Source organism: Molossus molossus, unplaced genomic scaffold (genome assembly GCF_014108415.1).
Source record: "Molossus molossus isolate mMolMol1 unplaced genomic scaffold, mMolMol1.p scaffold_m16_p_20, whole genome shotgun sequence".
NCBI classification, from domain to species: domain Eukaryota; kingdom Metazoa; phylum Chordata; class Mammalia; order Chiroptera; family Molossidae; genus Molossus; species Molossus molossus.
Window position 1 is genome coordinate 19,744,588 of NW_023425356.1, and position 72,089 is coordinate 19,816,676.

At 43.4% G+C, this 72,089-nt stretch overlaps 5 protein-coding genes across 5 annotated transcripts; 3 read left to right on the forward strand and 2 right to left on the reverse strand.

Annotated features, from left to right (window-relative positions):
* Positions 1-7,916: 7,916 nt before the first annotated feature.
* LOC118637024 (late cornified envelope protein 3D-like) lies at positions 7,917-8,207 on the reverse strand. Its single transcript, XM_036272021.1, has one exon. It carries the CDS (start codon positions 8,205-8,207, stop codon positions 7,917-7,919), a length of 291 nt encoding a protein of 96 aa, XP_036127914.1.
* A 16,046-nt stretch (positions 8,208-24,253) lies between these two features.
* On the forward strand, positions 24,254-24,544 carry LOC118636907 (late cornified envelope protein 3D-like). Its single transcript, XM_036271839.1, has one exon. It carries the CDS (start codon positions 24,254-24,256, stop codon positions 24,542-24,544), a length of 291 nt encoding a protein of 96 aa, XP_036127732.1.
* Positions 24,545-32,671: 8,127 nt separating this feature from the next.
* Positions 32,672-32,962, forward strand: LOC118636906 (late cornified envelope protein 3D-like). Its single transcript, XM_036271838.1, has one exon. It carries the CDS (start codon positions 32,672-32,674, stop codon positions 32,960-32,962), a length of 291 nt encoding a protein of 96 aa, XP_036127731.1.
* Positions 32,963-47,832: 14,870 nt separating this feature from the next.
* Positions 47,833-48,123, forward strand: LOC118636905 (late cornified envelope protein 3D-like). Its single transcript, XM_036271837.1, has one exon. It carries the CDS (start codon positions 47,833-47,835, stop codon positions 48,121-48,123), a length of 291 nt encoding a protein of 96 aa, XP_036127730.1.
* A 19,013-nt stretch (positions 48,124-67,136) lies between these two features.
* Positions 67,137-68,721, reverse strand: CRCT1 (cysteine rich C-terminal 1). Its single transcript, XM_036273539.1, has 2 exons — positions 68,671-68,721; positions 67,137-67,866 (listed from the first exon to the last, which is right to left on the reverse strand). Exon 2 carries the CDS (start codon positions 67,843-67,845, stop codon positions 67,522-67,524), a length of 324 nt encoding a protein of 107 aa, XP_036129432.1. The 5' UTR covers positions 67,846-67,866; positions 68,671-68,721; the 3' UTR covers positions 67,137-67,521.
* Between the last annotated feature and the right edge of the window lie 3,368 nt (positions 68,722-72,089).

The window sequence follows — 72,089 nt, forward strand, 5'->3', positions numbered from 1 at the left end:
ATCTTTCCTCTTAATGTTGGACATTTAGACTAACTAATTTTTCCTAAACCTCAAATGCTGCTGTAACCCTGCTTAATAATTCTTCTTGTATGCATATATAAGTATTTGATGAGTTGCTAAATATTTTAATTGTCGAGACTGAGAATATATCATTTTTTTTGTAATAGTTATAGAAAGTGTTACTCCAGTGACTACTACAATTGACACCCTCACTATAGTCCATACCAATATCTCTTACAAAGCTCAGTTAGCGTTTAATGTTATAAAACTATTGTTTTTTAATTGGGGATTTTTTTTTTCTTTATTGATTTTAGAGAGAGAGAGAGAGAGAGAGAGAGAGAGAAGCATCGATAATGGAGAACATCAACTGGCCGCCTCCTGCATGTCCCCCACTGGGGATCCGGCCCACAACCTGGGCATGTGCCTTGACCAGGAATCGAACCAACGACCTCTTGGTGCATGAGTTGATGCTCAACCACTGAACCACACCGGGCGGACTAAAACTATTGTTTTTAACATTTGCCAAATTAAAGGGTAAAAGTGATATCAAATTGTTACTTTAACTTGTAGTTCTCCAAATACCTGAGTTGGGCATCTCATTTTACACATTTGCTACATGAATTTCTTCTTTGTGAAAGGCCTGCCTGTATGTATACTTGTGCAGTCTTCTTAGTATAATTTTTCTTTTTATATGAATTTATATGAACTATATATATATTCTGAATTTACTTCCTTGGCTAGTATGTGTACTGGAAATGTTTGCTCTCAATCTGTTGGTAATGCTTCAGTCTTTGAAAGAAGCACTGAAATTTTTAATATAACTGTACTTATAAACATTATTTATAATGTTTTATTTTGTACTTTGTTTTTAAAAGCCTACATTACTCCAGGGTTATAAAGATATTTTATGTTTCATTCTCCTTTTTTAGAGTTCTGATTTTTAATTTAGGTATTTAAAATATCTAGAATTTACTTTTGTGACTCTTACGAGTATTTATTTATTTATTTATTTATTTATTGTTAATCCTCACTTGAGGATATTTTTCCACTGATTTTTAGATAGAGTGAAAAGAAGAGGAGAGAGAGAGAAACATCAATGTGAGAGAGACACATTGATTAGTTGCCTCCTGCATAACCCCAACCAGGGCAGGAAATTGAACCTGCAACCCACACACATGCCTTTGACCAGGAATCGAACCTCTGAACCTTGGGTTTGCAGGTTGACACTTTTAACTGCGGAGCCAAACCAGCCAGGGGAAAGGCTTTTATTTTTAAATGCTAACTTCATAATATATTAATTTCCATGTATTCATGGGTCTGTTCGTATGTTGTACTTTGTTTCACTGATGCATTAGTCTGATGTTTGTTTTTATGGCAATATCAAACAGTTGTAATTATTGAAAATTCTTAATAAATTTTTTAAAACTGGCAAATGAAGTTTTCTTTATTATATTTTTCAAAAATATACTGACAATTCAATTTAGGCATTAAAGTTAAAAGAAATAAAAAGCATAAGGATTAGAAGCAACAAAACAACTTTCATTACTTTAAATGATATTTGATTGTATATATAAAAAATAAGCAAAAACATAGATGGACTATTAAAATTGAATTTATTGTCTGTGTATATATAATATAGAAAAAGTTTTTTAATGTTTCATTTATGTTATTGTTCAAAAAATAAAGCATTTTAAAATAAAGCTAACCTCTAACATTAAAGACTTGCAAAAAAATTTTTTAATACAAATGTAAAATTTTGCGAGATATTAAAGATTTAAGTAAATAAGTATATTATGCTCTTAGCCTAGAGGACTCAATATTAAAGAGATGCTATTCCATACAAACTGGTCTGTTGATTCAATTATAACCCCATTCAAATTTGCGACAGATTTTTTTCACAGCTTTATTGAGATATAATTCACCCATTTAAAGTGTACAATGTAGTAGTTTTAAGGTATTCACAAAGTTGTGAAACCATCATCACAATTTAATTTCAGAACATTTTGTCACTCAAAAAAGAAACCCTGCATCCCCTTTCCCCTTTCTCCAGCTCTAGGCAAGCACTAATCTACGACATTTATTTATCTTGCACACTGAAATTTTATACACACTGAACAACAACTCCTCATTCCCACCTCTTCCCAGTCCCTGGTAGCTACCACTCAATTCTCTGCTTCAATTGGTTGACTATTTCATATATATCACATAAGTGAGATCATGCAGTATTTTTCATTCTTTGACTAGCTTATTTCGCTTAGCATAATGTCCTCCAAATTCATCTATGTTGTTTCATATGGTAGAATTTCTTTGTTTTTTTTCCCCTTATGTTTTGAAGGTTAAATAATAGTCCATGGTATGTATATAGCATATTTTCTTTATTTGTTCAAAGGTCAATGGACATTAGGTTGTTTCCATAGCTTGGCTTTTGGGAATAATGCTACAATGAACATGGGGGTGTAGATATCTCTTGATATTCTGATTTCACTTCTTTGAATATACATCCAGAAGTGGGATTGCTGGATCATATGTTAGTTCTTATCCCCATCAAAACCCTAACAGCATTTTTACAAAAATAGAGAAACAATCCTAAAGTTTATATGAAAGCACAAAAGACTGCAAATAGTCAAAGCAATATTGAGAAAGAACATATCCTGATTTAAAAATATATTACAAAGCCACCATCATTACAACAATATGGTACTTGTATAAAGACAGACTTATAGACCAATGGAACAAAATGAAGCCTAAAAATAAAACCAAGTATGAACAGTCAACTGATTTTTGACAAGGGTGCCAAGTATACACAATGGGAAAGGAATACTCTCACCAAAAAATGGTGTTTGGAAAACTGGATGTCCACATGCAACAACAAAAAATAAAATTGAGCTTAACTCAAAATGGATTAAAGACATAAACCTAAGACCTGGAACTACATCTCCAGAAGAACAGGCAGGGAAAAAGCTTCTGGACATCAATCTTTTTTTTTTTTTTTTTTTATCCTCACCCGAGGACATTTTTCCATTCTTTGTTCAGGTAGAGTGGGAGGGAGAGAGAGGAACAGAGAGAGAGAGAGAAACATCGACGTGAAAGGGACACATCGAGTGGCTGCCACCCGCACAACCCACCAGGGCCGGGGACAAACTGCAACCGAGGTACACGCCCCTAGCGGGAACCGAACCCGGGTCTCTCAGGACCGCAGGCCGACGCTCTAACCACTGAGCCAAACCGGCCAGGGCTGGACATCAATCTTTGCTATGATTTCTTAGCTATGACACCAAGAACTCAGGCAACAAAAGCAAAAAATAGACAAGTAGAACTAAATTAAATTTAAAAAGCAACCTACAGAATGAAAGAAAATATTTTCAAACCATATATCTGATAAGAGGTTAATATCCAAAATATGTAAAGAACTCAATATATATATATATATATATTTAAGTATGCGAAGAACTTGAATACACATTTCTTCAAAAAAGACATACAAATAGCTAACAGGTGTAAGAAAAAGTGCTCAACATCACTAATTATCAGGAAAATGGAAATCGAAACCAATATGAGATATTACATCTGTTAGAATTTTTTTTTTTAAAGATAAATTTTGGGGAAAATGTAAAGAAACTGGAACTCTTGTGCAATGTAAAATGGTGTACCCACTTTTGAAAATATTATAGAAGTTATTTTAAGAATTAAAAATAGAACTGCCATGAACATTCTTGTACAAGTTTTTATGTGGATGTGTTTTCATTTCTCTTGGAGACATATCAGGAGTGGAATTGCTCTATATTTAACATTTTGAGGAACTATCAAACTGTTTTCCAAAATGAGTGTAGCATTTTACATTTGTACCAGCAATGTATGAGAGTTCCAATTTCTCCACAGCCTTGCAAACACTTACCTTTTGTCCTTCATATTATGACCATCTCATGGTGGTTTTGATTTGCATTACTCTGATAACTAATTATGTTGAGAGTGTTTTCAGCCATTGTCCATTCATTTACATATCTTCTTGGAGAAATGTCTTTTCAGATTCTTTGTCCATTTTAATTGGGTTATATGTCCTTTTATTATTGAGTTATGAGTTCTTTATATATTCTGTACACAATCTTTTGTCAGACTTATGGTTTACAAATATTTTTTCCATGTTGTGGGTTGTCTTTTTGCTTTCTTGATAGTGTCCTTTGAAGCAAATTAGTATTACATTTTGTTGATCCAATTTGCGGGAACCTCTGCAGTGAGCCAGGTAGCAGAAATGAAAGTAGGACATTGGCTCCAAACGCAGCTTCACACCCTGTGACCCTCAGCTTACTCTGTGGCTCACTTAGCCAAGGCCTTATCTAGGGCACTGAACAAGCTCATACTCAAGTGCCCCTTCAACCCATATTGTTTAAACATTTATTTAACATTTGTTTAAAGAAGGAAGGCAGCTGCGCGACAATGAGTTATTATTTAGGTTTGTTCCTAAGAGGTACCAATCCCCATGCCAACCATTTTTAATCAAATGAAAGGAGTTCTGTTCAGTACACCTTTCTCCATCTCCTTGTATTCCAAGGACTTTTCTAACTCTGTTGCCATGGTGTGCAAAAAAATAATTTACTTTGCAACAGAGTGAGTTGAACTAACCAGGCTGCTCAGGGTCAAAAGTTCTCAGCCCAGGGATCCCAGACCTTTACAGCATCATCATGGGCTGAGAGGATCCATGTCTCACAATTCACAATCGCACAGGGCAGGGTCATTGAGAAACTCTACTGTGCACTTAACTCTCAATCAAAACAAAGAGGGAACTGATCATTTTTCATGACCCAACGCAATTTATTCACGAGATAAACGTATCTTAAGATAGACCAGCACCTCTCAATGATAAGCATGTCAAAGAATTTTGAGATATGTTTTAATAACTATCACAGTGGAGATATTGACCACTACCTTCACCCTCTTTCAGTTCACACTTCCTATTCCTGGAGCCTGAGTGTAAACCCATGTTCTCACAGTATTTTGAAAAGACTCAGATTTTGGCCATGTTTGTAACCTACTCAAGCTTTGAATAGAATGGCTGCTACTACAGCCTTCATGTAACTAGTATGTTCAAAACTATTATTGCAATAACAATATCTTGTCAAAGATATCAGTTATTTACATGTCACATGACACGTTTATCTTGTTCTAGAAACTGAAATAAAATGTAAGGGGAAATAGCATACAGCTTATACATATCTACCGGAAACACTGGTGAAATAAAATCAGTCACCATTATTATTGATCATTATAACTCCAATCAATTATCATTCAGATATCATCTTCCCCTTTCTCTGAAATGTTCTGGCCTATGTGATATGAGCATACCTGTCTGAAGTGCTTGCATACCTCTCTAATCAATAGCACAGTCAAATAGACAATGTCCTTAGATCTGCAAGTCTTTTTTTTTTCACTTTAAAAAAAATCAGAATTTTATTTTCTGCAAAGGTATCAATGATTCCATTACAATGCACTGACCAGGAATTTACATATTAGTTGAGAAATATCTAATTAACTATGGGTTCTGCAAGATTTGCAAGTCTTGTCACTTCAGTGGGTGTAGACTGCTAATCTCCGGCTCTGCTTTCAGGGTCTGGTGAGGGCCTACTTCCTAGATGGTGGTCATTTCATTGTGACCTCACAGGGTACAAGGGATCTTTCTGGGGTATCTTTTACAAGGGCATTAATCCCATTCACAAGAGCTCCAACCCCATGACTTAACTCCCAAAGGCCCCACTTCTTAACACCGTGTCCTCGGAGGTTAGGATTTCAACATATAGATTTGGGGTGGGGGGCATAAATCTTTAGACCATAGCACAATGAATACAGAGCAAGCAACGTAAGTCCCTGCCTGGAAAGCACCCACTTGGGTGTCTGCTCCAAATGAGTAGGAACTTTCTCTGGTCCCCATTGTGTCCCCACTGCCTAGATGTGCTCAGCAAGTATACGTGTTATGAATGAATGAATAAAGAATTGATGGATCCCAGGATGGTTCCTAATCAAACCCAGAGAATCCAGTTTTCCTTCACCCACTGGGACCTCATCTGCTGGGAACCATGTTTAGTGTCAGAGCCATACCTAATTACTTCTGACCTCCTGTGACTGTCCTGGTGTCTCAGGTCTGAACTTGACCAACAGCATGAATTCTGATGATGCTTTGTGGTTAGAGGCTTCAGTTTGACCTAGGAGCATCTGAACTCCAAGACTTTTTCTTCAGTTTTCATATTAAAAGGCAAATAATAAAAGCTAACATAAGAGTAATGCACACTGACATGTTGGTTCCAAAGCCTGCCCGGATGTGAGCTGCGCGTCTGTGGCCTCCTCAGCGAACCCCGTCTCAAAAAGGTGAGCGACTTCACTGGCAGAGAACATTGGCTTCGACCTCCAATCAGGATTTATTTTGACACTTCTTATAAAAGTTTCTTTAAAAATGTTGTGTCCCTGTGGTGAAGGCAGTGGGGGTGGGGGACAGGAATCAGGAGGAGGGTGTCAATGGGGAAAAAAAAGGAGGGACATCTGTAATACTTTCAACAATAAAGATTTTTTAAAATGTATGTATCCCAGAATATTGGAGCAAAACTAATGTCCAGTTTACCACCTTTAAAAAAAATGAAATGACAAAAGAACACTATTTTCTTTCAGGTGAATTCCCAAAGAATCACACAGTTTTATCCCATCTAGAATTTCCACACCCAAACTGATTTCTCTCAAAAATTCCTACTTTTACTGTAGCTGCGGTTATATGATATCTTTTTATCTTTCTAAAGTCATTTCAAGAGCCATCATGGCTTAGGTGTAACAGACCCCTGACCTTTTGCACCATTATTTCAAAAATCTAGTGATCCAAGTGAAACAGCACTCTTGGTTCCTATCTGGGGTGACCATTTCAATTTGGAGTATTGGTAAGCGTTGGGGCAGGAGCTCCCCGATTTGGGACTTCCTGTAACTGTGACATGGCCGTGTCTCTTAATGTTGTTGAATTTAAAAATATCATTCAACAGCCAAAAAATAAAGAAAATGAATTTCATTCTGCCTCAGATCTCTTGAGAGACGTGTACAGGTTTCCAGTCTATAACCCCTGAGAACACTTCCTATGTTCTTTCTTCTCACTGTTCTCAGCACCTCCCTCTGCTCAGTGCCCCATCCATTCCCACAGGGACACCGTCAGTTCCCAGTTTCTTGTTTCCTGGAATGTGCAGCTCACCTCCCTCTCTAAAGTCAATCCTTTGTAGGTTGACTAGATGATCTTCCTCCCTGAGACCTTTTCTTTCTGCCTCTAAGCCCTCCATCCTCTTTGGCCTCCTTCTTCTCAATTTCTGGTGGCCTCTACCACCCTCAATATGGATGTAAATCTTTAGACTATAGCACAACTGAATACGGAGCAAGGGGATCCAAGGTTAGACTGCCCCCCCCAACACATGATTCAAGAAAAGGCAGCCCTTTGCTGAGGGTATTCTCAGCGACCACTATCCACACCGTCCCCCTACCACCCTCAAAGCCACCCAGGGCCTCTCCCTGTGAGAGAAACCCAACCATTCATGTGTCAGCCCCAGTCCAGGAAATAATCCTGGTCCTGGGATGCTGGATCTTCAGGAGCCTCAGGAGGGCGGTCCCCTGAGCATCCTCTGTGGAGTAGACAAAGGACAAGTGAGACGCAGGTGGAGAGAACAGGTTTTATTTTTCTACCTGGTCAGACACAGATGATAACACTCAGAGGCAGGCAGGAGTCGGCATCCCCGGGGTAAATACATGCGTAGCATCTTCTGGGGAGTGCTCATCGCCCCTCCCCCAAGAAGATTTCAGCAAATCAGCCTGAGATGTCTGGGAAGGGCTGTGTCCCGCCGGGGCTTCCCTTTGGCTCCTTGATTTCTCTAAAGTCGCTCGTCTCAGCGTCGGAGTCCAGGTCAGCAGCAGCCCCCAGAGCCGTGGCCACAGCCAGAGCCCCCAGAATGCTGACCACTGCCACTGTCGCAGGAGTCGGCGCTCCGGAGCCGGCATCGGTGGGACCTGCGGTGGTGCCTGTGGTGGCTGAGGCAGCAGCCGCCCTCGGAGCTGGGCCCACAGCCGCCCCCGGAGCTCAGGGCACAGCCAGAGGGCGCTGGGGGTGAGCACTGGGCTGGGCTCTTTGGGGGGCACTTGGGGGAGGGGCATTTGGGAGGGGGCTGGCACTGTTGCTGGTTCTGCTGGCAGGACATCTCGGCAGGAATTGGACCTTGAACAAATAAAAGACACATTTTGAGCACGGAAGCTGCAGGAGTCTCCATGTCTCCTCCCCGCAGGTTTGTCAAACACTTGTCCTCCGTGACCAAGCTGCTTTCTAAGCCAAGCTCTGTGGGAAAGGAGTGGGAACGTGGAGGGGACACACGCATTCGGACAAGGCATCTTCAAGGACGCCAAATGGACCCTTGTGCATCCCTGACAGCACACCCAACAAGAATGGGAAGGGATCCTCAAGACCTGTGGCTTTTGGGATTCACAGCCCCCAGACAGGTGCCTGAGTGTCTCCTTCCTCGCCATCCCCCTCCCCCTCTGCTGCCCACTATGGGCCTCTTCCTGCTGGTTCCATTCAGATCTGAATCCCTCTTCCCAACACTCCCAGCTAAGTCCTGTCCCTACCCAGACACTCACCAGATGCAGAGGAGGGTTGAGAAAGCTGTTCCTCAGGAGGCTGTGGATGGGGAGCCCAGGGCAGGGGCCCTTTTATCCTGTGCTGGGTTAGTGACACAGGGCCCGAGCATGCTGCTGCTTTCACCAGCAGGGGGAGTGACAGCCTGGCACACCCCAGAACTAGTCCTCCAGCTTTTTTCTTGAGCACCTGAATAATGTCCAACTAATGAGGTTCAACCAGGAAGAATGATGACTGTCCACGTAACTCCCCCCCGGGCTTCCTGGGAGCCTGATACTTCCCCTCCCTTCTCTCAGAAGTCATGCCTTGGTTCAGCCTGTCTCAGGCACTTTCCTGGGAGCAAGGGTGGCCATGAAAGAATTGTATTCTTGCGCTCTACCAAGACAGACCCACAGAGACCAATAAATAAGGTCCCCAGAAGAGGGGGTGGGGAGGAGGAGATAAACCACAGAACTTGTATGCATGTACCCATAACCAATGGACATGGACAACAAAGCTGGGGAGGGAGGCGGAGGAGGGTGTCAGTGGGGGAAAAAGGAGAAACATCTGTAACAAAAATAAATAAATAATAAATAAATAATAAAATAAATAAATAAAAAGTCAATGAAAAAAAAAAAACAATTCTAAGTGATAAGTGTAATTTAATGTGCAAAATGTCTCCTGGCTACCCTAGTGACCATGACCTTCAGATGTAATCCACTACTGCCCCCTAAATTCCCGCCAATGAGATGAGGGCAAGGGGCGGGGATGGTGCGGGGCCCTGTCTTGTGGAGTGAGCCCTCAGATGACCTCATGGCACCCAGGGAACAGCATGGAATTTCAGGCATGAAGGGAACAGACCCAGATAGTCAATAAGGACATTGACCAAAGTTTTTAAAAAAAAGTTTAAAGTATGGTTGTTTTAGTGAATTTATCTAAACTCAAAACTATTTGCACAATTGAATTTATTATAATATCTAGCTATAGTCAAAAAATATATAACTATGTCTATAAACTTTAATAATCCATATATAATTTAAGTTTTGCTATTGTAAGATTATTATATACCATGGATTTACGTTTTTTATAAAGAAACATGGCCATGGCCTTTTGTTAACTGTTAAAAAGCAGGCAGTAAAGCAAGACACAGAGTTAACGAAATGATTTTGAATGAAGTCTTTTTCACAGGATACGTGTTTTACTCTTTAATGACCATTGAAACCTATGGAACTGGCTTCCTGGCCGTAGGCAGTTTTGTTTTTCTCATTTCACTCTACAATTCAACCCTACTGAAGCCTAGTGATCCCATGAGTTATTTCAAGACCCGACAGAGGAGGGACTTACACTGGGCCTTGGGAGTGTGAGCTCAGGAAGGAGCTGGTGCAGGCAGCAGGGAAGGAATTACACCCTCAGCGACATTCTCCTGTCTCCATAAGAGGCTCTGAACCCCTCACCCCCACCCCAGCCACCCTTCTGTCTCAGCCTTCTATCAGCTGCAACAGCCATTTTCCTCAAGTCTTGAGAACCATACAATTAAATGCTGGACTGGAAAAATATGAGCAATGAAGAGAGAAACTATTTTTCATGGGGTGAGGATACAGATGGAAAGAATAGTAAGAAACTCATTTCTATTTTCATCAGCTTTGCTGGATGGGGCATAGCTTAGATAACGCCACAAAAATAGGGCTACTCTCTCTCCTGGTATACTTAGGAAGTCCTAGTTTACAACTGGTGTCCCAATGCAATTACTCAGTAGTGTCCTGGTTTGAATGACAACACGGAGTGAAGAGACCAGCACAATGAAGTGGTGCTAACATCACACGTGGGGCCCCTCGGGAAGTTGCGCCTTCCTTGGATTGTGACTGGGAGAAGGATGTCACCTACTGTCCTCCTCTCCCACAGACCTGGTCTTCCTATTTCCAGCTCTTCCTGGATTTCTTCTTACTCATACAGACATTTTAACAAACTTTAAATGAGCATTAGCTGTGGGTCAAGCACCCTCACCACTATCCTGCCAGGAAAATCATCCTCTGTTCTGACATTTTCCATAAAATTCCTAGCGTCCTGCTTCAAATGATGGGATTAAGAGGGGGTTTCTTCTACAGTTCCCTAATATGTGTAGAGGAGATTTGGGGCTCCTCTAGGGTTCTCTGTAGGAGTTGAGGGTTTTTTAGGTGCTAAGGTTTCAGGGTTGGACTTGAACTGAAATTCCAGTTCCAAGAAAAATTACAAACCAATGCCATGCTGGAGCCTGAATCTATATGGAACGTTTTCAGTGGTTATAAGGAGGTAGTTTACGTTCCATAAATGCTAGACACCATCAAAGACACCATCAAAGAGGGAAATCGATGTGCGGATGAGAAGCCAGGAATGAATATCCTTAAATTCGGAGACTGGGTGGCATTTCCACACGCCTTCGCTCCACTTTCCCTGAGAGAAGCTGAGCCTCCTGTCCTGTATTCTCACAGTCCCACCTCTGACACCAGGGAGATCCGTTTTGTGTTTGCTTCATTTCTTACTAGTGATGAACTGAGATTTCGCTTCTCTGGGTGCATTTTAAGGAAGAGGTATCAGAAATGAACCGTGTTCCCTCTGTATCTCCACACTACCGGTGCCAGGCTCCTGAGGATGGGCTGCTCACAGCACTGACCCCCAGGGCTCCCCTCCTGGTCGGGAGGAGTGACGGCCTCGGCCCCACAGCTGTGCTGCTGTCAGGAGAACATCTGCTCACTCTCAGGCCCACGGAGCAGCAGCTCTGTGAGAAATACGAGGGGCTGTGAAGCGGGCGCCCCTCACCGAGGTGGACAGAACATCAGTGAGCAACAGCTCCAGGACCAAAGGACAGGCTGCCACAACAAGGACAAAGCCTGGAGGAAGCCAGACAAAAGTCCCTGCATTTCAGGGAAGGCAGGGAGTCTCCACTGAGAGCCACTCAGAACTGTGGAACTTACCCAGCCACCAGATGGTGTTACTCTGCAGCTGTTGCTGCCTAATGACTCAGGATTGTACCAATTTGCACAAAAAGTACAAAGTGCTTGCTCCTATTGAACCACGAGTCACAGAGGAAAACTACCCATTTCTACAGAAATCTGAACCCCTGGACTCATTCTTTCCATGCTCCACAGCTCCCGAAATTTCTCTTTAGCATACACCATGGTTGTAAGTCACCATTTGCATTTCTTCTTTGTTAGATTGTCAGCCCCGTAAGGACAGGCCGTTGTCTCCTTTGCAACTGTGTCCCCAGTGCTGAGTGCGGTGCCTGGCCCACAGCTGATGCTCATTTAGAGTTTGTTAAATGTAGGAACTTGGAATTAATGAGTGAGGAGGAAGACCTACCAGTAGGAGAACCAGGACTGTGGAAGAGAATACAGTGGGGAATGTCCTCCTTCCATCACACCCCAAAGTCAGTCTGGACCTTCTGAGGGGCCTCACATGTGATGTTATCACCACTTCCATCATTTCTCTCTGTATTACCATCCAAACCAGGACACTGCTAAGGAACTACACTGGGACACCAGTTGTGAACTGGGACATTGAGGATGTAAGCTGGATCAGGACAGGAAGAAATGGGTGGACAGTGTGGTGACAAGCACTGTCAGACTGGCCTCTGTGACCATATGACACTTCCCTTTGGAGGTTCCAACAAACTACGTGGAGAGAGGTTGTGACTATGTAGATAATTGTCATAGTTATTTAGATAAGTCATTATTTCCAGCTACTGTCATTTGAGCAAACGTATTTATTGTGATCTCATCCTGTATGCACAGGCTGAAAAAAAATCAGCTTATATTTAGTTTACACATTACATGAGATACCCTTGATGTGTAAAATTTTGCCCTTTTTGTAAATGCAAAAAAAAAAAAAATCAGCAATTCTAAGAAGAGTCTAGGGATAGCTGAGACAATATTACATTCACTAAAGGAATTCAACTAAAGGAAAAAACAAAACCAGACAAGACATGATTATCTCAATAGATGCAGAAAAAAAAATATTTGAAAAAAATCCAGTATAAAGTCACCAAAAAAACCCTCTGAAAACAATGAGTAGAGGGAACATCCTCCACCTGATAAAGGACATTTCCAAAACACTCTACAGCTAACATCACACTAGATGGACAGAATGACTGGCTTCCTCCTAAGACCAGGAGCAAGGCATGGATAGGTCTATAAAAAAGAACATAGAGCCCTGGCCGGTTTGGCTCAGCGGTTGGAGCGTCGGCCTGCGGTACAGAGAGACCCGGGTTCGGTTCCCGCTAAGGGCACGTACCTCAGTTGCAGTTTGTCCCTGGCCCTGGTTGGTCATGCGGGTGGCGGCCACTCGATGTGTCCCTTCACATCGATGTTTCTCTCTCTCTCTCTTCCTCTCTCTCCCTCCCACTCTATCTGAACAAAAAATGGAAAAATGTCCTCAGGTGAGGATAAATAAATAAATAATAAAAAAAGAACATAGAGTTCAAAATACACCCAGAATGCATGACTAATTTATTTTAAACAAAAATTCAAAGACAACTGAATGAAGGAAGGACAGTCATTTCAAGAAATGGTGCTGATACAATTTGACATTCTTACATATAAAAATGATATGCACCTGATACTGCATATAAAAATTAACTCTATACATATATATATATACAATGTTTACAAATCTAAAACATATAACTTCTAGAGTAAAACATGAGAAAAAAAATCTTTGTGACTTTGGGGTATGCAAAATTTTTTAGATATGACAAAAAAAGGGGAACATTTCAAAAAGACCTTGATAAATTGGATTTCATCAAAATTAAATATTTTCACTTTTCAAAATACACTGTTAAGAAAATGCAAAGAGATTCGGAAAAATGGCGGCGGAGTGAACGGAGCTACACAGACCGTCTCCCAGAACCAAACTGGAATTACAACTATAACACAGACAAATCGACAGGAAAAAGCAACAGAAAAGCAGCTTGGAGGACCATACAACGCAGGACACTGATTCCATCCCGGTAGGCTTGCGAAGGCGCGAGACGGGGCTGGGAGCGCACGGTCGGCAGCTCGGCAGCGGCCTCAGCTGTAAGCGGCGCCCGCGGGTTACACTCCCAGGCGGCCCCACAGCGCAGCCGGGACAGAGGCTGAAACAGCCACAGCCACTCACCTTGGGCTCCGGCGGAGGGAGGGCAGACTGGACTGGAACTGTGTCGGGACACTCGGGGTTTGGAGGGCGCTCAGAGCTTTGGCTGAGTGCAGCCACTCAGGACGGTGGCCACATTGCTCCTTCCCAGGGCTCTGAGAGAGGCAGCAGCCCCTCCCTCGGAGATCCAACCCCACCCTGTGGGCCATTGAAGTGCTAATTGAGGCTCACTAACAACCAGCATCTGCCCCACCCTCCTGAAAGCCCCTTGGCTGAGCACCAGAGGGAGTTTTTCAATCAACTGACAACCCAAAACTCATCAATTAACCTAGACTGCTAGCCTCCAGGCAAAAAGCTAGAGGATAACAGTACGTTTCCTGGGCTGGCAACTTTAACCAGGAAAGTAAGACTTGACAGTGGTGTTCAACGCGGGTCCTCCCTCGCTCATCTAAACACAGGAGAGGGAGCCACAAACAGCAGAACACCAACACCCATAGGGAGACCTTGACAGGCTCCAAAGCCCACAGTGATAGCTAAAATGGTGAAACACAGAAACAGAAGCCAAATGAAAGAGCAAGACACCTCCACCGAAGATGAGATCAATGTGGAGCAATTAGGCATGTTAACAGAGCTAGAATTCAGAGCCATGATCTTGAGGAAGCTGAACAGCATGAGTAAAGACATAGAGACACTGAAAATAAGCCAAATGGAAATTAAAAACCAACAAGAAGAGATAAAAAATGACATATCCGAAATGAAAAACACATTGGAAGGTTTAAAAAGCAGAGTAGGGGAAGCTGAGGACCGGATCAGTGAATTAGAAGACAGGGTAGAAAAAATCAACCAATCAGAAAAACAAAAGGAAAAAACTATTAAAAAACAGGAAGACAGCTTAAGAGAATTATGGGACAACTGGAAACGTAATAATATTCGTATCATAGGAGTCCCCGAAGAAGAAGAAAAGGAGCAAGGGATAGAGAATATATTCAAAAAAATAGTGAGAGAAAACTTCCCTAATTTGGTGAAGGAAGAAGGCATTCAAGTTCAAGAAGCACAGAGAGTCCCAAGTAAGAAGAACCCAAACAGGCCCACACCAAGACACATAGTAATTAAAATGCCACAAATTAAAGACAAAGAGAGAATCCTAAAAGCAGCAAGAGATAAGCAACAGGTTACCTACAAAGGGAACCCCATAAGGCTTTCAGCTGACTTCTCACAAGAAACACTACAGGCCAGAAGAGAATGGCATGAAGTAATCAAAGTCATGAAAAACAAGAATCTGAATCCAAGACTACTCTACCCAGCAAGGCTATCATTCAAAATAGAAGATCAAATAAAGAGCTTCCCAGACAAAAAAAAGCTAAGGGAATACATTAGCACCAAACCAGCACTGCAAGAAATGTTAAAAGGACTGCTGTAATTAGCAGTAGAAATGGGAAGAAAAATGGAACCACACTAAACAAAAATGGCAATAAATAAGTACATATCAATAATCACCTTAAACGTAAATGGATTGAATGCTCCCATAAAGAGACACAGAGTAGCTGATTGGATAAGAAAGCATGACTCATCTATATGTTGTTTACAAGAGACCCACCTCTCAACAAAAGACTCACATAGGTTGAAAGTGAAGGGATGGAAAAAAATTTTCCAAGCAAATGGAAAGCAAAAAAAAGCTGGGGTAGCAATTCTCATATCTGATAAAATAGATTTCAAAATGAAGACCATAACTAGAGACAAAGACGGCCACTACATAATATTGAAATGATCTATCCAACAGGAAGATATAACCTTGATAAACATATATGCACCCAATATAGGAGCACCAAAATATATTAAAAATCTTCTGGAGGACTTCCAAGGAGAAATCGACAACAATACAATTATAGCAGGGGACTTCAACACCCCATTGACAGCACTGGATAGATCCTCTAGGCAAAAAATTAGCAAGGAAACAGAGACTCTAAATGAAGCACTAGACCAAATGGATTTAATAGATATCTACAGAGAATTACACCCCAAAACTACAGAATACACATTCTTCTCAAGTGCACATGGGACATTCTCAAAGATAGACCACATGATAGGACACAAACTAAATCTCTACAAGTTCAAGAAGATTGAAATCATATCAAGCATCTTCTCAGATCACAATGGCATGAAACTAGAAATCAATTGCACAAAGAACATGCAAAGACATTTCAACACTTGGAGGCTAAATAGCATGTTATTAAACAATGAATGGGTCACCGAGGAGATCAAGGAAGAAATTAAAAACTTCCTGGAAACCAATGAAAATGAACACACAACAACACAAAATCTATGGGATGCAGCGAAAGCAGTTCTGAGAGGGAAGTTCATAGCACTACAGGCCTACCTCAAAAAACAAGAAAAATTTCTAATTGACTGTCTAACCTCACAACTTAAAGAATTAGAAAGCAAACAAAAAGAAAACCCCAGAGCAAGTAGAAGAAAGGAAATAGTAAAGATCAGAGCAGAAATAAATGACATAGAGACCAAAAAAACAATTCAAAGGATCAATGAAACAAAGAGCTGGTTTTTCGAAAAGATAAACAAGATAGATGGACCCTTAGCTAGACTCACCAAGAAACAAAGAGAGAGAACCCAAATACACAAAATCAGAAATGAAAGAGGAGAAGTAACAACCAACACCACGGAAATACAAAAGATCGTTAACAACTACTATGAACAACTATATGGCAACAAATTCGACAATCTCAGCGAAATGGACAAATTTCTAGAAACACACAGTCTCCCAAAACTATTCCCGGAAGAGATAGAAAACTTGAACAGACCAATAACAACTAAGGAAATTGAAGAGGTAATCAAGACTCTCCCAGCAAACAAAAGCCCAGGCCCAGATGGTTTCACAGGGGAGTTTTACCGAACATTCAAAAAAGAACTAACACCCATTCTCCTCAAACTATTTCAAAAAATTCAAGAAGAAGGAAGACTTCCAAACACGTTCTATGAGGCCAGCATAATTCTAATTCCAAAACCAGAAAAAGACACTACGAAGAAAGAAAACTACAGGCCAATATCCCTGATGAACATAGACGCCAAAATCCTGAACAAAATACTAGCAAATCGGATCCAGAAATACATCAAAAAATTATTCACCATGACCAAGTGGGATTCATTCCAGGGATGCAAGGCTGGTACAATATTCGCAAATCAATAAACGTGATACACCACATAAACAAAATGAAGAATAAAAACCACATGATCATATCAATAGATGCTGAAAAAGCATTCGACAAAATCCAGCATCCATTTCTGATAAAAACGCTCAGCAATGTAGGAATAGAGGGATCATATCTCAACATAATAAAGGCCATATATGAAAGACCTACAGCCAACATCATACTCAATGGACAGAAACTAAAAACATTTCCATTAAGAACAGGAACAAGACAGGGATGTCCACTTTCGCCACTCTTATTTAACATTGTACTGGAAGTCTTAGCCACAGCAATCAGACATGAAGAAAAAATAAAAGGGATCCAAATTGGAAAGGAGGAAGTGAAACTGTCATTATTTGCAGATGACATGATATTGTACATAGAAAACCCTAAAGACTCCATCAAAAATCTATTAGACTTAATAAATGACTTTGGCAAAGTAGCAGGATACAAAATTAACGTCAAGAAATCGACGGCATTCTTGTACATCAATGATGAACTCACAGAAAGAGAAACTGAAAAAACAATCCCATTTACCATCGCTCCAAAAAAATTACGATACCTAGGAATAAACTTAACCAAAGAAGTAAAAGACCTATTTGCAGAAAACTACAGGTCATTGAAAAAAGAAATAGAGGAAGATATAAAAAAGTGGAAGCACATACCCTGTTCATGGATTGGAAGAATTAACATAATTAAAATGTCCATACTACCCAAAGCAATCTATAGATTCAACGCAATCCCCATCAAAATACCAACGACATATTTCATAGAACTAGAACAAATACTTCAAAAGTTCATATGGAACCAAAAAAGACCCCGAATAGCCACAGCAATCTTGAAAAAGAAGAACAAAGTTGGAGGGATCACAATACCAGATATCAGGTTATACTACAAAGCGACTGTAACCAAAACAGCCTGGTACTGGCACAAGAACAGGCATATAGACCAGTGGAACAGAACTGAAAACCCAGAAATGGACCCAAGGCAATACGCTCAATTAATATTTGACAAAGGTGGCAAGAGCATACAGTGGAGTAAAGACAGCCTCTTTAATAAATGGTGTTGGGAAAATTGGACAGCTACATGCAAAAAAATGAAACTAGACCATCAACTTACACCATACACAAAAATAAATTCGAAATGGATAAAAGACTTAAATGTGACCCGTGAATCCATAAAAATTCTAGAAGAAAATGTAGGCAACAAAATTTTGGACATCATACGGAGCAGAATTTTCACTGATACATCACCTAAGGAAACAGAAATAAAGGAGAAAATGAACACATGGGACTACATCAAACTAAAAAGCTTCTGCACAGCAAAAGAAACAATCATCAAAATGGAAAGGCAACCCACTGTATGGGAGAACATCATTGCCAACGATGTATCAGATAAGGGGTTAATTTCCAGTATATACAGAGTGCTCATACAACTCCACAAAAGGAAGACAAAGAACCCCATTAAAAAATGGGCAGAGGAGCTGAATAGACACCTCTCCAAACAGGACATACAAATGGCCAAGAGACATATGAAGAAATGCTCAACATCACTAATCATCAGAGAGATGCAAATTAAAACAACTATGAGGTATCACCTCACACCTGTCAGAATGGCCGCCATCAACAAATCATCAAACAACAAGTGTTGGCGAGGGTGTGGAGAAAAGGGGACTCTAATACACTGCTGGTGGGAATGCAGACTGGTGCAGCCGCTATGGAAAACAATATGGTGCTACCTCAAAAAATTAAAAATTGAACTTCCATTCGACCCAGTGATCCCACTGCTGGGAATATACCCTAAGAAGCCTGAAACACCAATCAGGAAGAATATATGTACCCCCATGTTCATAGCAGCACTATTTACAATAGCTAAGATCTGGAAACAGCCCAAGTGTCCACCAGTAGACGAATGGATCAAAAAGCTGTGGTACATATACACAATGGAGTACTATGCAGCGGTAAGAAAGAAAGATCTCTTATCCTTTGAGACGACATGGAGGGACCTGGAAAGTATTATCCTAAGTGAAAGAAGCCAAGCAGAAAAAGACAAATACCACATGATCTCACTTATATACGGAATATAATGAACATAACAGTCTGAGGAATACAGTAGACCCAGACACATGGAAGTAGGGCACAGACTGACATCCCTCAGAAGGGGGGATGGGGGGTGGGGGGGTGGGAAGAGATAAACCACAGAACTTATATGCATGTATGCATGACCAATGGACATGGACAACTAAGCCGGGGACAGGGTGGAGGGGGGGTGGGGTGGGGGGTGCCAATGGGGTAAAAAGGTAAAATATCTGTAACAAAAAAATAAATAAATAAATAAAATTTAAAAAAAAAAAAAAAAAGAAAATGCAAAGAAAATTTACAAACTTGGGCCCTGGCCGGTTTGGCTCAGCGGTTGGAGCATCGGCCTGCGGTACAGAGAGTCCCAGGTTCGGTTCCCGCTAAGGGCACGTACCTCGGTTGCAGTTTGTCCCCGGCCCTGGTTGGTCGTGCGGGTGGCAGCCACTCGATGTGTCCCTTTCACATCGATGTTTCTCCCTCTCTCTCTTCCTCTCTCTCCCTCCCGCTCTGTCTGAACAAAAAAAATGGAGAAATGTTCTCGGGTGAGGATAAAAAAAAAAAAAAATTACAAACTTGGTGAAAATATTTGCAAAATACTTTTATGATTAATTACTTGTGTCCATATAATATATAAAAATACTAAAAATCAATAAGAAAATAGACAAGCATTAAAAATGGACAAAATATTTGAACAGACATTTCAACAAAGATATATGGATGGTAAATAAGCACCTAAAAAGACACTCACTATCATTAGTCACTAGGAAAATGCAAATTCTAAACAAAATGAGATGCCACTTTATACACATTAGAATGGCTAAAATAACTAATGACAATAGTAATAACTGACAATACCAAGTACAATTAAAGTTGTGAAGCAACTAGATCTTCAGTTGTAGCTGGTAGGAATGCAAAATTGTACAACCACTTTGGAAAACATTTTCCCAGTTTCTTTAAAAATGAAACATACTATTTGCCCCAGAAACCCTATTCTTAGGTATTTATTAAGAGAGATAAAATTTATTTTCACAGATACACCTGTTAGTCAGTGTTTATAATGGCTTTATTCATAATTTCCCTGAACTGGAAACAACCCTTGTCTTTCAACAGGTGAATTGATTTAAAAAGAAAAAAAAAATGGGATACATCAATATGATGGACTACTACTTAGCAATAAAGAAGAAATGAACTACTAATATATGAAACAACAGAATAAATGTCAAGTGTATCATTCTATGTGAACAAAAGCCAGACTTTAAATGCTATGTAGTATATGATTCCAATTACATGACATTCTAGAAAAGACAAAATTAAAAGGACTAAAAATAGATCAGTAGTTGCCAAGATCCGGTATCGGAACGGGTTTGCTACACAGGTCATGAGGAAATATATTGGAATGATGGAATTTTTCTTTATCTTAATTGTAGTGGTGTTCACACAACAGTGTATGTTAGTCAAAGCTCATAGAATTGTATACTTTAAATGGGTGCTTTTTTTCTGTTTGTAAAGTGTACTGCAAGAAATCCAAATTAAAAATAGAATAAAATAGCCCTGGCCAGTTTGGCTCAGCGGTTAGAGCATCAGCTCGTGGACCAGAGAGTCTAGGGTTCAGTTCCCGCTAAGAATACGTACCTCATTTTCAGTCTGTCCCTGGCCCCAGTTGGGGTCCTGTGGGTTGCAGCCACTCTATGTGTCTCTCTCACATCGATGTTTCTCTCTCTCTCTCCCTTCCACTTTATCTGAAGACATGCAAAAAAAAAAAAAATGTCCTTGGATGAGGATAAAAAAAATTGGAATAAAATAATACTTTTTAGGGATACATATATTAAATATGATAAAAATATATAAAAAGAAGCAAAGAATGATACAAGATTCAGGATGGTGGCTATATCAGCAGGAGCAGGGAAGGGAGGAGGGAACACTAAATAGGTACATATAACTCACTATCAAAGTTCTCATTTTCACTTGTGTGGTGGATTTTTGTGTTTGTTGTTTAGATAGGTGATATAGATGATAGATAGATAGATAGATAGATAGATAGATAGATAGATAGATAGATAGATAGATAGATAGGGCCTTACATGGACCAGTGATGAGCATATATTACAAACCATAGATTTGTTAATCCAAATTTACATACTTGATATCCAATAACAGGACAACTAAATGACAAACTCCAGGAATAAATACCTTCCTAGCACACTGCTTTCAGGCTTGCTCATCTCATCTTCCCCTTTTCACAGTATCACTCATAAGTCACAAAGGAGAAGGGCAGGTCCTTGTTTATTTGTTTGCTCATTTGTTGCTAACATGCCTCGCTCAGAGGGCTCACCCTGAAGCAGCACCTCGGATAATGCAATTCCTGCTCCCGGGCTAACATACATGTTATTAGGTCATACAATCCTCATTTTAGGCCAGCCGGGTTCTTCTCCATGTGCTATTCCAGATTCCTCAGATGTCAGGGCTACTAAAACACCCTCCAAGTACCCACATTTGAAGTCGTCTTATGCCTTGAGCCATGGGTTCAAATATCTCCTGACATCTCAGGCTCAGCATGGACTGTTCTGAGAAGGACAGGAAGGGTGTGAAGTGGGGGAGGTTCTGTGAGGGAGGTGTAAGATCAAGGTGCTCCACAACAAGGAGGAGAAGAATGGGAACATCAGGAGATGGAGACAGGGACTTGGGGGGGGGGGGGGCAGGAGACATTTCTACCAGCAGGTTCTGAAATTGTTTGAGCCACACGGACTAGGGGCATGTGTTACACCCAAGGTGTAGCCTGTCAACAACTCAGAATCGCACATCCCTGGGATTAAAAATGGCCCCTGTGCTTTTGTCTGGAAAACCACATGACTTGAAAAAATAACTACTTTCTTCCGCTGCTAGGCTTGAACCCTGAGACAACAGTACTTACTGGCCCAGCTGGTACTCAACATGTTCTCACATGAAGAATCTTGGGGAAGAATGACTTAGTGAGAGTGTTCTAGGAGATAGGACTGGTGACGGCAGTTAGGAAGGAGAGGGGCTCAGGTCAACTTGGGGCTGAGGAGGAAAGCCATGGAGTGATGTCGCCAGCAAGGGTCCCGGAGGAGGGTCTGGGTAGAGCCACAGGGCTTCCAGATGTCCCCGACAGCAGCTCTCACTGGGCTGCCCAGCCCTGTCTGCCTGCTTTAGGCACTGCCAGGAAAGAGGTGCCTTTTCCCACTTCTGGTTCCTCTCCAGCCTCACTCACCACGGCATATTCTGGGGTGGTCACCAGAGCGAGTGAATGGCTGCTTTTAGCAGCCTTTAGACTGACACTGAAAATACACCGAGAGGGGAATCGGGGTCTTACTTTTGAGCAGAGAAGACATGAGTACCTGCCTGGCTTTCCCTCGCCCACCATCAGACACTCCATTCTCTATATCCAGGACCACTCGTGTTCCCATGCATATCTTGAAAGAACCTGTGGAATCACTGATTCAAAATAAGTAAATTGTAGATTGGAAAACAAAAGGAAATGGTGGCCTTTACTATTAATTTACTATTTAAAAACAAATAAGCAGTCCTTCAGCATTGTAGCCTATCAGAAACGTTAACTGTAATGAAGTATTGTTTAATTTCATTTAATTAAATTCAAATATGTGATTGTTAAAGTCCAGATGACCGTTTTTTATAAATAAATGTGAAACATTTTATTACCATTATTTGAGATAAAATTTGATGAGGAATACATCTGTAATATCACAATGAAATGGGAAAATAGTATTCAATTTACATAAAGCTTAACTATTATGAGGTTTTAACCATCATGAGGTCAAATGATACTCACAAACTAAATCCACCATCATCAGCTTCACAATGACCAACCATGTTTGATAAGTAGTTCATTATTATTATTTGCACAATTTTTCCTTAATTCTTCCAAGTCCGTGAACCATTTCCTTCAATGAGATTCTACAGCGTTAGAATCAATAGAACATATGCCACAGTCAGGGAGAAAGAGACCCGTGGAGCCACAATGAAAAAGGATTATTTTCTCCCCATCTTCCTCCTCCTCCTTCTACAGTCTTCTCCCTCCTTCTTCTTAATAATATCAATTGTGAATTTCGTTATGGCTAGAGTTGTAGGTCCCTTCTTCACCCTAACAACTCTGTTATCCCCATGCTACCATATGGGAACCATGAGGTCTTCTTAGGAATGTTTCTGTCTTAGACAAGAACTGGCTTCAAACCTCCATCCTTTAGGCCACATCACACTACAGGACAACGACCTTGCCCAGTTCTCACCCCGAGAGATCATCCGAAGGCTCCATCTCCCTTATTGCACCTGCATTGCACCATGAGGCAGTGACCTCCAAAAGCTGGACCCTCAGTTAAGGTCTTTGAAATCACTTGACAGCACTTAGTTCATCAGATACAATATACTTCTTTGTCGAGGTGATGGTCCATATTGGTGGTAAGGTACTCAAGGGAAGAGACACATCATATGTATATTACATGATCACTGCTAAATTAAGTAAAAGAGCCTGTGGCAAAGCATGGAAATGAATGAATGAATAAAGGTGCAGCAGGTCCAAAGCAGGCTTGAATGGGAAGTATTTGAAAGTCACAAGGCCATCCTGGTTTCATCTTATTAAAACTTTAGGCTCCCGCCCAGGAAGACACCAGAGGCAGGCAACTAAGAAGTGTGTGACGATGTCCCCTCCCCCTGCTTGTGAAAGCAGCAGCATGCTCGGGCCCTGTGTCACTAACCCAGCACAGGATAAAAGAGGCCCTGCCCTGGGCTCCCCATCCACAGCCTCCTGAGGAACAGCCTTCTCAACCCTCCTCTGCATCTGGTGAGTGTCTGGGAGGGGACAGGACTCAGCTGGGAGTGTTGGGAAGAGGGACTCAGATCCGAATGGAACCAGCAGGAAGAGGCCCATAGTGGGCAGCAGAGGGGGAGGGGGATGGTGAGGAAGGAGGCACTCAGGCACCTGTCAGGGGGCTGTGAATCCCAAAAGCCACAGGTCTTGAGGATCCCTTCCCATTCTTGTTGGGTGTGCTGTCAGGGATGCACAGGGGTCCATCTGGCGTCCTTGAAGATGCCTTGTCCGAATGCGTGTGTCCCCTCCACGTTCCCACTCCTTTCCCACAGAGCTTGGCTTAGAAAGCAGCTTGGTCACGGAGGACAAGTGTTTGACAAACCTGCGGGGAGGAGACATGGAGACTCCTGCAGCTTCCGTGCTCAAAATGTGTCTTTTATTTGTTCAAGGTCCAATTCCTGCCGAGATGTCCTGCCAGCAGAACCAGCAGCAGTGCCAGCCCCCTCCCAAATGCCCCTCCCCCAAGTGCCCCCCAAAGAGCCCAGCCCAGTGCTCCCCCCCAGCGCCCTCTGGCTGTGCCCTGAGCTCCGGGGGCGGCTGTGGCCCCAGCTCCGAGGGCGGCTGCTGCCTCAGCCACCACAGGCACCACCGCAGGTCCCACCGATGCCGGCTCCGGAGCTCCGACTCCTGCGACAGTGGCAGTGGTCAGCATTCTGGGGGCTCTGGCTGTGGCCACAGCTCTGGGGGCTGCTGCTGACCTGGACTCCGACGCTGAGACGAGCGACTTTAGAGAAATCAAGGAGCCAAAGGGAGGCCCCAGCGGGACACAGCCTTGCCTGGATATTCCGTCCTCCACTGCCAGCCAGATCGGACGTCCGAGATCTCACATCCATTCACCCCCCGACCTGACGGGGACGGCAGTCCTGGGCCTGCCCCTGTGAAAAATAAAGCTTCTCTTCCTCATGGCCACGGGCGGCTCACGTGTCATTTCACTCTGTCCCTCCCCAAATGGTTAAATGTGTGTCTATCTGTCTGCTTCTCAGGCTCAGCACTCCCTATAAGGGGTACAGAATTCTAGTTCTAGTCTAGAAAAAAATAGTCTGTTGATCTTTCTTTTGCTGGATTGCATGGCAAAGTGGGGGAGAGAAGGGCATTAGACTGAGGCCTGTTACGATCAGTAAAAGAAATTACTTTTTCTGTGCAAGATGGGGTGGGGGTCCTCTCCCAAGGGGCTCTCCAGGCCTCTAGGAGGAGCTACTATTTGCTTTAGTTGAGCTGTTTCGTCCTGGTTAAGAGAGAATGTGTAGTCAGCAATTATCTGAAAACAGGCAGAATAAGCATCTCACCCAAAGGGAATCTGCCCTTCCAAGCAACATTTGTCAATATCTAGAGACATTTAGGTGGTTTGTAAATATTGAGGCGGGAGCATAAATACTCCTGGCATCTAGTGAGCAGAGGGCAGGGATGTAGCTAAACATGCTAGAGCACAGCACAGCCCCCTGACCCCCGTAACAGAGAATTCTCTGGCCCAAAATGCCAAGGTTCAAATCCTCAGGTGGAAAAGAGGTAGGGATGGCATCAGGAAGAACAGATAACTTCATCCACTCAATAAATATCCCAGAGAGCTGGGGGATGGGGTGAGTCAGAGGAGGGAGAGAGAATTCGTTAAAGCAAAGAGGTTATTTTAGAGGGAGAGATGGGGGTGAAAGTGTAGAAAATGTGGTATGTGAGGAGTATAGATGAGGAGACAACTAGAAAAATAGTTAAATGAAAACAAAAGAAGTTTTTCTAGGACTATAGATTAGTATAATTATAAGATTAGTATAATCATTAGTATAATTATATCATTATAATTTTAATTAGTGTAATTATTATTATAGATTAGCTTATTACATGCTAGGAACCCCTAAGTGACTGATATGAACTCATTTAATTTTCTAAATAACCTATAAGGTAGATGCTCTTAGCAACCTCATTTTACAAACAGGGAAACAGAAGCCAAACAGTTTTGAGGCCACAGAGCTGTGAGCGGTGCAGTGTGGGCTGCGGAGGCCGTGCTCTGAGCCACCTCACCACCTGACGCTCCCTTGAAACTTCTCAAGAGAGCTTTGAAACAATGAGTCTTTTTCATTTAATATTTATTTTGCTCTATTTAACTTTATTGTGTTTACTTTTTATTTTGGTTTTATTTTTTTTTATCTGCAAAGCTAAGAGCCCAACCATGTGAGTTATAATGTCAGCAAAACTATTTTTAATTTAATCTCCCATATTTGGGACCTAAAATGTGGACCTCAACTCTCCTCTAGGTTAAAAGCATCTGCTGAGAGATTAATCTTACTCTGTCTGCCTGATTGTTGAAATGCTGTTATATAAAAGCAGTCAATCCATGCTGTCCAGATGGCTCTTAGACTGAGCCAAAGGAACATCATAGAGCCTGAACTAAATTCAAATTGAAAACTTGGGAGAAATCGGTATGGGGATGGATGTATCAAGCAAATCATCATCATCATCATCATCATCATCATCATCATTCTAGGTAACACTTTGGGAGTTCATTGAATTTAAAAATGATTTTTGTTCTTGGAAAACATCAAACTGGCTATTTATATTCACCTTAACATCCAAGGCCTCAGAGTTTCTAAAATCTTTGGAACTTACTAAAGAAAAGGGCTCCCAAGGAATCTGATATGAGAAATATTCTGACCAGGTATGATCCACTCTCCAGCTCAAAACAATTCTTAAAAGTAGGAACCAAGTTGCCATGTTTGGATCCATCCCCATGTCACTCAAGCCCTAAGAAATTCCTGGGTAGCACTCCTCCATGGGACCAAAACAGTGTAGAATCATGGTGAAAATATACCTCAAAAATGTTTAGGATGAATAGACTTGCTGAGAGGTGAGAGTCACTGCCATGTTGGACATTACTCAGCCTCACACAAAGGGAACTTGGCGAACTCAGAGCCACACAACTCACAGATCTGGGCAGAACCACACTTGCCCAAGAGATGAGGACCGCTGGGTGGAGAGTAGCTAGAAGGCATGGGCCACATTCCAAACTGCACGCCCGCTACCAGAGAAACAGGACTCTGTCCTCTGCCAAAGACTGTAGAATGAGGTTTGGAGGCTCAGAAGCACCTGTTAATGTCAAGCTCTCAAGGCATCTCATGAAAAGACTGTGTGTGCAAAGCGCCCCCTAAAGCAATGGAGCTGATAAGCTGAAGAACAATGCAGACAAGTCTACCTTGTTGATGTATAGGGTTTTAATAGGGAGGCAGCAGAATGAAATGGATCCCCTCCCCATTTACCCTCCAGGCCACCTCCTTTATACCCCTCTAAGAAATGGACCTATGTACTCCAAAGATATCAGGGCTCTGGCACCAAGGTGAGTTACACATTGAGGGCACATTGCCCCAGAATAAGGAAAGGATTAATGGTAGTTTGTGATTAAGCCAAAGCCTCTGTGCACTTTCCAAAGTCCATGGGAGCTTGAGGGGTGGGGGTAGGGGGTTTGAAGTGGGAAAAGGGTTCAGGAAATTAGTTTTAAAATGGAGTCAGTTTTTAAAGATGAAGTCAGCTCTGTCTGTACACAATTCCTATAGTTGGTGAGTCTATTAAGGAGGGAGAAGAAATAAGAGTTGGCCCAACCAATAAAGTATGGACCTGCAACACCAGAACAGTCAAAGAAAGCCATAGCTATGTGGCCCCTAAAAGAGGACCCAAATAGTTGAGAGTTTAGTGGGCTCTAGATGAGCTCAAAATGCCCCAGTTCTCATCAGGAGACCACTCTATTTCAATTCAGGATTCAACAGTCAATAACTCATTGATTCCAGAAATATTTACTGAACATTGATTATATGAGGGTACTACTGTAGGACCTAGAGATACAAAGGAGCCCCCTAATTTGCTTGCAATACAGCAGAGTAAGGCACAAGCAGACCTCTAAATAGTTTAAATCTCATGCCCTTGAAGGGGGAGCAGCAGTGTAGGTTTCACTCACACAGTGAAGGATCTTAACCTGAAAAAATATTGAAATGTAAAGATATTGGCTTTGCTGGTGGCAAAAAAGTCCATGTGGCAACTCCTTGCTTTCATACCAAAGGTAATTGTCAATTAAGCACAAAGGGTGAATTACTTATGGTAATGAGGAGACCGTTAGTGGGCATGTAGGCCCCTGTGCTCAGGCGCATCCCAATTTCTCCCCCTCGCTTCCTCCAAAGTCCCAGGGAAAACGTGCTTGCACCAGGACTGTGAAGGTGCTCTCATTTTCTCCAGGATGCCACATGTAAGCATCTCAAAGTGGGCAGCCACAATTGCAGGCCTTCCTGTAGCAAAATAAACACACATTCACTGTTAATAATGTTTCATGCAAAACTATTATTTTTAATTATATGTAGAATATAAAAAGTTGTCCTAGTCTTAAGCATGATTATATTTCAGAAGGAAATACATCTCTAGTTTTATAATGAAATAATAAGACAATTCTAAATAATCTATTTAAATGCAATTTCTACAGATATTAGTCAATCATGTCAGTTGCATCATATCAGGTGTATATAATAATACCATCTGTACTGATTATTATTCACCTGTTATCAATTAAAATCCATCTTTCAGCTAAATTCCCCCTGGCTATCTCAGCCTAATAAATCACCTCCTTCTCTGAACTACTCTTGAAACTCAGAAACATGGGTTAGTTTCTTATTTCTGTTTCTTATTTCAACTCTATAATCTATGGTCTATTGTGCTTTCATAACATTATATCCTTTTTTCTCCCCATACATCTTTACCTTCAGAGAGCTACCACCTGAAGAAACAAGGAAACAAAGCCTTAAATATGTAACTCTATACCAGTCTCTCTCTCTCTCTCTTTTTTTTTAATTCTTTTTCCTTTATTGATTTCAGAGAGAGAGGAAGTGAGAGGGAGAGAGAGAGAAACATCGATGAGAGAGAACATCATCTGACCACCTCCCACATGCCCCTCACTGGGGAATGGGCCCACAACCTGGGCATGTGTCCCGACTGGGAATCAAACCGGTGACCTCCTGGCGCATGGGTTGATGCTCAACCAGTGAGCCACACTGGCCAGACATATAACCTGTCTCTTAATGCATCTCTTTGATCAGTCATATTCTGCCCTCAAATACTTTTGTCACCTCCCTCTTTGCAAGGACCCATCTGCCTTCTGGGTGCTTGAGTTCCTGAAAGTCATAGTCCCACCTGAACCAGCTGCCCCTGTGCAGGTCAAGTTCCTCAACTCACTGTTCCTTATGAATGCCCATCGTCACTCCCTACAGGCCCCTGACCTCATGTCACCACTCCCAAGTGATACCAAATGCCAATGTCTGAACACACCAAGGCAACAAGAAACTGATACTCAAGAGCTCTTGCCTAAACCTAGGGACTCCCAACACTTATTTATTATAGCACTCATCACCTTGGGTCATAGTTATTTTATTACCTGTCTGTCTGCTCCGCTACACTGTGAGCTACTCAACCAGTATTGTGTCTTATTTATTTATGGTTCTTTGTATTTATCACAAGTCTAGTGTGCAGTATCAAGTTGTTTGTGTATTTATTTGTTTTAAATAATAAAAATGAATAAAAGAAGGAATGAAAACAAGAAAGGGTGAGAGAAAAGGATGGAGGGACAGAGAGAAGGAGGAAAGAAAACAAGCTCACAAGAAGCTTAGTGAACAGGTTTGGACAGTCTTAGCATCCTAGATCCCTTCTTTTAGAAAAGCTTACTCTCTCTCCCCTTTCCTTCCTTACCACCACAACCCTACAGCCTATAAATGAGTGACACAGGACCTAGTATAAGGTCCTGTACAGAATCCCTGTGAGCCAGACCTCTCAATGACACCAGCATTTTTTCTCAAGGTGTTTAGACAGGTACTCTCTGAACAATGAGCATCAGTCACTAAGGTGCTGTCCTGTCCAGGCACACACAAAAGTACTTCAGTTCCTGATATGTCACAGACAGGTGAGAATGGCAAGAGTTAAAACTGCTGATTAGTCAGAAAATGGTCAAACTGCTCACCAAAGAATTTTGTTTGTTCTGTGGGCAACAGGCATGTAAACCCACAGGTAATCCCATTCTCTAACTTCTAATTCTGTTCTATCTCATATGCTCTCTTAACCTGATTTCATCATTATGCCTGGATATATATGGAAGCTTCTCCATGATCATGACAATAGCTACCTATCTCAAAATAATAAACCTTGTTGGACTGGAAATTTATGACCCAGATGAGAAACTGGGGACAAATGTATATAAGTAAAAAGACAAGGCTATAAATAGTAGAGCAAGGATCTCTAAAAATCCGCTTGTTCATAAAAGCACATAGAAAGCTTACAAAAATTGTCAGTCAACTTTTGCAAAACTCTAGAAATTAACCAGAGATTTTTAAAACATGTAGAACTTATTTATTCAAGAAAAGTAGCTGAATCTTAATAAGAATAGTGAGCTTTGTGATGTCTTAATTTGCCACATTCTTACCACTGTTCCTAGCTCCATAAAGACCTTGAAATTCAGAAACCTAATAGCCAATGGAGAGAACAGAACAGGTCTGGAACTCCCTAAAAGCCCCATTCCCAGATAATTGTCAGTATCTGACTATATGGCAATTACCTGGAAATCCCAACTAGCAGGGTTTGTCTTTACTACACATGATTCAGAGTTTACTCACTACAAACAGTTTTTACCCCAGGGTGTTTGTCGGAAACAATTAGTGATAATTGTTTAACATCACAGCTAAAATGGTGATAACAATTGAGTAAGACAGAAGCTGACAAAAAGACTTGTGGATAAGCTGAGAAACAAGATGTTCTTAGAGAGTGTTTTAAAACTCTGAAATGTTCCTTGTAGAAGACCTGTAGGGCTGTGTGGGATGGCCCTAATATCTCACGTTTGGCTGATCTTGAAGTTCTGCACAAGCAGCAAGTAAAACCCAAGGCAGAGTTGTAAACTGCCTTCAGAAATCTTAAAAACATATCCCAGTACGCATACAGAGGTCCTCAGCAAAAGTTTAGAGACTTACTACTTCAAGGCTTTGAGGAAATCTTTGTCAAATAATAAACTGATCACTAGCTAAGCTAGTAGAGATTTCAGTGGCTACATACTATAAAGATAGAATTTACAACATTTGTTCAGGAAAGTCATCAAACAAGTAAACAGCAAAAACAACTACAAACAAAAATAACAAACCTCAGGAGAGGGTAGGAAAGCTGATATCCAGAACTGCCACATTATATTATTTAAAATGTTCAATTTTTTGCATGGCTGGTGTGGCTCAGTGGATTGAGTGTCGTCCCATGGACTGAGAGATCCCTGTTGGATTCCCAGTCAGGGCACATGCCTGGGTTTCAGGCTAAATCCCCGGTGGGAGGCGTTCAGGAGCCAGCCAATCAATGTTTCTCTCTCACATTGATGTTTCTCTCTTCTGCCTTCCTCCTTCTCTAAACATCAATAAAACTCTTCTTTTAAAAAATATATAGCAAATATAATATAACAAATAGTAAATTCAAATGAGAAAAGTCTTCAGTTTACATAAACAGATCATATTCAAACCTCACATATTATATGGGCTATTAAAGTTTTCTACTCATCATAAAACTATTCAGCTCTGTCACCATCTTTCCAGGAAATGCTGTGATTAGGTTACTAGGTGCCATGAGATCTTCTTTGGGCCCCACTTAGTCCAGACAGGGTCTCAACTTTGTTCCTCTGTTTTTATACTCATTCATTTCATTCTAGGTGTTCAAGAGGAGAACATGTGCCAGGGTGCTTTGGGTTACGTGCACAGTGGAGAAAGGCTAACACCAAAGACCATGACCATAAGCCTGGAGACATTACACACAGTTATATTGTGGCATTTAGCACTTGATATTTACAAAAGTGCATATGAATAGTTTCGTCTCTCTTTCCTGACAGACTAGGAGCTACCCTAGACCAGAAAAGTACCCCGTTCCTCCATATGTGCCTACTTCCCAGCGAAGCCCTTGGGCAGAGCCTGTGTTACGGAATGTGTGCTGAATGAATGATGCAAGGAAGGTGGACTGGCAACGTCACAGGCCTGAGGGAGATGGAGACAGTCATCTGAGCTTCCTGGTTCCCTCTGGTCACGTGTCTTGGTAAGTCACAGGAAGATGATGAAGGTGAGGTCTGTTCTAGAGTGTGTGTGCCGGGCTGTCACCTCCCCCTGCTTGTGAAAGCAGCAGCATGCTCAGGCCCTGTGTCACAAACCCAGCACAGGATAAAAGGGCCCCTGCCCTGGGCTCCCCATCCACAGCCTCCTCAGAAACAGCCTTCTCCTGCCTCCTCTGCATCCGGTGAGTGCGCAACAGGGCATGGGATTCTAGCTGAGATGCTAGAAAGGAACGCTAAGGTCATAGCAGAGGAGAGGGAAACAGAGGGGTCTGGAATGACATCCCAGAGACTGGGCCGAGAGAAGGCAGCAGTGGGGGAAGTGAGGGTCAGGAGGGCGTCCCTATGGGACATGGGAGGTAACAGCAATTCTGGGACCCACAAGATCACAGGAACTCTGCTCTGTCTTTATGTCCACACACGTTTCCTGTGACAGCCATCCTTCAGAATGCTTTCCCCAAACAGCTGCATCCCCTGTGTGCTTCCTTTGAGATATGAAACCTGGATACCCAGTTAGATGGGCAGCACCGGGTGCTGGGTGGAGAGCACAGTGGGAGGCATCTTGTAAGATCAAACTAACCCCATATCAGTGTCCCTGTCCTGCCTGCAGCCATGGTTCAGGAAGCAGCTGCTCTTAGAAATGAGGGGTCCAGGAAATCAAGAGTGAGAAGACATCAAACTGGGGATTCTGAACTAACAAGGTGCTTCTGTTTTGTCCAGGGCAACTCACGTCTCCCTAAGATGTCCTGCCAGCAGAACCAGCAGCAGTGCCAGCCCCCTCCCAAGTGCCCCTCCCCCAAGTGCCCCCCAAAGAGCCCAGCCCAGTGCTCACCCCCAGCGCCCTCTGGCTGTGCCCTGAGCTCTGGGGGCGGCTGTGGCCCCAGCTCCGAGGGCGGCTGCTGCCTCAGCCACCACAGGCACCACCGCAGGTCCCACCGATGCCGGCTCCGGAGCTCCGACTCCTGCGACAGTGGCAGTGGTCAGCATTCTGGGGGCTCTGGCTGTGGCCACAGCTCTGGGGGCTGCTGCTGACCTGGACTCCGACGCTGAGATGAGCGACTTTGGAGAAATCAAGGAGCCAAAGGGAGGCCCCAGCGGGACACAGCCTCGCCTGGATATTCCGTCCTCCACTGCCAGCCAGATCGGACGTCCGAGATCTCACATCCATTCACCCCCCGACCTGACGGGGACGGCAGTCCTGGGCCTGCCCCTGGGAAAAATAAAGCTTCTCTTCCTCATGGCCACGGGCGGCTCACGTGTCATTTCACTCTGTCCCTCCTCTCCGTTCTCCGGCCAACACAACACAGCCCTGGGAGCAGAACCTTAGTTTTGGACCAGGAAACAATAGATCGGTTCCGCCTCCACACATAAGGCTGCGGAGAGCGCTTGGGTTGGAATGGGGACTGAAAGAAGGGTCGCCACGCGCAGCCAAATTGATGTTTCCTGTGAAGCCTGGGTGCGTATGGATACAATCTGGGAATTACCGGTGTATGATATGAGGCTTTTCTATATTTTGATAAGCTATTTCTGGGTCCTAATTAAGAATCGGGGAATCAGGAGGTAAGGAAACCGAAGATCGGCAGAGGAAGGAGAGTTAACTCAATGAATTCTAGAAAATGCAGGAGAGAGATGGAAGGTGAGAGTATTTACATTAATGAGTCTAGAGGGAGCCATGTGGCTGGGAGCTTAAATGAGATCAGTGATGTATGCAAAATGACAACTTGAGAAGAAAGAAAACGAGAAGTGTTGCTGGAATTGTAAGTCGATGTAATCTAAGGAGGAAACATTTATTAAAAATTGAACTCTACACAACCATGCACCTCAACGCAGTCCCATGTTTTGGCTTAAATTATAAAACTCAGATGCTGCTGAGGTTGAAATAATGTTCCTACATGTGAACCAAGACTAACATCTCACTGGGACCACCAGAAAGCCAGACAGATGCCCTAGAGCTCCAGCTACCATCAAATGCCAACCATCAAGAGAAACTGATGCTAGAAACTGAATAGAGCAAGCAGGAGAGAAAAAAAAAAACAAAACTGTGGATAACCTCGTAAGTTCAATAAATTAAAGAAAGATTTTATCAAGCCTGGAAATTGTTAAAACTTGTGATTAAAAAGACCCTGAGAGGAGTTAACACCAGACACACCAGCCAGGTCGAACAAACCGAGATAGGATTCCATGAGTTTAAGTTCAGAGAAATCACCAGAGAGCATTCAGCCAAGGGCCAGAACCACGTGAGTCTCCGTGAAGGCGAGGACAGGCCTGGCACCCAGGAAGAGCGATGCCTCACCCCATAGGGCCTGCAACACCTCGAACAAAGGGTGTGAGCTCAGTCAGCACACTCTGTGCAGACCTGGCACAGGACACCATGGGCTGGAGAACTGCAGAATTAGAACAAACCATCTGCCAGGGGCTTTAAATAAAAGACTCAGAAGCTCAGAAGTAACCCCTAAGCGCCGCTCTAAAGAACTGAGTAATGGCTCATGGTGGAGTCAAATCTGAGTGATGAGAAAAGGGAGCACGGTCAACTTATAAAGCTCCTGGCTGGGACACCAAAGGTATATTGGGAAGCTAAAAGGAATAAAGGACAGCTTTAAAATGGAGCCCAAAACTGGGAGGTCCCAGTGGTAAATTAAAAAAAGAAAAAGAAACAAACATTCCCCAGACCTCATCAGGGTAACACCAAGTCCTAGCCTTGGACCTGTGTATTCATGCAATACCTTTTTATTGAGCACCTATTGTGGGGTAAGTTCTAGGCACTGGGGATACAACAGAGAATCAGAGAGACAACAATTCTCTCTAGGAAACTGACATTCCAATGCACCCATGCGCAACGGTTCCCAATGTACACGCGATGCAGAGTGAAGCAGGGTGGCTCTCTATGCAGCTGGCCTCTTATTCTCTGGGACTGAGTGGACCTTGGTGGTAGCTGAATACACCCAGAGAAAACCCACAGCTGGGGCGAAATACTGACGCTGAGATAGTGGCTTTGGTGGTGACATAAAAGGTCAGGAGTATTTGCTAGCTTCCACATCCAAAGACAGCAGCCAAGGACGGAGAGGGATACGTTGTTCATACTAACGGGACGACGTTAGTGCATAAGCAGGCCTCTGGCTGCATGCCCTTCCCAGTCTTCCCCCTCCCTCCTGCCACAGCCACAGTGAAAAGACATCTCCCCAGGGCTGCTCTTTTCTTCCCACGAATATTACTTATTGGATCACCTAAAAAGGGATAGTTCCCCTTATAGGTCTTCCTATAACAGGATCACCAGATACATAATTTTCATCATTGTTTATAAAAACCAATAATGCTTTGTCATTATTGTACTGAATACTTGTGATTTAAAACATCTGTCTCATTCTTAAATGTGATGTTTCAGAGGGCAATGTATCTCTAATATTAAAATAAAATGTGATGGCCCTGGCCAGTCTGGCTCAGCGGTTAGAGCGTCAGCCCACGGACCGGAGAGACCTGGGTTCAATTCCCGCTAAGGGCATGTACCTCAGTTGCAGTTTGTCCCCGGGCCCAGCTGGTGTCGTGTGGGTGGCAACCAGTCGATGTGTCTTTCTCACATCGATGTTACTCTCTCTCTCTTTCCCCCCTCTCCCTCCTGCTCTATCTGAATATAAATGCAAAAATGTCTTTGCGTGAGGATAATAAAAATAAATAAAACGTGATGGAAAAATACCACAAAGCTCCAAAATTCTTGGTCCATCACTCTTACTTCAGTGTGCACAGGCTTCACCCATTTCACCTCATCATCACCACACCCATTAGATATGATTCATTGCTCAGTCAATCTCCCTAAGCCACCCTCGCCAGCTAGAATCTCTTCCTCCCCACACTACTGGAGCTCTTAGAATAAATGTGACAGTCACTATGGTGCTGACACAATGGTCTTCGGATCTGTCTTAATTAGCAAACCGTGTCACCATAGCGTCTACAGATTCCTTGTCTCTATCTGTGATTTCACTCCTCACGTCTTTGGTCTATGATGCCTCTATTCCTGTATAGCCTTTTCTTTCTCCAGATACCAGCTGTTGACTGGAGAAGCAGGAATTGAAACTCAGGAATATCTGACTCTAAATTCATGCTTAACAAGCCCGTTATTCAGTGCTCCAGTGTCCCCTCAGCAACCTCCCCCTTAGCCCCAGCATTACCCCTCCTTCCAGGTTCTGTGAGTCCCACTTGGCATTGCCGTCTGGGCTGGTAGCCACAGGCAGGTCAAGGTCCTATGCTCCTACCACTTTTCCAAGCACTGTTCTTACAGGTCTATGGCTTCACCCCACCTAAAACCCCTAAATGACAGCTGGTAACGATATCTGGATGCATCCTCCCAGTCAGAGTCACTGCAGGTAAAAACGGACTGATACCCAAAGGCTCTGACCCGGGGCCTGTGGACACCACACACACGATACGGCACTGACCACATCAGATTATGCTTATTGTATTACTTGTGTGTCTGCCCCACTACACTGTGAGCTACTCAAGAACAAGGACCAAATCTTCCTCATTTACCCATCTCTTGTGTACAGCAGAATGCATGGTGTGCTGCCAGAGCAGTGTAGCACACCCTGTTTGAATAACTGAGTGGACAGACGGATGGACGGATGGATAAAAACAGTTAAAATGGCAGACCTACAGGGGTGTTTGAAGAGTCCTGTGACTTCTCTCACAAGAAAACTCTTGGCTCCTTCCTAGAAAGATATAGAGGACAGAATGGAGATGACAAGAAGCTGAATCAGCTCAACATATATTAAAGAAAGCAGGGAAGGATACAGGGAGGAAAGAAGGAAGGAAGGAGGAAGGGAGGGAGGGAGAAAGGAAGGAAGGAAAGAAGGAGGGAAGGAGGGAGGGAGAAAGGAGGGAAGGAAGAAGGGAGGGAGGAAGGAAGGAAGGAAGGAAGGAAGAAGGGAGGGAGAAAGGAGGGAGAAAGGAGGGAAGGAAGAAAGGAGGAAGAAAGGGAGGAAGGAAGGAAGGAAGGAAGGAAGGAAGGAAGGAAGGAAGGAAGGAAGGAAGGAGAGAAGGAGGAAGGAAAGGAAGGCAGGAAGGCAGGAAGGCAGGAAGGCAGGAAGGCAGGAAGGCAGGAAGGCAGGAAGGCAGGAAGGAAGGAAGGAAGGAAGGAAGGAAGGAAGGAAGGAGAAACGGAAGGAAGGAAGGGGAAAAAGAAGGAAAGGAGTCGAGGCAGAAAGATTTCAGGTTATTCTTTGGATGACAAGTGAGTACCACACAAGAGGCTCACAACTGTCTCTCCTTCACCTCATGGCACTTGGTCTTCTAAGAAGTTCCTATAGAAGATTCTAGGCTGTTCCAAGGATCTCATTCTCTCTGATATTCAAAACCCATCCCCCTTTCTATCTCTGTAACTGCTTAGCTCCCCCTTCCTAGATGCTGTAAGGTATGACTTTGTGAATTAATGACTCTTCCGGTCAACACCACCCACCTGCCTGCTGCCTGCCGTCTGCACTTGAACCCCCACCCTTGAAGCTCCATGATATCACCCATTCCTCAGCACGTCCAAGCCCCGAGCTCACCTGCAGGGAATGTGGAGCCTGGAACACACCAAGAAGAGAGGAGATGGACGCCTGATCATCCACTGGTGACTCACAGGAACTGAGAGCGTGGGGGGGAGGCGAGGTTTAAGGACAAAAGGTGTTCAGGGTTGAAATCTTATGAAGCATTTCACAGTCTGTTTGAACATGAAACACTGATGTCTTGGTGTGATGGTTAATAACAACAAAAAAGAAGATTCTAAAGGCAGTTAGGGGAACTGGCTGGAGCCTTGGAATTGTGTTACTGATTGGCTGATAGTGGAAAGGGCGAAAGACCCCAAAGAAATCCTTGAAACAGAGATCCACAGAGGGCGTTCTAACTGCTTAATCAAACCATTTGAACTCCGTGAATTACAAGAAGAAACAGTTTTATTTTCATTCAGGCACTGTCTCCTGGGCTTTGTTGAATCTCTCTTAATGCTATCTCCATCCAGGACAAAAATGTCAGGGCAGCTCAGTATAATTCAGCACAAAATTTTAATCTCAATATCCCAGGGATCTTTGTAATATGCTAATTGTGATTCTTATCGCTCCAATTGTAGTTCCCTCCTCTACTTGCCCTCCAATCAAGCACTGACTTGGCTCCACACCATCCTGCCCAGGGACCCCGTGTTGCTTCCTGAGGGCTGGAATGTTTCTCTCTTGGACCACCTGCCCTGGCCTCACCCTCCATCCATTTTCCACACACAGCTCACACTGAATGCCCAGCATTCTCAGCTCAGTCACTGCCCCCAAAACAAGAGCTGATTATACTAGATACCCAGTTTTACCAGAGAACATGCAGGAGGAAAAAGGGGGGCACCCAAAGGACTGTGGACTTTGCAGTTAGTCACTTGTCCATTTATCTAGCTAGACAGTTCATTTACTCTAGGTCCAGTAACGTGTCGTATAACACTCTATATTCCACTGCAAAGTATGAACATGGGACATGTGTAGGCCTGAGTGGAAGGGTGCTGAGCCAGTACCAGGTTTCCTGGCTCCGTTTGGTCAAACAGACTGTCTTATGCCCAGAGCTGAGCTGGGAGTATTAGGTGCTGCTCCAGCAACCCACTCATGCCGTGTGTCACAAACCCAGGAGTCCCCGTCCTGGGCTTCTCAGTCCACAGCCTACTCAGAATCAGCTTTCCCTGGCTTCTGAAGTCAACTGAATGCCCATTGAGTGCAGGACCTGAGCTAGAAGGGCTGGGAAGATAAGCCCAGGCCTCCATCAGAGGAGAGGAAAACAGGGCCCAGAATGGAGGCAGCAGGAAGAGTATGGGTTTCGTAAGCATCTTTATGGGATGTTTTAGGGGCTTTGTGACTTGTAAGGGCCATGGGTCCTCAATATAACCTCATCCTCTTCCTAAACATGTCCTATGAGATGTATTGATCCCACTAGACATCCTTAAAGAAGCTTTTGTCAAAGCAGTTTATTTTCTTCCGTGATTCCATGGCGACAAGACGCCATAAAAATCCAATTAGAAAAGAGTCAGTGTTTTCTGCTAGCCAAAGGGCAGATAGGAAAGAGCATCCTTCCAAGTTAAGTCCAATTTTCATTTCCTTTCACATTTCTGAGTTCAGAATTAGAGTCCAGCAACATGAACCCCATGAAAGAAGAGACACACTGGCTAGAGGCTTGTTCTAGTGTCTCTCGAGTCACTGACTCCTGCCGAGATGCTCTGCTAGCAAAATCAGCAGCAGAGCTAGGCTCCAAATGGCCCCAAAGTGCCCACCCCAGTTTTCAGCCCCTTGCCAGTCTCCTCCTGCTGGGGACCCAGTCCTGGCAGCTGCTTCCTGAACCTCTACGGCCCTGTCTCTCCACTGACATGGGCACCAGAGACCCAAGGGCTGTGTATATCTCTGGAACTGGGCTGAGAGGCTCAGCAGTGCCTAAGAAATGCCTTCAGAATTTCTGCTGCCGGTAATCCTACTCAGAGGTGTAAAGAAATGGGACCAGAACCAGCCAATAAAATTTAGATTTGAGACCCCAAGACAGTTAGGGGAAGCCAGAGATTATGTCAGTTAAGATTCCACTGCTCAGAGTTGCCCCTGACAAGGGAGTTCTCACTAATTGTAGAGAGACAAATTCTTCTGTCCTCATCTGGGAACTTCCAAACCCATTTGTTCAATCATTCATTCGTTCAACAATTATTCACATGGCACTCATCTAGGCATTTGAATAAGTGGGGAACAAGACAGACAAAGCCTTGTTCTCAGGAAGCTTACAACCCAGTGGGTCTATTGGAGGTGTCTTCTGATTTCCTTGCAAAGCAGCAGATTTAGACAAAGGTGGTCCTATATTCAGTTGGTTTCTCATCTTTGGGCATTGGACAGATACTGGTAAAAGCCTGCTAACCCCAGTGAAGACACCCATAATGAGAAAAATGTTGAGAATGGATATTGTTGGTTTGGTGGTGACAAAAATGACATCTAGTGTCTGCTTGCTTCCAAACCTAAGGTAAGAACTAAATAAGGCAAATGGGTAGATGACTGGCACCATTGGTGATGTTTGTGCGAAAGTTGCCCTGTCCTACCCCTTCCCTGTCTCCCCTAGTCAATCCCCAAATCTCAGTTAAAAACCAAGTATCTTGAAAGTGCTTCTGGTCTCTACCTGGCTACAATATATGGGAATAACAACGAAAAAGGATGGCCACACCCACAGCCTTTTCTGTATCAGGATAATCAGAAACACTTAAGTAATAATAGTGTTTTCTCAAAATCTGTCATTTTAAGATGCATTTAATATGTGACTTGTCCCATTCTTAGGGATCCCCCCCTTTTTATAGAGAGAGGAAGGGAGAAATAGAGAGAGTAAAACATCATCTGAGAGTGAAACATCGATCAGCTGCAGAGCTAGGCTATATTTCTAATCCTACCAGGGATTGAGCCTACAACCCTGGCATGTGCCCTCACCAAGAATTGAACTGGCAAACCTTTGGGTGCACGGGTAGATGCCCAACCCCTGAGCCACACCAGCCAGGGCCTTAGGGATTTTTAACAGATCATGATTCAGAGGGAAATATAAGTCTGTTGTTATCTAAACACAATAAAAAGAAAAATCAACACAGTTTATGTAACAGCACTTTCTACAACCTTTGTCCACAATAGGCCAGGTGTTATCAGTCTCATTATTATCACCCTATCAATTATCATTCATCTTTTCAGACCTTTATGTATAAAATGCATGGTACATTATATTTTTTCAAGATTTAATATATCCGATCCCAATAAAGCTGAAAAAAAATATATATGAGAAGAAAACATTTACGAGTTGCTTACTGTGATGCTAGGTGCCTAAAAGGCCCTGTGGTCGCATCTGATCCTCAGGGCATTATAGTCATTTCACTAATGAGGAAACTGAATGAAGTGATTTGTCTGCAAGCAAGTGATAAAGTCTGCCAGACTCAAAAATAAAATATATTTTAAATAACTACTTTAGATAGTAGGTTAATGTAAGAAACAAGACAAATTGACCATTGGCAATTTTTTTTTTTTTTAAGCCACTCTAGGGTTTCAACTTAAAGTATTTATACTCGCCTTATAATTTGGTTTTAGGTGATTTAAACCTTTTTCATGTGCTTACTGCTTCTATTACACTGTAATTTCCTTGCAGGCAGACAAGGGACTCAATTTTCTATCCTTTGGAACATAAATGGACTGCCAACCACTGATCTGTAAGGTAGGCACTCAATAGACTTGTTCTACTGTAAGTCTGAAACCAAATGAGTCTTAAATAAAAAGAGTTCTCATTTAAAATAACATACACCAAAAGAATATGAAAATATGGATTTATTACCAACAAAGAAGTATTTCTCACAAAGACTTTTTGCAATTACACACACTAGGATAAAATTATATTTTCCACATACTAATGATCATACTCCAAAGAAAATAAGCACATGTTCAAAAGACAAGGAGAAAGCAGCAGGGTTTCTTTCCTCTCTTACTTTGAATACTAAAAACTTTTCAATAGAGATTCTCTCTTCAGGCAAATCAATGAAGATTTTGTCATTAAAAGTACTTGCTTGTCACCTTAAGATTTTAAATATTTTATTCATCAAATAAGACTTTTATCTAAAGTTTTTACAATTTGAATGAAACTAAAAATAAACTGTCACAGAAATTATATGAAAAAAAAAAAAAAAAATGCCCTGGCCGGTTTGGCTCAGCGGTTAGAGCGTCGGCCTGTGGTCCTGAGAGACCCGGGTTCGGTTCCCGCTAGGGGCGCGTACCTCGGTTGCAGTTTGTCCCCGACCCTGGTCAGTCGTGCGGGTGGCAGCCACTCGATGTGTCCCTTCACATCGATGTTTCTCTCTCTCTCTCTGTTCCTCTCTCTCCCTCCCCCTCTACCTGAACAAAAAATGGAAAACTGTCCTCGGGTGAGGATAAAAAAAAAAAAAAAAAAAAAATTATCATTCATCTCTAGGCTAACCTCTCGCAGCCATCCCATCCACTTTCAACTGCTCTCTACTCTGAGTTACTAGTTTTGCCTTTCTTAGAATCAATACTACAGTCACTAAGATACTAATACCATGGTCCTTAAATGTTTGCTAGTTTGCAAGGCATGTCACCACAGCCTTTGTAGATTTCTTATTCCAGTTCTAGTTTTACCTGTGACAGCTATGACTCATGCTGCCTCTCTATGAGTAGCTTTTTCTTTCCTCAAACATCTCTGCCTTAACACAGCTATGAAAAGAAGAAGGAAGGCGTTCAAACCTAGTAGTTTCTGTCTCCAAAGTAAATGCTCTTTATGGGCATGTGATTTTGCCCCCAAGGACTTAGAAGCCTCCAATGCTTCTCCTCCCCCTCTCCTTCCCTCCACACCAGCATTATATTTTTCTCCTGGTGGATGCCCAGATGCCTCTTGGTTTCCACAAGGTCCTTTTGCTTGACCTGCCTAGGTTTTCTGTGCTTGGACAGATTACAGGCTCCACATCTCTGTTCAGCTCAACGACCATCCCAAAGTAATAGCAGGTGACATTTGGTGCACATTCACTCAGAGTCACTGCAGAGCAACAGGGAACCAACACCCCAAAACTCTGACTTTAGGCATGAGGACTCCCACACACACGTGTATTACAATATCCTCAATTGGCTCATGCTTATTTCATTACTTGCCTGTCAGCCCCACTACACCATCAGCCTCAGAATGGAGTAGCATCTTCTTCATTCTTGAATCTCCTTCGCCCGGCACAATGTGTACTATCGCAATATAAATGATTTGAAAGAATAAATAATTTTTATGAATAAATGAATAAAAATCAATAAGGGTTCCTAGAGGAGGACTGAGGTGCAGATATTTGGAAAATCTTGCGGGTTCTTAGACTCCATCTTTCTCAAAACTCTTGACACCTTCCAATGGGATGAAAAGGGACTGGGGCTGGAGAGGGTAACAAGCTAACCTCTAAATAAAACCCACCTTTACCCTCTTCCAATCCCAGCACCCATTTCCTGCCTGCAAAGCAAAATAAGAGCTACAAAATGTTGTCAGTTCTAACTGGAATCAGAATCCTTCAACTCGTTGCTTTCTAGTTCCCTGCTCCTCTTTGCTCAAGAATTTCCCTATGCCACAAACTACAAGCCACAAGCCTCAAGCTCTGAAATAAATAGGGAGCCATTTTCTTCAAGTTGATCCAATCCTATGCAATTATTTGCCTTTTTGCTTATTCTAGAGTTACTAAACTTCCCCCAAGATGTCCTGGAAACAAAACTAAGAGTAGTAACAAAGCTCTCCCAAGTGTTCCCCCCAAGTACCACTCAAATATCTTGCTCAGGGCCCACCTGCAGTCTCTTTCTGCTGAGCCTCAGCTCTGGGGGCTACTTAGCTTCAACCATGAGAAGTTAATTGAGATCTACATAAGATCTTTAGGTATGTGGCAATTTATGACTACCTCTTCCCATTTTCCTCAAGAATGACTCAGCTGCTTGCCATGGAATGCAATTGTTATGGGGGGAGGAGAATACAGAATTGACAAGGAACTGTGGGTTATAAGCAAAGGGAGAAGGATTTTGTGTTTGTTAATTCACCCTTGACTTCTGATATGGAATGTCCATAACGTACTCCGAGGTGCTAAACCTGAGATCTTGCACTGCTCATTCCTATAATACCAATTATAATAACTGAGTCATGAAAGTCTCCCAAGATTCACCCAGCCAGACCAGTCTCTGTATTTCCTTGATGTCTCAGGACCACAGGAAGTCAGTGTTCCTTGGGATGGGACTCCTGAGATTGGTGGCTCTTGGGGAGTTGCCCTCATGCTCTGGGGGAAATGACAAGGTCATGATCTTATTGTGATCCCTGTCATCAGAGGATGGCTGCTCTGTGTGGGGGGCCTACAGAGCACCTGATCTCATGAGGAAAAGGAGGAGTGAGAGATAGGAACACCTGATCAAGCTGGAGGTGAGATTAAAGCGCTCCCTCTCCAGGTCTTGTTTGGAAACTTCCAAGACAGGTAGTCAGGGATAGGCCTGAGAGACATCCACTGATGTTTCATGAAGGACAGAGAAAACTGGCCATTTGGCGGTCATTGACAAGGACATTTGGAGCCTTTGAAAGGACCCCAAAGTATGTATGTGTTACTTTTTCAATTACTGCTTCCTCTTCTCTCCTCTACTATCCCACCGCACACCACTACCTTTCTCTCCCACTCCCACCACTGCCAATGAGTCAGGGTTGTAACCCATGTGGAAAAACAGCTTCCATCCTTGCTGCTATTGTAAGGATAAGTCTAGGTTGTGATAATCACAAGATATGAAATAATATTCATTTTGTAGAAAAATCTAAACTCTAACATTTTTTTACATGCCCCATGGCACTTGAATTCTACATGAGGCTATGTATCACAGGTGCAACAAATTCTTCTATATTTATTTGGTCTGTTAGACTGTACCCTCCCTGAAGAAAGATACCATACGTCTCCTTCTAACTGCTCTATTGCCATTGCTGACCATGGTGCCTGGCCCATAATCATTGCTGAGAAAAGGGAAACAGTCCCAGATTTCTGGCAACAAGCTGGGCTGGCTCCAGTAGCTAGGCTGTATCTTCTCTGATTGAAAAGAAACCAATTCACAAAACTACAACAGACAAGCTAACTTTGTGACCATGAGAGAGTAAGACAAAATTAAGACCACTGTGAGCACCAACAAAACAAGAGCATTACCCAACCACAAAAATGACCAAACATCCTCTTTTCTCGTTGAACTTGAGGCATTGCTTCTTCTTTATCAATTGTACCTTTAGTCTTGCCCCATTAATCCTGCCTCCTAGCTAAAAATCATTGATACCTAATTATAGAAATGCCCCCTGCTTTCTGAAAGCACCAAATCCAGAGCAAAACTTCACTTCCTTGAACCTTCCCCCAAATTTCCTAACACAAGCCCAAATCCTATGACAAGCACCTCTTAATGTTTCCCCATGGTATGCTGTTCCCACATTTCAGCAAGCCAATCAACACAACTTTGTTCTATTATAGATGTGTTGCTAGTGATCTTTGGATGGGGATGGGGAGTATTGTTGATGCTCAATAGAAATCTATTAAATGAAGGAATATAGCAATGAATGACTTAAAATAAGAAATTTCATCGTGAGAGGGTAGGAGTGGCGGGTGGTGGCAGTTAGGAAGCAGAGGAGGCTCAAGGCAAACATTGAACCTATGAGGGAAAAGACAGAAGGCAGTGCTTTAATCCAGAGTCACAGACAGGGACCCAGGTGAACACTTTAGAAGGTGCAGAGTTCCCCAAGAGCACACTTTTATTAGAAAGGCCTCCTTGCAATCTGGCATCCTGTTACCCTCCATTGCCGGTAAAACTGGAAGAAAAAGCCATGTGCTTTTCAACACTCCATGTTCTTCTTCAGCTCCATCCCCAGTCTGATATGAGAAAGCACCTATTTCACCTTTCATGAATAATTCCTTCCAGTACAATATAAACTGGTGGGATCCTCCACATGGTGAAGGAAATGGACACTCTCGCAGAATTCAGGGGTAAACCTATGGGCTATCTCCTCAGCCAGCGACTTCTTCTGGACACAGAATATCAGAGAGGAGGGCCAATGCCAACTCCAACCCTTTCCATCTTTCCCACCCCAAGCCACCACTTCTGGTGACCCAGTGCAATTCATTCTTCCACAGGTATTTCCAAATAAATCATGGCATCCCTATGTTTTAAAGTGTGCACTATAAAGGCAAACCTGTATGAGGAATTTTGTGTCTACCGCCGGTAAACTATAAAATACAGAAAAGAATAACATATATTTTTCATTAAAATATTTCATTAAAAATTACCATTTAATTTAAAATATATATGGTTCATGTTTGTCGCAGTTCTGAATGTAATCTCTTGGGGGAAAAAATAGCAAAGTGTAGTCATTGTGACAGTCAAGATGAGGTCAATGAGAAATTCACCTCTAGTGCTATAATACAATCCAGTGGGAAAATAGGGTCCCTATTTTATTTAAAAATCATTATACACAAACCGTAGAAATGATCAGATCTGTTCTATTACATGGGATGCACATACCATCACCACTGTCATCAACCTTACCATTAGCTACACATTGAAATCATCGTCAGGACCCCCAGTAGTTATCTTAAATATTTCACACTCATAGATCAGTTAAAAAAAAATTTTTTTTCTTTATTGATTTGAGAGAGAGGGGAAGGGACAGGGAGAGAGAGAGAGAAACATCGATAAGAGAGAACATCTATTGGCCTACTCCTGCATGCCCCCCACTGGGGATTAGACCCACAACCTGGGCATGTGCCCTGACCAGGAATCAAACTGACGACCTCTTGGTGCATGGGTCGACGCTCGACCACTGAGCCACAACAGCCTAACTCATAGATCATTTTTATAATCAGTACCGTATATCCCACAGGAAAATAAATATGACAAAACTAAATTTTTTATACTAAATATGAATCTTGTGATCTCAACTATGTAGGTGATTCTGGTATTTTGTCTGCTCATTTATATAATTCTACTTTAGCTTCAGTTCTTTCAGGGGCCCCACCTGCCTCAGACAGGGCCTGGATCCCATCCTCTGTCTATTTCCCAGCACAAATCATCCCCATGGTCCAGTGGTCTCAGATCACCAGCATCCCCAGAGATCAAAGCTGATCATCCCTGAACAAAGCATGACCCTTGGCACTATGCAGAGCAATAGGGAATTAATGCCCAAAAGACTGAGGTAGCAAAGGACAAACCACATAAATGTTTACTTCTCTGATGCCTGTCCAGTTAAACTTGAAATGCTCAATGCTATGCATCTATCTCTACATCCGCACCGCCCAGCAAAGGACAGAGCTGAAGTTAAAGCATCTGAGCTGAACAAGTAAAAGAAGAAATCGCAGGCCCCAACACACCTGTGGAGCAGTCATCAAGATTTCCTGGTGCCCTCTTGCCAGACATCTTGGCATGTATGCAGGAAGAAGCTGGAGACCTGGGATGAGAGTGTGTGACTCTGTCCCCTCCCCCTGCTTGTGAAAGCAGCAGCATGCTCGGGCCCTGTGTCACTAACCCAGCACAGGATAAAAGGGCTCCTGCCCTGGGCTCCCCATCCACAGCCTCCTGAGGAACAGCCTTCTCCTGCTTCCTCTGCATCTGGTGAGTGTCTGGGAGGGGACAGGACCTCAGCTGGGAGTGTTGGGGAGATGGGCCCAGACTTCAGTGGGGAAGAGGGAAACAGAGGTGTCTGATATGTAGGCAACAAGAAGACCTTGAAGGAGATAGAACAGGAACAGTGAGCAAGGAACCTCTGTGGGGTGCATCTGGGTCTGTGACCTGCCAGAGCCCTGGCTGTCAGCACCCCCTCGCTCTTTATCCTGAAAGGTGCATACCTGCCAGAGACATTCTCCAGGAGTTATTACTGGTGCACTTGATTCCACGCTTCTGTGAAGACAGACAGGCCCAGTCAGTGTGGCTCAGTGGCTGAGCGTCGACCCATGCACTAAGAGGTCGCTGGTTCCACTCCCGGTCAGGGCATGTGCCCAGGTTGTGAGCCTGATCCTCAGTGGAGGGTGCAGGAGGTGGCCAATAGATGTCTTCTCTCGTCCATGTTTCTATCTCCCTCCCTCTCCCTTCTTCTCTCTCTAAAATCAATAAAGGAAAAAAAAAAAAAAAAAGACAGATGTGGAGCGAAGTAAGAAGATATCAGCATTATTTTTGGAAGGAGGGTCAAGTGAGGGAAATGTCTTTTCAGGTCATTTTAACTTGATAGCGATTTCCAGTGTCTCCCTGGACATCATAGCTCAGGAAGCAGCTGGTGGGAGGAGCAGGGGCTTTATGACTGTTCACGGAGGAGACACTGGCCAGGAGCTTTGACACTGACCTTTTCCTTCTCCAGTCCAGGCTCACTCACCTCCTGCCGCCATGTCCTGCCAGCAGAACCAGCAGCAGTGCCAGCCCCCTCCCAAGTGCCCCTCCCCCAAGTGCCCCCCAAAGAGCCCAGCCCAGTGCTCACCCCCAGCGCCCTCTGGCTGTGCCCTGAGCTCCGGGGGCGGCTGTGGCCCCACCTCCGAGGGCGGCTGCTGCCTCAGCCACCACAGGCACCACCGCAGGTCCCACCGATGCCGGCTCCGGAGCTCCGACTCCTGCGACAGTGGCAGTGGTCAGCATTCTGGGGGCTCTGGCTGTGGCCACGGCTCTGGGGGCTGCTGCTGACCTGGACTCCGACGCTGAGACGAGCGACTTTAGAGAAAGCAAAGTTCCAGGGACCGTCCTCGGCCAAGCGTGTTTCCGCTCAGCATCTGCGTCTCTGTGCCCCTGGCCGGCGCTGGGTGCTTCTGCCCAGCGCTGGGTCATCCTCGGCGGCCCTTCTGTCCACCCTCCAGGGCCCCACTGAGTGCCCGCCGCAGGCTCGGCCGGAACTTGCAATCTACCCCATCAATCATCACCCTGTCTGACCCTGAGAACAAATAAAGTTGTCGTCCCTCCGCCCCGCTGGCTCTCCTTGACTCTGGTCCCACGCAGGTGGCTCTGTGAGTCTCCGCCCCTCTGTTTCTCAGGCCACCACTACCGGGCGGGAGACAGATCGGGACTCTAGACCAGAAAAACAAAAACAAAACCAGCAGGTCCTTTTCCTCCAAAAGGTACTGTGGGAACATTTCATGTTGGGACAGGAGGAGGAAGGGTACTGGATTCAACCCCACACCGATGAAAGGAAAGGTCCCCATAACATGGTATGAGAAACGGACTGGCTTAGGGCTCCACCCTGCAGGGAGGTGACCTCCACATTCAGAACACAGAAGGGATTCCAGGGCCCAAGTAAGAGAAGGTATCGGGAGGCAAAGAACCCAAAACCTACTAGAAGAGTCGCTGAGAGACCAGGAGAGGAGAGAAAGACCTCGGGATGGTTTTTAACTCGATTTCTTCGATAAGGATCTAGGGGCACAATGATTAGAGATAAAACTCCAGAGGTTGTAGATGCAGGGGAGAGACTGGGCTATAAATAAACATCTGATGTGAGAAAATTGGAAAGAAAAGTGGAACTGAGAAATGGTGTCGGTTTTAAAAATAATGAAAATCTTAAGATCCAACATTTCCTTAGCACTTACTATATAAGCCGGCATGATTCCAACTGTTTGGTATACAGTTCTTCAGTTAATCGTCCCAACAGCCCTGAGATGTGGGTGCCCTTGTTATCTCGAGTTTCAGGTACCAATACGTAATTATCGAACATCTTCTCAACTTGCCACAGAGCAGTCTGGTGGCAGGACCAGCATACTATCCTGATTTCCTTCAAAGTAATAAAATTCTCCCTAAATAACTTTCTTTGAGCCCAGCTCAATGTATTTAATGTTGCTTTTTAAACTCTGTATCACTAAAATTCCAAAGCACATAGGTCAGAGCTGCGATAGTACTCCATCTGGGGAAGAAAGGCTGTCCCTGATTTTAGACAAAGTGACACCATCAACTGACCACATCCTGCTGGATCAAATGTCAGTGCGTCCATGCAATCTCTTCTTCCCTGGCCCGCCACACATTCCCAGATCCCACGGCTATGCAGAAGTGTGGTCCCACTAGGGCACCTGTGACTGTTTGCTTATCCACCTGTCTCCACCACTGGAAAGTGAGCTTGAGGTCTCCAGTTCCCCTCCCCCCCACTCACGGTCTTGTAATGCCCTCCCCACCCCGTATACTAACTTACACTTCGGACACTGCCGCCTGCTCTAACCGGACCAGAACAACCTCTCCACAGGCTTGGTGGCAGCAGCAGGCTGGCTGGGGTCCTGTGTGTTGATGGCTAGGCATCTGTGCTTTGAGACCTCAGAAACCTCTGTGCCAGAAATGCCCCACAGCCTCCTGAAGGGACCCACATTGGTCCCAACGCACAAGGACTGTTCAGAGGCACAGAGGCCAGGGAAAGGCAACCCTGGGTCAAAGATAGTAATCAGATGGTGGATGAGCTCTGCCCACATCAGCTGTCAGCGAGAGTGCTCAGGGACACCTAGTGGCCACCTGTGGCCTGTGTTCCTGTCTCACCCCAGAGACAGTTGCTAATCAGTGGGGAGCTGCCCCAGCTGATGAGGCAATTTGCAGCTCCAGGGGACAAAACTGACCCTAAAGAAGTTTTAAATAGTTTGAAAAAAAAATTTTTTTTTTTTTTTTTTATCAACAAACTATAGCCCTAACCAAGCATGGTCCTGTACACCAAAAGATCGCGGGTTCCATTCCCAGTCAGGGCACAAACCTGGGTCGTGGGTTCCATCTGGTCAGGATGTGAGCAGGAGGCAACATATTGATGTTTCTCTCTCACATTGATGTTTCTCTCTCTCACTTTCTCTACCTTTCTCTCTCTAAAATAAATAAAAAAATATATCCTTGGGTGAGGATTAAAAAAAATCAACAAACTATAACTGCTCATGGCATTTACTCAATGTTATTATTACTACATATTATTAGTCCTCCAGAACTTCTATATAGTGAAAATACAGGGAGTCCTGATGTGTTAAGGAATAAAAACTTATTTCCCAATTTTTAAAAATTGAGAAAGAACAACGGAGATTCACAAAAGTATTGTAAGTGACCGATAAATACAGGTTCAGCTTCTTTAATAACCACAAAAGCATTTTCCCACCTGTCTGTTGGTAATGATCAGGCCTGGGCACCTGAGGTGGTACGTGGTCAGCATATGCATGGCAGTGGCAGTGGCCAGCTCAGCGGTGCATCCAAAAAACTTAAAAAGTCATTGCATTTGACAGAATAGTAACTATTTCTAGAAGGATGTGATTACTTAGAAGAGTAATGAGATGGAACCTGCCTCAGTGTCCAACAGTAAAGGAATCATTAACTCCATAAAATGGGTGAAATACTGCTCAGTCTCTAGAAGCACTTTTAAAATTGGGCAAATCACATGACAATGTGTAAAGGAAGCATATACAGTGTGCAGCTGGGGTCCGTTTTGTATTCACCTGTTTAATTTTGTTCATATTTCCAAAGTTTTCAGAAGTTTAGTGAATACTCACTGTCAGAAAATAACTTTATTTTAAAAATAATAATAATAATTAGGATGAGATGCCTGAGAATCAGGAGTCCTGAGCCTCCTTGGCCAGAGGATGTAAGGACTTAAAACATCAGTGCTAGTGTAGTCATCCCTTTAGGTTTATCGATGAAGAAACAATCATCTCTTCTCTGCCATGGTCACTTTGAGTCAGTGACCAGCTCCAGCCCCTTAACCGGAAGGAAAGAGAAGAATGACTGCAGCTCAGGGCCCAGCCTCCCTGAGGACCCTCCGTGAGCCCGGGAAGGGGGGGGGGGGACCCTAGTCTGGGTCGGTTCACTGCCCCTACCCCATTGGCCCACTCCGCTATTGTGCTGGCCCTGACTAATCTCAAAATTAATTGCCTTTTCTGGTCCTCTTTGCAGCAGGGCTCCTCACTGTTCCCCAGTGTTGTTGTTAAAATGTCACTGGTGTTGTTTTATAAATAATTATAATTTTTAGTGCATACATGTGAACTAGCTAGGACATTGAAATGCTCTGCTTTTGAAAACTTATTTCAAACAAAAACTCAGCAGTTATGGGGACGCTTCCTAGGATTTTGTCCAAGCAGAGAAGGGATGCAGGAAAGCCATCTCACTTGTCGGCTCTATTGTGAGCCCGTGTCAGGTCACTTTCTTCGAACCAAACAGGGGAGAGGCTTCTGTGGGTTTTGGACGTTCACCTTATTAGAAGGTTGCAGGTGTCTCTGGCCCAGCACTGGGAGCTCCACACCTCGGGCTCCCCCAGGTCTCTAGAGAGTGAGGTGGGTAGGGCACGGGGGTTCAGAAGAAACCCTTGGGTGAGAGACGATACCTTAGGGTTTTTACTCTCTCACACTTGTGCACTCACCCAGTTAGGAAATTCATAGTTTATTTTCTTCCTAGCTGTCAATACAATTGAAAATTAAATTAAATTTGAAAGAAAAAAATAAACTTACAGTCATTTTAAAGGCACGGAACATTTTATGAGATATTATTGTTAAATGTACCCAAACTACAATGGGAACTTCACAGTTTCTTCTGTGTTGTTTTCCAAACTGTCACCAATAATTTCAAAACTGCTTTCCTCTTGTAAATGGTCCCACATTTGCTTGAAGGGTGATGCCATGAGTGGCATGTGTACCTCAGTTCCACGTCACTACAGCAGCTGTTAGCAGGAAACGATAGCTCTAGGGGATTATTTGTTTCCCTAACAACACACACACACACACACACACACACACACACGCTTACTCACACACGCTTACTCACACATATTTACCCACGTGCTTATCTAGCTCCAGACACTAAGCATCCCTTGGAGTCCAAAAATAGCTGACATACTTATTTCACATAATTTAGAGTAGGAGGAGTAGTCACTGAAGCAGGCAGTCTGTTTATTTTTTTTAAATCCTTACCAAGGACATTTTTGCATTTTATCTTGAGATATAGAGTGGGAGGGAGATAAGGAGAAACAGAGAAAGAAACATCAATGTGACTGCAACCGAGGTACGTGCCCTTAGAGGGAACTGAACCCGGGTCTCGAACCCGGGTCTCGCAGGTTCCCGGGCCAACGCTCTAACCCCTGAGGCAAACAGGTCAGGGCGAGCAGTCTGTTTAATTTGGTCATCTAGCAATAGGTGACCAGGTGGTTGCATCTCCTTGATGAAATTCTCTGGGATGTCTGTAGAGGGCGGTGTGGGACAGGGGAAGGAGCCCAGGACTGGGATCCAGCGCTCTAGGTTTAAGCAGGGCAATGCTGCTTTCTCTATTATGGAGACCGTAACAATAATAATCCCTTCCTGCCTACACAGAGGTGCCAAAAATAAGATTAAGAGTTAAAGAAACTGGGCTGAACTACAAATTGATAAAAATGATGATGTATGAGAGAGAGAGATGGGACAAGGAAAAAAGCTGGAGTTGGTTGAAGGTACCTTGTTTTATAATTTTGACTTCAAAATAATGTGTTTAATACATGAATAAAAACAAAGGTATTAAATTTAAAAATCTCTAAACAGTGAAAGCAAACTATAACAAATGTATCTAATTGTATATGAGGTTGATAATGTAACTCCAGTGAGAAAAGAATCATTTCAAGTAGCTTTAAAACACAGTATTCTGACTACATCTCTGTTCCAAGGACAAAAAAGAATCTCAAAGAAACCTTACATAGCCTTGAGTGGTCTTATCAGTAGTAGTAATATTGGCATTGGCATTTGGAAAATATTGTAGCTATATTGCAAAATAAAACAAAAAAAGACCAAAATTTTCAATATAAAAGGGGAAAGTTCAGAAATAATGTAAAGGAAATATATATCCCAAAATGTTAATTTAAATTGAAATATCATTATTCATTCATGATTATTTTTTAATGTATTTCCTCATACTGTCCACTACAATACCTAGCAGCAATACAAACTTAGAAGTATTTTTCATCTTATGAGACATCTTATTTTACTGGACAGCAAGGAAACTATAAAAAAAAAAAAAAAAGGAAATTTTGAGAATCAAAAAGAACAATTATTGCAATTTATCAAGGCACATCAAAAAATAGAGAAATCCATTAGTTCATAATGGTAATTCCTTTTAAAAAATAAATGGTTATCTCCCTGGCTGGGTGGCTCAGTTGGTTGGCGCATCATCCCATACACCAAAAGGTTGTGGGTTCAATTCCAGGTCAGGACACACACCTAGGTTTCAGGTTGGATCCCCATTCGGGGCATATATAGGAGGCAATGAATTGATGTTTCTCTCTCACATCGATATTTCTCTCTCTCTCACTCCCTTCCTCTCTTTCTAAAATCAATAATAAGTTTTTTTTAATTATATCCTCAGGTAAGGATTAAAAAATAAATAAATAAAATATTTTTTTAATTTAATTGTTTTCTTTGGTAAGTGCTAGGCCACCAGCTCATTATTCTGAAAATCGGCAAGAGATAATATTTAGCACTTTTCCATTCTTTCCTGTCTAAACTGTAGGTCAGGTTACCACATAGTGATGAGAAAAGTTCTTTTGACAAAAATAATTTCACTTAATAAAGGAAGAATGAATAATAGAAATAGAAAATCACCATTTATTAACCCTTAAAGAAATAATGGCTCTAGCAGCAACCATCAGTACGTGTTTATAGCACTAGGTGAAAGGTTTACAGGGAACTTCAAAACAAATGCATGGATGGTGCCAACACCACTCAAACCTACAGATCAAAGTTAATATCACTAACATGAAACATCCAGATAACATGTGCCTCCTGTATGATACAATAAGTACATCACATCACATTTGATGTATGTTTGCACCCCCCCACACACACACACAATTTTTTAAATTTAATTCAAGCTTCTATATCTAATGACCAGTTATAAGAAATACTGGGAGATATAAGGATATAACAAGAAAGTTAAATGGCACCAGAAAGAAGCAATCAGGTGAAATCAAAATATGAGAAATTCTTTAAGCTGAATAATCTGTTTCTTTAAAAAGTAAACGATGTTTCCAGATCCTGTCTATTGTAAATAATGCTGCTATGAACATAAGAGTGCATATATTCTTCCAAATTGGTGTTTTGGGATTCTTAGGCTATATTCCCAGAAGTGGGATCTCTAAATCCATTTTTAATTTTTTTTAGGAAACACCATACTGTTTTCCACAGTGGCTGCACCAGTCTGCATTCCCACCAGCAGTGAGTGAACCAGGGTTCCCTTTTCTCCACACCCTCCCCAGCACTTGCTTGTTGAATTATTGATTGGTGTGAGGTGATACCTCATGATTAGTGACATTGAGCATTTTTTCATATGTCTATTGGTCATCTGTATGTCCTCTTTGGGGAAGTGTCTATTCAGGTCCTTTGACCATTTTTCAATCGGATTGTTTGTCTTCCTGGTGTTGAGTTGTATAAGTTCTTTCTATATTTTGGAAAGTAACCCCTTATCAGATGTCTCATTGGCAAATATGTTCTCCCATACAGTGGGTTCCCTTTTCATTTTTTTGATGTTTTTGTTTGCTGTGCAGAAGCTTTATAGAAACAGAGGCATGGACACATGGAACAGACTGACAGCTGTCAGAGGTGAGGGAGAGAGGGCACTGGATGAAAGAAGGTGAAAAGATTAACCAAAGAATATGTGCATAACCCATAGACACATACAAGAGTGTGGTGAGGACCAGAGGAAAATGGATGGTGAGAGATGGATGGAGGTGAGCAAAGGTGGGGGTGGGCACATCTGTAATAATATAAACAATAAAAACAAAGTTTAAAAAAAATGATGTGAAGGAGGGGGGGGACTGCTACAGATGAGAAGAAATTTAAGAGACATATCAATCTACTGTGTGATGCTTGTTTGCATCCAGATTCAGCACACGACTTCAAAGCCACAGTGTTTAGATAATTGTAGGAATGGGAGCATGAGTAAGGTGTTGTATGATATTAAAGAAATATTGCTGCCCAGCCAATGTGGCCCAGTGGTTGAGCCATGCACTAAGATGTCACCATGCACTAAGATGTCACCGGTTCGATTCCTGGTCAGGGCACCTGCCCAGGTTGTTGCCCGATTCCCAGTGGGGAGCATATGGAGGTGGCCAGTCGATGCTCTCTCTCATCGATGTTTCTTTTTTTCTCCTCACCCGAGGACATTTTTCCATTTTTTGTTCAGATAGAGCAGGAGGGAGAGAGAGGAAGAGAGAGAGAGAGAGAAACATCGACTTGAAGGGACACATCGAGTGGCTGCCCAGGGCCGGGGACAAACTGCAACCGAGGTACGTGCCCTTAGCGGGAACCGAACCCGGGTCTCTCTGTACCGCAGGCCGACGCTCCAACCGCTGAGCCAAACCGGCCAGGGAGCCGGGCTCTCATCGATGTTTCTATCTCTCTTTCCTTCTCCCTTTCTCTCTCACTAAAAATCAATTTCAAAAAAAAAATTTTAAAGAAATATTGTTAATTGTTAGAAATAGTAATGGCATTGCAGTTATATACGGAAGAGTAGTGCTCTTGTGTGTTCAGGATACCTCCTCCAGCATGTATGAGTGGGGCAAAGAATGTGAAGTGTGGGCTTTGTTTTAAAAATAGTCCAGAAAACATGTGTGTGCATGTGTGTGTGTGTGAAAAGTGTGTGTGTGTGTGTGTGTGTGTGTGTGGGCAGGGATGGGGGGGGGCAGGAGATGAAACCATCTCGACAAAATATGTGTTTGTTTGTTTGTTTGTTTTATCTGAGTGTTGAGTAATTGGGGCTGACTACCCAATTCTGTCTCTGTGCAGATTGAAATTAGGGCCAAAGAGTAGGAGTGAGGCCCATGACAGGGAGCCGGCATGGGTAAGGATGCCAAGAAGCAGCCCGCTACACCATGGCCGTCAGAGAGCTTAACACAAAATGTATGGGTTTGTCTATGGTTTATCCTGTGGCCATGTGGCTGGTATATCTCCCCTGCCTTAATTATAGACTCAACCCTATTACTTTCTAGTTCATTACCTTGTTTTATTGTCTTCATAATGATTATGTGATTCTCTTGTTTGTGATCTGTTTATTTTCTATCTTCCTCTCCCCCTTCAGCGGTTAACGTTGAGGGCAGGAACTTTATCCCCCATTCTGAATCCTCAGCATCTAGTATAGTGCTAGGCAGAATTAAGGTGCCTAGTAAATATTTGTTGAATGAATAAATGAAGTGTATTACATTATATTTAATTATAGTAACAAATCCAGGAAGACAATGCTCAGCAATAAGGAGATGGTTAAATAAACAGTGAACTAGCATAAATGGAAAACTATTCTGGCATTAAAAATGTGCTGTGAATGAATGTTTATTGTCATGAAAAAATGCTATAATATGTTATTGGGTAAAAAGCTTAGATAAAAAAAATAGCATTCACAACCTGAATATATTTTTTTAAAGAAAAAAAAGTTTGCATAGAGAATGATATGGAGAAATACACAACCAGATGTAAAAATGAGTATCTGTAGATGGTAGAATTATGAGTTGCTTCATCTTTGTTTATTTGTATATTTCTACAATGTACACAGTTATTCAATGACTGTTTAAAAGTTCATTAATATTAAAAACTTAATACAAAAATTTTCTAACAAATTAAAAATTTCTAAATGAAATAAACTATTTTGTGAGGCAGTGAGCTAAAGTCCTAACTCTAGATGTGTTCAAACATTCAGCAAGTTACAATAGAAGGGACTTTTCCTGCATTGAATGAGCAATCCTACTACATAGCTCCTAATAATCCTTTCAAATATTAAAGATATTGTGAATTTTTGCCTGGCTAGTGTGGCTCAGTGGATTGGGCATCACTTCATGAACTGAGAGGTCATCAGTTCAATTTCTGGTCAGGGCACATGCCTGGGTTGTGGGCTCAGTCCCCAGCAGGGGGCTTGCAGAAGGCAGTTGATGGATCTTTCTCTCTCCCTTCCTCTCTCTAAAAAATCAATAAAACATATTTTTAAAAAGATATTTTGAATTTTGGAGTATTTACTCTCTTCACATTTTTATTAAAAACATATTTTTAACTGAACAAGTAGTATATGAATTGTTTCTACTTTATTATTAATTATGAATCCATTACGGAATGGATATAATGTCAGAAATGAGCCCAGGCATTTTTCATATGTTTCTGAACTGGGTGGAGTGTAGGAGTAATACTCTGCTTTGTACTGAGAATGCGCCACACCTTGATGTAATTTCTGATGTGTACAAAGTACAAAGCGAGGATTAAATTATAGAGTTTATGCTGTCAACAATCAATCAACACTTGTTTTTGAACAATTTCTATATACAAATCGGGTGCTGAGTGGACAGGGAAGCACCAAGACATATAGGGCACAACCACCGTCCTGGAGAATCTGAGAGTCTGGTAGTTGCATGAGGAATCTGCTTTGCTTAAGAATGGAATGAGAATCAACAATTGGCCCCTGGGCTTGGCTTCCCTTTGAGGTTCTCTTGAATCTAGTACCACTGATCCTTCCACAATAGTTGCCCAGGGCAGACTTGGCCCCAAGAGGAGCAGAAATTATTTCTCTGGATTTCCCTCAACACAGCTGAGACAGTCTGGAAATTTCAAAGAACCAACTACTGGTTCCGGCAATACTGCTTATTAGATAACTTTAAAAACTTTAACTATAACCATCTCAAATGTTAGATAAAATATAATAAATATCCTTTTGATTCATATCTATGCTTGCAAGAATGTAAGAAAAATTCCCAAGTTTTGTAACTGAAGGAAGAATAAAAAAACAAAACCAGAATAGGAAGCCCGTGAGTGGCCAGGCAGCGCCTGATGGCAGGGACAGTCGTTTTCTGGGGTTTGGGATCTAAGGTCACGAAGAGAAAGAATAACATTGGAAGCAATAAAGGAGACATTCTTAGTGGAAAAGGTGGGCTAGAAAAAAGATACCATAAGACACAAGGAAGCTTGCCTGCCTTAGTCAGGGCTGATGGGGAAGAGGGAGAGAATAAACCTTTAAAATTAATAACCAGAGGTCTGTGCTTCTGTTTGCTGTACTTCCAAAGTATTCTACACATGTGGTCTGCAAATCCCAAAGCTAAGTAATTAACATAAAAATTGGTCCCGGGCAGGTGACCTGGGGTAATTGACAAAAACAAACCCAAAATTAATCTAGAGGAACTTGTCTTCAGCATAAGCTATGAAAGATGCCCACAATTAACTTCCACTGAAGATGAATTCATGTTGGATTGTTTTCTTGTGTGTTTTGTAATTTTGAAGTATAAGTTCATCTTCACTGAAAGTCAATATATTTTATAAAAAGCAGGATTAGACTACCAAGAATTTTCAGATTAAAGAGCTATCTGATAAATATTATAAAAATAAGTATGTTTCAAATTAATAGCAATAAATAATACATTTAAATGCAATAAAACATATAAACACAATAAAAATAACCAAAGAACGATAAAAACTAAAAATATAGTCACTGACATTTAAAAAGCAATGGATGGTGTAAGTTAAGATTAGATTTGGCTAAGGATAAAAGACAAAACAATATGATGACATAATGAATTATAAGTTTTTTACATAAAATTAATTTTGTTTCTCATGTAAAATTTCAGCTTGTGCCCACCCAGCACTGCAACTCCACAGTCATCTGGGACTGGTTTGTCTTCTAAGTCTCCATTGCAACTCCTAGAGGGGTCACTTGTTATTTTGGTTCAATATGCAGTTTCAGCCATCAGTACAAACTCCAGCCATCAGTACCAGCCAGGAGAGGAAGAAAGGGATGAAAAGGGGCAAAGGGTATTGGTCTATCCTTTACAAAAGTATCCTGAAGATGCTTCCACCGGCACCATATTGACCAGAACCGAGTCACAGGCCCAGGCTCACCTGCAAGGCAGCCTGGGATGTTATTCTGGACAGCCATGGACCCAACTGAAAATGAGGAGTTTTATTAATCTGGAATGATGGAAGAATAGATATTGGAGTAAACAAGTGGCAAACACTACACTTAAAAGAGCTAAAAAGAGAAATCATGAACTGGAAGACATTTGTGCTGAATGATTTACAGAGGCAATTTTTCTGTATATAAAATGTAAAAGCCTTGCATGCATCTAATAAGAATTCCAGAAAAAGAGGAAAATAATAATGAGTGATAAAAATATTTGAACAGATGTTGGATCTAAATGTTCAAGAATTAATGAAAGTCACGAATCCCCCAAAATACAAATCTTAAGGAAAAATTGTTAAAAGCACCAGAACCAAGCACACCTCATTTTATTGGGCTTTGCTTTATTGCACTTTGCAGATAGTGCTAAAAGAACTACCAAAGGTCCAGCTGGTGTGGCTCAGTGGTTGAGCATTAACCCATGCACCAAGAGGTCACCGGTTTGATTCCTGGTTAGGGCACATGCCCAGGTTGTGGGCCAAATCCTCAGTGGAGGCATGCAGGAGGCGGCCAATCGATGTTGTCTCTCATCAATGTTTTTATCTTTCTCCCTCTCTGTTCCTCTCTCTGTAAAATCAATAAAGAAAAAAAATTTTTTAATAAATAAACAAGCATTGACAGTATAAAATAATGATGGCTAACTTGAGGGTGTTAAGATGAAGCTATAACATTGATCAGCAATAAAATGTAAAGCAAAAAGAGAACAAGTACAGTTAAAGTGCCGTAAGATGCATTATGTGTAAAGATCTGTCTAGTAGACATGGAACAGAGCTCCGAAGCCATGAGAGCTAGCATGTTAGAACTGCATGCAGGCATGGATAAGGATTTCCAACTCTAGCTCCTTCTGCCATCACACGGTAGGCGCCTTGGTTGGATCCTTTACTTCCAAACTTCTTGACCATTTTCTTGTTGAGGAATAAAAGGTGATGGTAAGAGAGATTAAAAGAAAAAGGGAACAGGAAGAGCTAGTGGGAAGGAAAAGGAAATACCGCTTGGCAACTGGTTAGATACAAAATCAAGGAAAAAGAAAGAGTCAAAGATCTCAAGGCAGTTTTCAATGAAGATGGTGACAGTGGCCCCACCATCTGAAGGACAGAAATCAGGAAGAGAAAGAAACTGGTTTGCGAGGTAGCTGTGTTTCGTATGAGATGCATCTGAGATGCCCCAATGAAAACTATTGCATGAGAATGCGATTTTTTTCTTACCTGTAATTTTCAGGAACTGTCATGGCTGGAGTTAAAGATTCTGGAGGTTCCTATATAATGAAATCAGCCAGACTGCATCTTTCTGTCTGAAATCCTAACCAAGAGGAATGGGTAAATGAAGGTCATTTCTCTGGGAAAAAGAGCAAGTCAGATACAGGTTTAAAGTATGCACAGATTTAGCAGTGTTGCTGGGAAATAGAACAGCAGAGAAGAAATTATAAGAGAAAAAGCCCAGAAGACTGGAGCGCACTGAGGGAAGCGCAGTGTCACAAAGGGAGGAGCAGAGCTGATCAACAGTGGGCAACACTGCATCGAGCTAGGATCCTGGGGACTGAAGAAAAACCATTCAGCACAGCACTTGACAGATGACTCGGTGACTACCATGAGGTCATCAGGCATAATGGTTGGTGGAACAAGCATTATTCTGAGGAATTAAGGAAGATTTAAATAAAAGATAAAACAATGAATGGCACTCTGAAATATAGGGAAGATACTAGGAAAAGAAGACAGGTGAGCATAGTAGCTAGAGATAAAGTTAACGCCCCCATTTTTACACTAAGGTAACTTTAATACCACTGAAAACATAGGAGAGAGACCTAATGAGCCCCAAAATGCCATGGCTCACCATGCCTCCAGGGTGAAGTTCCGGAAGCTGTGGGTAGTTGTGAAAAGTCCTGCCTTATCTATTCCCTGACCAGCTGTATAATCTCACTGCCAGCCAGACAAAATCGTTTGCTACAAAACACATACTCATCTCTCTGACCTTTGCACGTGAGGCTGTTTGCTCTAACGTAAATATATTTTCCTGTCTTCTCAGCCTGACCAATTCCTAAGCACCCTTAAAGACTAAGTTTAAGCAACACCTTTTGCCTCAGTTGGAACTGACTTCATGGGTTGACCTTAAGCATTTATTATATTATGAAATTTGATTCTTTCTCCCTCTAAACTACTAAAGAAGAGTTACTTGCTTGTATCCTACAGTACCTATCATATAGTAAGTGATCAATAAATTTTTAATTAATGAAAGATTGCAGTTATGAATGAACAGAAAATCACCAAGGGAAGATGGTTGGAGAAAGGAGGTTAATTTCTGACTTCCAAGTACATGTAATCACACTTCACACACATAAAAAATGGCCTTGGAACTCTGAAGTTTCCAAACATACCAAGCTGATGCAGCTACCTTACTGGCAATTGAACGAGTATCTCCTTAAGAATGAGACAGAGGATTAAATGACTTATGTTAGAAGCTATATCCCTTGTCCTGATGCAATGTCTGCAAGAGAAGAGGGGGTACTTGCTTTTCTGGACTGCACACATTCTGAGGCAAGCTAACATATTTCAGATTTAGCAGGGCCAGCTCATGCTGAACTGCTGCGGTGTCAGTCACAGAAGGGAGGACGTTGTCCTTACTCACCACCAATGCCAGTTTTCCTGTTCAACCTGTTCCACTCGGTTCAAATGAAACTGCTACCCGGCCAGATGCAGTCTCCTGCTATAACTGTTCAATGGATTAAAGAACCCAAGATGGATCGTGCAAGGGGAAGGAAGAGCCTGTGTGACTAATCTGACTTGCATGACATCCTTTAGCTTCTGCAGTTCTGCACGATTCTGGTTTTCTTCTACCTGAATTTCTAGAAACTGAGACCCCAAAATAGCCTTATCTAGTCTAAATCCCTGGGTAACTTCTCTGACTTCATCATCGTTGCCTTCACTTGGAACTCAGCTTCCTCCTAACTGCTCAATTTCCTCCTCAACTTAATTCTTGACTTTCTGTTGCTCCCATTCATTCACTCGTTCATTCCCCAAACACGTATTTACTGAATGCTGCCAATGTCCCCAACTCTGCTCTGCACACTGAGGTTACTGCAAGGAGCAAACACAGACCAGATCTCTCAGCAACTTTTCTCAGATTAGATGGGACCATATCCATTCCCAAGGATTTGATTCTCCCCTCTGTATATCTAAATTTTATTATGTGTTTATCTACATTTTCAAGGATCTGTGTCTGGAGTTGCAGCCCCACGTCCATCCTGCCTCATGGCCATGTCTTGCCAGCACCTCAAACTCCACGTGTCCTGAGCTGAACCTGCCCTCTGCCTCTCCACACCAGCTCTTCCTCCTGACGTCTCTGTTTTGTCAGTGGTATCATTTCCCAGGCACAAACCTCAGAAATACCCAGCTGTTTCCTCTTCCTCGGCCCAATAGATCACCCAGTTCTGTCTGTTCTTCTTCATTCTGAACAGATGCTTTTCATGTCTGTCATTTCCTTTTCTTACTCGCTGTCATGTACTGAGTTCAGATTCTCATTTCAAACCTGGACCATTGTGACGTCTCACAATGAGGCACTCTGTTCTCTCTATGTGCTTTTCCCTCCAGAGCACCCTAATCCTTGCTGCTTAATGAAACTTAGGGTCATCTAAGAGGGTGCTCTAGGTATTATGCAAACCAACTTCTATCTTTTTTTTTTTTTAATTTTGTTTTCTTTATTGATTTTAGAGAGAGAGGAAGGGAGAAGGAAAGAGATAGAAACATTGATGAAAGAGAACATGGATTGGCTGCCTCCTACATGCTCCCCACTGGGGATCAGGCCTACAACCTGGGCATGTGCCCTGACCGGGAATTGAACCGGCGACCTCTTGGTGCATGAGTTGATGCTCAACCACCGAGTCACACCAGCCAGGCCAATTTCTATCTTTCTAAAGTACTTCTTTCGAAACCATTTTTCTACCATCACACTCCATAAATATGATATAATTTCAGCTCCTTGGTTTGGCTTTCAAAACCATCCATAATCTGGTCTCATCTCTCCCTCCCTGAGGATGGCTTTTCTACACCACCACCTCCCCCTTGGGTCTCCTTTCTCATCCCTCAGTGTAAGCTTGAAATGTCCCCCCTCCTTCCCAAAAATGCATATTCTAGCTCAGTGTTCAGAACAGTAGTTTTAGAATCAGAAACATCCAGTTCAAAACCCTGTTCTGCTCATTACAAGTTGTGAAAACTTGGGACCTGGCAGCTCTAAATCCCAGGTTTCTTATTTTTCAAAATATGGGGGAAAGGCTACCTCGTTGTGAGGACTGAGTGTAATTATGCCCAGTTCATAACACATGATCAATCTCACTACCAACTCTGTGCATCAAGCAGCTGGAATTCCAAGTGACTTCCCTAGGACACAAAGTCTCTAATGGGCCCAAAGTAACTGTGAGCACCTCTTAAACATCTGTAGAGTCAGGCTGCCAGCCAGGCAGGAGCTCCATAACCATGTGCTTTTCTGCTCTGCATGATGGTTCCCACCTTTTCTGCTCAAATGTTTCCTCAGAGGGGCCTTCCCTGGTCTTCATTTGAAATCCCCATACACCTTCACTTACTCTCCATAGCCGTCTCCTTTGTTGTCATCACAGCACTTTTCACTATGTGAAATAATCTTTCCTGCTCACTCTCCTGTCTGCCTGAACCCCAAAAGGTGAGGTTTACACGGGCAGGGTCTTGGTGTCATTTCTCATTCTGTCTCAGCACCAGGACCAGCGTCATAACTGAATGAATCTTTGCCTCTCTGAAGTGTCTCTATCCTTCAGACTCAGCTCATATCCCTTCTCCCGTGAAGTCTTATGAATAACCCAGTCCAAAGTAACTTGCCCTCATTTGAAGTCCTGTAACAAATCATCTATATTCAATTGAGTCTCTATAGCTATTTTCTATGCCATGTTCTTGTATCTCGTTTTTGTACGCATTTGTATATATTGTATGTATTTGTATGTGACATTATTTCTTGTATGTGATGTTATCATTCATACCTTATATGATCATTTACCATGTTTTTTCAATCAGACTATAAGTTCCTTGAAGTCAAGAAATACTTTTGGCCCAGCCAGTATGGTTCAGTGGATTGAGCGTCATCCCATGGACTGAGAGGTCCCAGTTCAGTTACAGGACAGGGCACATGTCCGGGTTACGGGCTCGATCCCCAGTGGTGGTGGTGGGGGTCCTGTGGGACGAAGCCGATCGATGTTTCTCTCTCTCCCTCTCTTTCTGAAAAAAGTAAATAAATAAATAAAAACACATTTTTAAAAAGAAATACTTTTGTGCATCTCCTAGAATTATTTAGCACAATCCTTTACATGTGATGCACTAACAATTCTTGATTGATTGATTGATTGATTGATTGATTGATGTATTTACCTCTAATATGTACCTGGCACCGTTTTAGGTGCTAAGGATGCAATGATGAATAGAGCATTGTCCCTAAATAATTAATCGGGTGACATTATTCAATTATTTCAGTGTATATATAGATTAGGAAGAAGTGGCTCTTGGCTCTCTTGAAAGGCTTTGTCCAGTCAGAGACTGTCACTTGCCTGGACAACCTCCGGTGGGTCATGTGAGCTCTCAGAGCCTCTGTCAATCAGACAGAGATGATACTTATCTTACAGAATTGTAAGAGAGATATGTGAAAACACTTCATAAACTACTAAGTTCTATATAAATATCAGTTGTTACTATCACCACTATAATAATATAATTTAAGCTGAAACTGGAGCCATCATGAATAAAATGCATTCAACATTACTGTCACTGTCTTATGAACAATATTGTCTAATTATCCAACAATAATGAAAAACCTGATTCTGCCTGCCGCAGTGTGCTGGCTGACGACCTTCGAGCAGGACTTCACATTGCTCCTCCCAGCCACAGCGTTCTGAGGGTGGACGGCCGCCCCGCAGAGGGAGCCCTGTGCCCAGCGCACAGGGCACCTGCTGCTGGGAGCGGGAACGGCTTTGGAACCACCAGCACAAAGCTCTAGCCTGTCCAACGTAGCTTTTTGGGTTCCTCTAATAGAATGCCCAAATCTCTCCCATCAAACTCCCTCTGTGGTGGCCTGCTGGAGGTCAGGGATACATGAACCTGGTGGTACCACTATCCATGGTTAACTGTTTGATCAATATCAGTGTGCCTCTCTACAAGGGTGTGTGCTTCCATTCAGTCACATGTCTCTTGTCTTTCTTTCCCCAAACTCAGGCCTCAGCTTCCTGCTTAAGGATCATCCCCAACCCTCAGGTTGGCTTTCCAGTCTGTCTGTTGTGAGTCAGGCCATGCTTCCTTCCGGCCTCACCCACCACCACGTCCTGGGGCCTGTTGCTCTCCCACATCCCTGTGGGAGAGGCAGGTCCACGGGTGATATCATCTGTTTGTAAACAGTTTCCACAAATCACCTCCCACTAGGTGTCAGAGAACCTCAGAGATGGAAGTAAGGGCCCCTCCCACCCAGAGCAGGACTGTCCTTTGGACCGGGCTAATTTGGTCTCAGCTTTAAACATCCTGGATGAATCAATGGAGCATGTCTGACCTCACGTCTGAGCAAATACCTTCTATTGGGTGGATGCCATGACAGAGCTTGCCAGTCACTGGGTCATTGATGTAACAGCAGCCAAAGAAGCCAAGCTTCAATTTTCTAACAGCCTGGGTGTGTCTACAGAGGCCTGAGTGTCTCTTCCCCGGGTGGTGGTGATTCCTCAGCAGTAGACCATGGAACTTTGAGTCTGAGAACATGGGCTTTGGCATCAGTCAGACCCCGGTTCGAATCATCTCCCTCACTCGCCCTCCGGGGGCCTTGCACATACACTAGCAGTGCGACTATGGCTGACTCTCTGAAGCTCTTGAAACCCCATTTCCTCACATATGAAAGATTAAGGAAATTCATGTCTATATTTTAAGATTATTGTGAAGATTAAATGAGATGATATATGTAAAGTTTTAGCCTTGTGCTGGAACAAGGTACGTGCTCAGTAAGTGGTAGCTATTGTTACTATTATTATTATTATCACAGTTATTATTTCCCTTCCCTTTTGAACCAGCAGACAAGCTGCAGAGGACATTATTCCCCGTTTCCTCTTTCCTGATCTATGACCACAGGCCCAGGTTTCTGGCCCACTCAGGATGACCCCACCACCACCACCACCAGCACCTCTAGAGAATGACATCCCCATGTTCCTGAGCGTGGCATGTTGCACTCCACAGAGGCCTGGAAGCCCATGGCTCCTGGCCAGGCCTCAGCAGCACGGATGAGACCTGGAGAGGGAGCCTTCCAGTCTCCTCTTGGAAAAGTTTCCTTACCCAGCCAGCACATCAGGGGGTCAGTGATCCTTTGTGGCAAAACAAAAAGAGTCTCAGCTGACCTGATTCCAAAGTCAAGAAATGGAGACCCAAACTTTTGCCACACAGCTGCCTGGACCTGGTGGACAGGAGGGTGGGCAAGGCTCTGGAAGGTTTTTCAGGAGGACCAAGCAGAGCAGTTAGGAACATAAAGTCTGGAGTCAGGCATCCAGTATTCATCATGCACCACCTGTGCAAGTTACATACCCTAGGTTTCTCTTCTATGAAATGGAAATACGAGTACCTACCTCACTGAGTTATTGTGAGAGTTAAATGAGATAATGCATGTCACATTGAGTTCTTAGAACACTGCCTGGCTCCAAATGCGATTTCTCCTATCATAATGAAGTAGCATGAATTTTAGTTTTCTGCCTTTTATGTACATGACAGGCCAAGGCTGACAGGTAGTGGATGGGGTAACAGAACAAGACCATAAATACACAAATGAAAGAACAAATAGGAATGCCTGTGTTCTCAGGAGGTAGCTTTATTATAGCATGTCTTTAAGACAATCAAATCTATAGGCATTTATCGAGCACCTACTGCATACAAGCCTATGCAGACAGTAGAATGCAGTGTCCATGCAGACAGTAGAGTCCACCATGGCTCTCAGGTTCCCAGGAAGGAAAATCACGTGATGTCAGGAAGTTTTGTGGGGCTGAGAACAGGGTGGGTTTCTGGACCTCCAAGTGCAGTGAGCTTGATGGGGGCGGGGCAAGGGAGTGCAAACTCGGAGGCCCAGAGGAGACTGAGCATAGATATAGGAGGTGGAGATGGGGTGGCAGCAGCAGGCAGCGGCGGCCGGTTCTCTGATTGGTGGGTGGCTCTGGAGAAGCTCTTCAGGTCGGCGGTGGCCTCAGCAGCCGCCGCAGCAGCCCGGGCTCTGGGTGTTGCTGGAGCACTGAGACCTCCGGCTGCCACCCCCGCAGCACCCGCACCCGCTGCTGCGCCGCTGGCGGCGCCTCCTTGGGAAGCAGCAGCAGCCGGTGGAGACCGAGCCGCAGCAGCCCGAGTCGCCGCCGCAGCCGCCGCAGCCGCGGCAGCAACCGGTGTCGCCGCAGCCGCCGCAACAGGAGGACGAGGGAGTGGGGGCCCGGGAGGGCGTCGGGGCGGGGCACGGGGCGGAGCACGGCGCGGAGCCCTGGGAAGACCCCTTGGAGAAGCCTTTGGCGGAGGACATCGCGAACCTGTCACTGTGAACCTGCAAGAAAAGCAGCCTGTCACACACGAGCACATTTTTTTCTTTCCAAAAGTGGAACTCGGGGCTTCTGAGACTTCGCTTTGGGATAAAGCCAACCTGGCCTGGTACAAGGAAGAAAAGGGGGGGGGGGGGGCGGGGAGCAAAGAAACAAACCCCACGCAGGTGTTTCCAGTGAATTAAACGTGCATAGAGCGAGACACGGTCTACGCAGAGTGGATGGTTTTCTATTTTCTGGTACTGGATAAGGACTGCCCTCAGTTCTCCACAGTGGAAAACAAAGAGGCAATGCATCTGCATGACCCAGTCCAAAATCTTCTGGCTCTTTCCCCCTCCCCCATCTCATTGTGGCCAGAGATCCTCAACTGATGTTGGTGTGGTTATTAGCATTGTATAAAGACACCATCAGTTAGAAAAGACCCAAATTACATCTGCATCCCTAATGCTGCCCGAAAGAATCCACGAAGACCAGAGGCATGTCCTGGTCATGCTTTCATGCCTATGCCTCTAGTTCCCCCAAAATCACTGGAAAAGGAGAGTGATGCTGAATTTGGAAATGCATCCCATTCCAGAGGAATCCAAAGACCTGGGCCTGGTCACATCTCTGCTAAAGACTTGCCATGAAACCTTGCAGATATCACACACACAGACACCCAGTCTGGCCTCTATGTCTTCATTGGCACCTTGAGACTGGCTCACTTGAAGCTTAAGGCACTTTTAAGGGCTCTCCTTCTGCATCTACCTGCTGGTTGTGTTCTGCCTTCAACTTTTCCCAACCTCCTCCCCAAACTCCACTTAAAGACTTACCAAACCCTCGCTCCACTGGAAGACACTCAGTTCTGCGACTGGATGGGCCACCTGCTAGGCTTTGGAATAAGCAGAGTCCAGCCAGAGAACCTTATATAAGATTTCAATAGTGATGGCTCTTGGGAGGGGCCTATTTCCCAATAGATGTACTCAGCTGACACTCACATCCCAGAGACATTTGTCACTCAGGTAGAACTGTAGGTGGTGCACGTGGCTGTTCAAGTCACCACCCAGAAGTGCCAGGATTGCTGTGGCATGTTTACTTTCCAAACAGGACACTGTTCATAGCTAGGAGGGCAGTGTGGATGAAAACAAAACATGGGGGCTCAAGTGAGGAGAGGTCTGGAGCCCTTTCTTGGGACCTACTCTCTTTGTCGCTTTGTCCTTTTTACAGTGTGCATGCACACACACACACACACACACACACACACCATTCCCCTGCTCACACATCATCCCTGTGTAACTATCTACTTGGCAGTTCATTCATTTGTTATCTTGGTCCACATCATTCTGGTACTTGGTCCTTGGCTCTTCAAGTCAGGCTACAACCTATGTGAAAAGTCTGCTGGGCTTTTTAAATGCGTCCAGATTGGATGGAGTGAAGACCATGATGGGGATGCACTATGGGAATCGCAGTGGCGATTTCTCTGTGTCACTAGAGACGGGAAGAAAAATCCAGGCAGTTACGGAACCATTACAAAGAAAAAATCTGTGAATATAGTCATGTTACCATCCCGCCAACAACCCTGATGGGCCTAAGAAAAAAATATGTGCGGGATGCTGGTCCAGTTGCAATGCCAAGTCAGCCTAAGGGCTCTCTGTTCCTTACTCCATCCCCAAACCCCATTTGAAGGTAAGTTCTCCCTGGGGCCACTGCCCAGTGGAAAGGAGAAGAAAGAAAAAAGGGAAGAAAATAAGAAAGGAAGGAAGGAGGGAGGGAAGAAAAGAAGGAAGAAGGGAGGGAGGGAGGGAGGTCCAAAGTATCCAAGAAACATAGTGTTTTATAATAACTGATTTTAAAAAATTAGGAGAGACTTTGGAGGTCAACTGGCTTCAGAAATTCTTTTTAATCAATGCAACTCCCCACAACCATGAATGTGAGATAAAAGAAATCTAAGACTAAGAATTCAAGAGTTGATGCTGAGACATAGGTTTGGGGGTGAGTGAGCCGGGAGTGGCGTAAGGGAACAGCAAGGAAAGGTAAGTCACAGAAGATACCAGTTTCATTTAACATGGCTTTAGAGCCTGATTAACAGGATGCATGTACCTAGGGTCACCTGTTGGTGAGTCCAGGTGAGACATTCCAAGAGGTGAGGTCAGTATTAGAAAAGAGAAGGAAGTAATAAAGTAATAAGATAGAGACAGATCTCCTCTGGGAGATGATTTGGGTAAATACATGCTCATTAATGGACTTTCTATGACCTCATACACTAACTTACTTTACCCATTACTGTTAACTTTGATCAAAGAAAAGGCTAGTTGTTCACCTTTTATATAAAAGGCTGATTCGGAATTGTCATTTCTATCACAAACATTCTGAGTATCTCCTGGAGGAAAACCCATACAATCGCCAAAGCGCCCCTGCTCCCACCTCCCCAACCCCCCCCCCCACACACACACACACTACATGGAAGGGGGTATCCTTCTTAGTTCTCTACTCAGACCCAAACTTGGGTTTTCAGGATCCAGCGAAAATGGGCTCAGACATTTCATCCCTGCTTCCTCAACTCACACACTCAGAAACTAACCCCTATCCGGTCTCTTCTCTAGTCAACCGATGGAGCACCTGGGATTTTAATAGGAAAGTAAAGGGTGTCTGTTCATTGAAGCCCAGAATGAACACTTTAGGTGAGCTTATTCCCACAACTAGGAAATGCTTTTTAAAACTCTCACCCACGCTGGAAGGAGAACTTCCGAGTATGTCCTCTCACCATGATCTTTGTGAGTACCACCATCCTTTCTCTGAAAACCTGTTCCCGACTCTCCTCATGTAAGGCTCGTGTCTGAGTAAATGGTCTCAGACATGACTCTTCCCTTCAGATGTAAAGTTTCTACTTTCAGAGCATAAAGGGGGATATTGTTTCCCAGAAGTCAAAGCAGTTTCAGTGCCAAAATCGGCTTCTCAAATTGATTTTTAAAGTGTTCACTTGCACTTAAAGGGGAGATGGCTGGATGTGGGGGGAGGGGAGCGGGCGGGAAGCAGGCATGGGAGAGGTGAATAAAACATAATCAGAGGCAGGGACATCAGGAATAAAGAGCTTTATTGTTACAGAGAAAGCAGCTTCATAACTGAATTCCCACACCATGTCCTCCAAAGAAATACGTCCGAGAGCAGAATCAAGCCAGTGAAAATCCAAGCCCTCCAGACCTCACAGCGGAATGAAGCTGGGCAGGAAGGAGAGGGAAACGCAATGCATTTCAGAAGCCCTTGCCTGGGGAACAAGGAGCAGAGCAGTCTCAGGCCGGGCGGTTGTCAGCACCTTGGCTCCTCCAGTGCTGCCCTTCAGTGCTCCTCACGGCCCAGGTCAGCAGCAGCAGCTGGAGCCCCCAGAGCCCTTTCAGCAGCCGAGGCCCCCAGGGCTGTGGCAGCAGCTGGAGCCTTCAGAATGGTGGCCAGTGCCACTGCCACAGCCCTTAGAGCGGTGGTGTCGGCTAGGAGAGATGGGCGGGGCCTGCGGTGGCTCGGGCAGCAGCCCCCACCCCCGGAGCTGCAGCAGCCCCCGGAGCTGACACTGCAGAAGGAAGAGACTGGAGGTGGGCAGGAGGCAGGACACTTGGGTGGGCATTTGGGGGGACACTTGGGAAGGGGCTAGTACTGCTGCTAACTTTGCTGGCAGGACATCTCAGAAGCTGAATGAAGATGAAAGACAGCACAGAATCTTCATGTTCAGCTAGCTCAAGGTGACTCCCTTACAGTTGATCGAACTTTGAATTCACCTAATTTAATCTTTAGAGTGATCAGATTTTTAAAACTATCTCCCAAAATCAATGATAAGATATATGCAAAAGGTTTCAACCCAGCAACTCCATCATTTCAAAGGAATCCCTTGCAACTTCAAAAAAATACCAATCCTTCTTTCCTTTCCCCTACCTTGTACCCTCCCCTTCCGGCAGAACCCCTCTTCTCCTTTCTCCGTGTGTTCCTTCAATATTGCCCTGTACTCAGGACTTTTCTCTGCCCAAAACACCAGCACATGAGTCCGTCTGGCTTTCAAGATGTGTTTTACCTGGTTTAGGTACTAGAGCAGATCACTCAGGAGTCAAGTGGACTGAGGTGCTGTCTGAAGCTTCTGCCTCTTATATGGAGACAGCTCTCTGAACTGGCACCAGGAGGCCCGGACCATGTGATGGATGCTGAGAGCATCTTTCACAAGGGGCACCATGACTACCCTCCTCTCACATCCCAAGGACCCAGTTCT

What these genes read in the sequence shown, in the direction of transcription:
- LOC118637024 (XM_036272021.1), bottom strand. Translation starts at nt 8,207, where the DNA reads ATGTCCTGCCAGCAGAACCAGCAACAGTGCCAGCCCCCTCCCAAATGC.
- CRCT1 (XM_036273539.1), bottom strand. Translation starts at nt 67,845, where the DNA reads ATGTCCTCCGCCAAAGGCTTCTCCAAGGGGTCTTCCCAGGGCTCCGCG.
- LOC118636906 (XM_036271838.1), top strand. Translation starts at nt 32,672, where the DNA reads ATGTCCTGCCAGCAGAACCAGCAGCAGTGCCAGCCCCCTCCCAAGTGC.
- LOC118636905 (XM_036271837.1), top strand. Translation starts at nt 47,833, where the DNA reads ATGTCCTGCCAGCAGAACCAGCAGCAGTGCCAGCCCCCTCCCAAGTGC.
- LOC118636907 (XM_036271839.1), top strand. Translation starts at nt 24,254, where the DNA reads ATGTCCTGCCAGCAGAACCAGCAGCAGTGCCAGCCCCCTCCCAAATGC.